The 72,089-nt window shown below is 47.6% G+C and overlaps 1 protein-coding gene across 4 annotated transcripts; it reads right to left on the bottom strand.

The window, feature by feature from the left end:
- Positions 1 to 13,636: 13,636 nt before the first annotated feature.
- On the bottom strand, positions 13,637 to 50,540 carry LOC121578733 (fumarate hydratase, mitochondrial). 4 transcript variants are annotated; one of them, XR_006002827.2, is made up of 11 exons: positions 50,385 to 50,539; positions 41,597 to 41,725; positions 39,587 to 39,697; positions 30,167 to 30,343; positions 29,690 to 29,872; positions 27,256 to 27,421; positions 20,698 to 20,901; positions 19,413 to 19,540; positions 15,576 to 15,729; positions 14,143 to 14,573; positions 13,637 to 14,013 (listed from the first exon to the last, which is right to left on the bottom strand). XR_006002827.2 is itself a non-coding variant. In XM_041893143.2 (11 exons), exons 1-11 carry the CDS (start codon positions 50,502 to 50,504, stop codon positions 14,431 to 14,433), a joined length of 1,515 nt encoding a protein of 504 aa, XP_041749077.2. In that variant the 5' UTR covers positions 50,505 to 50,540; the 3' UTR covers positions 13,637 to 14,430. The 4 variants fall into 4 exon arrangements, 3 of the variants coding, with proteins under 3 accessions (XP_041749077.2, XP_041749070.2, XP_041749063.2); XM_041893143.2 differs by adding an exon at positions 28,682 to 28,708 and having other exon boundaries at positions 13,637 to 14,573; positions 29,717 to 29,872; positions 50,385 to 50,540; XM_041893136.2 differs by having other exon boundaries at positions 13,637 to 14,297; positions 14,404 to 14,573.
- Positions 50,541 to 72,089: the final 21,549 nt, after the last annotated feature.

The raw sequence follows: 72,089 nt of genomic DNA, 5'->3' as shown, positions 1-72,089 counted from the left end.
ACGGAAATGGCGCCACACCAAACTGGAAGTCTTCCGACTAGCTTGGAAAGACAGTACCGTGCAGTACCGAAGAGCCCTCACTGCTGCTCGATCATCCTACTTTTCCAAATTAATCGAGGAAAATAAGAACAATCCAAAATTTCTTTTTGATACTGTTGCAAAGCTAACTAAAAAGCAGCATTCCCCAAGAGAGGATGGTTTTCACTTCAGCAGTGATAAACTCATGAACTTCTTTGAGGAAAAGATCATGACCATTAGAAAGCAAATTACGGACTCCTCTTTGAATCTGCGTATTCCTCCAGGGCTTAGCTGTCCTGGATCTGCACAGCTCTGCGAGGGCCTGGGATCGGGAGAGACACTTAAGTGTTTTAGTACTATATCTCTTGACACAATGATGAAAATAATCATGGCCTCTAAACCTTCAAGCTGCATACTGGATCCTATTCCTACTAAACTGCTGAAGGAGCTGCTTCCTGTGCTTGGCCCTCCTATGTTGAACATAATAAACAGCTCTCTATCCACCGGATGTGTACCAAACTCACTAAAAGTGGCAGTGATAAAGCCTCTCTTGAAAAGCCAAACCTTGACCCGGAAAATATAAAAAACTATCGGCCTATATCGAATCTTCCATTCCTCTCAAAAATTTTAGAAAAAGCTGTTGCGCAGCAACTCACTGCCTTTCTGAAGATAAACAATGTATACGAAATGCTTCAGTCTGGTTTTAGACCCCATCATAGCACTGAGACTGCACTTGTGAAGGTGGTAAATGACCTTTTAATGGCGTCAGACCGAGGCTCTGCATCTGTCCTTGTGCTACTAGACCTTAGTGCTGCCTTTGACACCATCGATCACCACATTCTTTTGGAGAGACTGGAAACCCAAATTGGTCTACACGGACAAGTTCTGGCCTGGTTTAGATCCTACCTGTCGGAAAGATATCAGTTTGTCTCTGTGAATGGTCTGTCCTCCGACAAATCAACTGTACATTTCGGTGTTCCTCAAGGTTCCGTTTTAGGACCACTATTGTTTTCACTATATATTTTACCTCTTGGGGATGTTATTCGAAAACATAATGTTAACTTTCACTGCTATGCGGATGACACACAGCTGTACATTTCAATGAAGCATGGTGAAGCCCCAAAATTGCCCTCGCTAGAAGCCTGTGTTTCAGACATAAGGAAGTGGATGGCTGAAAACTTTTTTACTTTTAAACTCGGACAAAACAGAGATGCTTGTACTAGGTCCCAAGAAACAAAGAGATCTTCTGTTAAATCTGACAATTCATCTTGATGGTTGTAAAGTCGTCTCAAATAAAACTGTGAAGGACCTAGGCGTTACTCTTGACCCTGATCTCTCTTTTGACGAACATATCAAGACTGTTTCAAGGACAGCTTTTTTCCATCTACGTAACATTGCAAAAATCAGAAATTTTCTGTCCAAAAATGATGCAGAAAAATTAATCCATGCATTTGTTACTTCTAGATTAGACTACTGCAATGCTCTATTTTCCGGCTACCGGATAAAGCACTAAATAAACTTCAGTTAGTGCTAAATACGGCTGCTAGAATCCTGACTAGAACCAAGAAATTTGATCATATTACTCCAGTGCTAGCTTCCCTACACTGGCTTCCTGTTAAGGCAAGGGCTGATTTCAAGGTTTTACTGTTAACCTATAAAGCGTTACATGGGCTTGCTCCTACCTATCTTTCCGAGTTGGTCCTGCCGTACATACCAATACGTACGCTACGGTCACAAGACGCAGGCCTCCTAATTGTCCCTAGAATTTCTAAGCAAACAGCGGGAGGCAGGGCTTTCTCCTATAGATCTCCATTTTTATGGAACAGTCTGCCTACCCATGTGAGAGACGCAGACTCGGTCTCAACCTTTAAGTCTTTACTGAAGACTTATCTCTTCAGTAGGTCATATGATTGAGTGTAGTCTGGCCCAGGAGTGTGAAGGTGAACGGAAAGGCTGGAGCAACGAACAGCCCTTGCTGTCTCTGCCGGGCCGGTTCCCCTCTCCACTGGGGTTCTCTGCCTCTAACCCTGTTGCAGGGGCTGAGTCACTGGCTTGCTGGTGCTCTTTCATGCCGTCCCTGGGAGGGGTGCGTCACTTGAGTGGGTTGAGTTACTGACGTGATCTTCCTGTCTGGGTTGGCGCCCCCCCTTGGTTTGTGCTGTGGTGGAGACCTCTGTGGGCTATACTCGGCCTTGTCTCAGGATTGTAAGTTGGTGGTTGGGGATATCCCTCTAGTGGGCGGGCTTCTTCGGAGTGGGTGGGGTTATATCCTTCCTGTTTGGCCCTGTCCGGGGGTTTCTTCGGATGGGGCCACAGTGTCTCCGGACCGCTCCTGTCTCAGCCTCCAGTATTTATGCTGCAGTAGTTTATGTCGCGGGGGCTGGGGTTAGTTGGTTATACCTGGAGTACTTCTCCTGTCTTATCCAGTGTCCTGTGTGAATTTAAGTATGCTCTCTCTAATTCTCTCGTTCTCTCTTTCTCTCTGAGAACCTGAGCCCTAGGACCATACGTCAGGACTACCGGGCATGATGACACCTTGCTGTCCCCAGTCCGCCTGGCCTTGCTGCTATTCCAGTTTCAACTGTTCTGCCTGCGGCTACGAAACCCCTACCTGTCCCAGACCTGCTGTTTTCAACTCTAAATGATCGGCTATGAAAAGCCAACTGAGAGACCTGAGCCCTAGGACCATACGTCGGGACTACCGGCCGTGGTGACTCCTTGCTGTCCCCAGTCCGCCTGGCCTTGCTGCTATTCCAGTTTAAACTGTTCTGCCTGCGGTTATGGAACCCCTACCTGTCCCAGACCTGCTGTTTTAAACTCTAATGATCGGCTATGAAAAGCCAACTGAGATTTATTCCTGATTATTATTTGACCATGCTTGTCACTTATGAACATTTTTGAACATCTTGGCATGGTTCTGTTATAATCTCCACCCGGCACAGCCAGAAGAGGACTGGCCACCCCTCATAGCCTGGTTCCTCTCTAGGTTTCTTCCTAGGTTTTGCCTTTCTAGGGAGTTTTTCCTAGCCACCGTGCTTCTACACCTGCATTACTAGCTGTTTGGGGTTTTAGGCTGGGTTTCTGTACAGCACTTCGAGATATTAGCTGATGTAAGAAGGGCTATATAAAATAAAATTGATTGATTGATTGATTGAATGGTGCTGGACTGGACTGACTGCTAGATGTGTTGAATGGTGCTGGACTGACTGCTAGATGTGTTGAATGGTGCTGGACTGACTGCTAGATGTGTTGAATGGTGCGGGACTGACTGCTAGATGTGTTGAATGGTGCTGGACTGACTGCTAGATGTGTTGAATGGTGCTGGACTGACTGCTAGATGTGTTGAATGGTGCTGGACTGACTGCTAGATGTGTTGAATGGTGCTGGACTGGACTGACTGCTAGATGTGTTGAATGGTGCTGGACTGACTGCTACATGTGTTGAATGGTGCTGGACTGACTGCTAGATGTGTTGAATGGTGCTGGACTGACTGCTAGATGTGTTGAATGGTGCTGGACTGACTGCTAGATGTGTTGAATGGTGCTGGACTGGACTGACTGCTAGATGTGTTGAATGGTGCTGGACTGACTGCTAGATGTGTTGAATGGTGCTGGACTGACTGCTAGATGTGTTGAATGGTGCTGGACTGACTGCTAGATGTGTTGAATGGTGCTGGACTGACTGCTAGATGTGTTGAATGGTGCTGGACTGACTGCTAGATGTGTTGAATGGTGCTGGACTGACTGCTAGATGTGTTGAATGGTGCTGGACTGACTGCTAGATGTGTTGAATGGTGCTGGACTGACTGCTAGATGTGTTGAATGGTGCTGGACTGACTGCTAGATGTGTTGAATGGTGCTGGACTGACTGCTAGATGTGTTGAATGGTGCTGGACTGACTGCTAGATGTGTTAAATGGTGCTGGACTGACTGCTAGATGTGTTGAATTGTGCTGGACTGACTGCTAGATGTGTTGAATGGTGCTGGACTGACTGCTAGATGTGTTGAATGGTGCTGGACTGACTGCTAGATGTGTTGAATGGTGCTGGACTGACTGCTAGATGTGTTGAATGGTGCTGGACTGACTGCTAGATGTGTTGAATGGTGCTGGACTGGACTGACTGCTAGATGTGTTGAATGGTGCTGGACTGGACTGACTGCTAGATGTGTTGAATGGTGCTGGACTGACTGCTAGATGTGTTGAATGGTGCTGGACTGACTGCTAGATGTGTTGAATGGTGCTGGACTGGACTGCTAGATGTGTTGAATGGTGTTGGACTGGACTGACTGCTAGATGTGTTGAATGGTGTTGGACTGACTGCTAGATGTGTTGAATGGTGCTGGACTGACTGCTAGATGTGTTGAATGGTGCTGGATTGACTGCTAGATGTGTTGAATGGTGCTGGACTGACTGCTAGATGTGTTGAATGGTGCTGGACTGACTGCTAGATGTGTTGAATGGTGCTGGACTGACTGCTAGATGTGTTGAATGGTGCTGGACTGGACTGACTGCTAGATGTGTTGAATGGTGCTGGACTGGACTGACTGCTAGATGTGTTGAATGGTGCTGGACTGACTGCTAGATGTGTTGAATGGTGCTGGACTGACTGCTAGATGTGTTGAATGGTGCTGGACTGGACTGACTGCTAGATGTGTTGAATGGTGCTGGACTGACTGCTAGATGTGTTGAATGGTGCTGGACTGACTGCTAGATGTGTTGAATGGTGCTGGACTGACTGCTAGATGTGTTGAATGGTGCTGGACTGACTGCTAGATGTGTTGAATGGTGCTGGACTGACTGCTAGATGTGTTGAATGGTGCTGGACTGACTGCTAGATGTGTTGAATGGTGCTGGACTGACTGCTAGATGTGTTGAATGGTGCTGGACTGACTGCTAGATGTGTTGAATGGTGCTGGACTGACTGCTAGATGTGTTGAATGGTGCTGGACTGACTGCTAGATGTGTTGAATGGTGCTGGACTGACTGCTAGATGTGTTGAATGGTGCTGGACTGACTGCTAGATGTGTTGAATGGTGCTGGACTGACTGCTAGATGTGTTGAATGGTGCTGGACTGACTGCTAGATGTGTTGAATGGTGCTGGACTGACTGCTAGATGTGTTGAATGGTGCTGGACTGACTGCTAGATGTGTTGAATGGTGCTGGACTGACTGCTAGATGTGTTGAATGGTGCTGGACTGACTGCTACATGTGTTGAATGGTGCTGGACTGACTGCTACATGTGTTGAATGGTGCTGGACTGACTGCTAGATGTGTTGAATGGTGCTGGACTGACTGCTAGATGTGTTGAATGGTGCTGGACTGACTGCTAGATGTGTTGAATGGTGCTGGACTGACTGCTAGATGTGTTGAATGGTGCTGGACTGACTGCTAGATGTGTTGAATGGTGCTGGACTGACTGCTAGATGTGTTGAATGGTGCTGGACTGACTGCTAGATGTGTTGAATGGTGCTGGACTGACTGCTAGATGTGTTGAATGGTGCTGGACTGACTGCTAGATGTGTTGAATGGTGCTGGACTGACTGCTAGATGTGTTGAATGGTGCTGGACTGACTGCTAGATGTGTTGAATGGTGCTGGACTGACTGCTAGATGTGTTGAATGGTGCTGGACTGACTGCTAGATGTGTTGAATGGTGCTGGACTGACTGCTAGATGTGTTGAATGGTGCTGGACTGACTGCTAGATGTGTTGAATGGTGCTGGACTGACTGCTAGATGTGTTGAATGGTGCTGGACTGACTGCTAGATGTGTTGAATGGTGCTGGACTGACTGCTAGATGTGTTGAATGGTGCTGGACTGGACTGCTAGATGTGTTGAATGGTGCTGGACTGACTGCTAGATGTGTTGAATGGTGCTGGACTGACTGCTAGATGTGTTGAATGGTGCTGGACTGACTGCTAGATGTGTTGAATGGTGCTGGACTGACTGCTAGATGTGTTGAATGGTGCTGGACTGGACTGACTGCTAGATGTGTTGAATGGTGCTGGACTGACTGCTAGATGTGTTGAATGGTGCTGGACTGACTGACTGCTAGATGTGTTGAATGGTGCTGGACTGACTGCTAGATGTGTTGAATGGTGCTGGACTGGACTGACTGCTAGATGTGTTGAATGGTGCTGGACTGACTGACTGCTAGATGTGTTGAATGGTGCTGGACTGACTGCTAGATGTGTTGAATGGTGCTGGACTGACTGCTAGATGTGTTGAATGGTGCTGGACTGACTGCTAGATGTGTTGAATGGTGCTGGACTGACTGCTAGATGTGTTGAATGGTGCTGGACTGACTGCTAGATGTGTTGAATGGTGCTGGACTGACTGCTAGATGTGTTGAATGGTGCTGGACTGGACTGACTGCTAGATGTGTTGAATGGTGCTGGACCGACTGCTACATGTGTTGAATGGTGCTGGACTGACTGCTAGATGTGTTGAATGGTGCTGGACTGACTGCTAGATGTGTTGAATGGTGCTGGACTGACTGCTAGATGTGTTGAATGGTGCTGGACTGACTGCTAGATGTGTTGAATGGTGCTGGACTGACTGCTAGATGTGTTGAATGGTGCTGGACTGGACTGACTGCTAGATGTGTTGAATGGTGCTGGACTGACTGCTAGATGTGTTGAATGGTGCTGGACTGACTGCTAGATGTGTTGAATGGTGCTGGACTGACTGCTAGATGTGTTGAATGAGAATGCGTTGAGGTTTAGGACCCACACCGTGTTTATTCTACTACCTCCTGTAGCTCAGTTGGTAGAGTAGGGGATTTGCAACGCCAGGGTTGTGGGTTCGATTCCCATGGGGGGCCAGTATGAAAAATGTATGCACTCACTAACTGTAAGTCGCTCTGGATAAGAGCGTCTGCTAAATGACTAAAATGTAAAAAATGTAAATCAAGGAAATCTTTGACATCTCCCCAAAAGCTAAAATATTTCAAATGGGGAAAAACATCAGATTGTGTATAACCTGAACACGGCAATTTGCATAGCTTTGTGTCAATGAATAAAGCATCAATATTGAAATATGCCTGTGGTTGTGGCTAAGGGCAGGCAATGAGAATTGAACAGGTATTCTACTGTATATTCCATACTAATGAACAAGCTTCTGCCAGAAAGGGCATGACTTGCTAATGCCTCCTCTCCTAATCAGCTAGTCCACAGTCAATAGAGCTCACCTGGGGTCCAGCTAACAGAGCCAGGGGGTGCATCCAAAATCGCACCCTAACAGAGCCAGGGGTGCATCCAAAATCACACCCTATCAGAGCCAGGGGGTGCATCCAAAATCACACCCTATCAGAGCCAGGGGGTGCATCCAAACACACCCTATTCCCTATATAGTGGAATACTTTCGCCCAGAGCCCTACGGATCGCGGTCAAAATAAGTGTACTATATAGGGAATAGGGTGCCATTTGGGTTGCATGCTAAGCTCTGGAGGTCTGAGCTAAGTCCTTCCCCAAGGTCTGAGCTAAGTCCTTCCCCAGGGGAGATACCAGCAGCTCTCCTGCCACAGCTCTGGAGGTCTAAGCTAAGTCCTTCCCCAGGGGGAGATACCAGCAGCTCTCCTGCCACAGCTCTGGAGGTCTAAGCTAAGTCCTTCCCCAGGGGAGATACCTGCAGCTCTGGAGGTCTAAGCTAAGTCCTTCCCCAGTGGAGATACCAGCAGCTCTCCTGCCACAGCTCTGGAGGTCTAAGCTAAGTCCTTCCCCAGGGGAGATACCAGCAGCTCTCCTGCCACAGCTCTGGAGGTCTGAGCTAAGTCCTTCCCCAGGGGAGATACCTGCAGCTCTGGAGGTCTAAGCTAAGTCCTTCCCCAGTGGAGATACCAGCAGCTCTCCTGCCACAGCTCTGGAGGTCTAAGCTAAGTCCTTCCCCAGGGGAGATACCTGCAGCTCTGGAGGTCTAAGCTAAGTCCTTCCCCAGGGGAGATACCAGCAGCTCTCCTGCCACAGCTCTGGAGGTCTAAGCTAAGTCCTTCCCCAGGGGAGATACCAGCAGCTCTCCTGCCACAGCTCTGGAGGTCTAAGCTAAGTCCTTCCCCAGGGGAGATACCAGCAGCTCTCCTGCCACAGCTCTGGAGGTCTGAGCTAAGTCCTTCCCCAGGGGAGATACCAGCAGCTCTCCTGCCACAGCTCTGGAGGTCTAAGCTAAGTCCTTCCCCAGGGGAGATACCAGCAGCTCTCCTGCCACAGCTCTGGAGGTCTGAGCTAAGTCCTTCCCCAGGGGAGATACCAGCAGCTCTCCTGCCACAGCTCTGGAGGTCTAAGCTAAGTCCTTCCCCAGGGGAGATACCAGCAGCTCTCCTGCCACAGCTCTGGAGGTCTGAGCTAAGTCCTTCCCCAGGGGAGATACCAGCAGCTCTCCTGCCACAGCTCTGGAGGTCTAAGCTAAGTCCTTCCCCAGGGGAGATACCTGCAGCTCTCCTACATGTCACTCTTCCTCTCCTCATCTCTCCTAGACTAACTGTGTCCCAAATGGCACCCTATTCCATATATAGTGTACTACTTTCGACCAGAACCCTGTGGGCCGTGAATAGGGTACCATTTGGGACAGAGCCCTCTCTGTCTCCATGTGCTGACAGACAGGTCTATCCCCATTAGTTATGGTGCTGACAGACAGGTCTATCCCCATTAGTTATGGTGCTGACAGACAGGTCTATCCCCATTAGTTATGGTGCTGACAGACAGGTCTATCCCCATTAGTTATGGTGCTGACAGACAGGTCTATCCCCATTAGTTATGGTGCTGACAGACAGGTCTATCCCCATTAGTTATGGTGCTGACAGACAGGTCTATCCCCATAAGTTATGGTGCTGACAGACAGGTCTATCCCCATAAGTTAGTCCAGAGAGGTAGTAGGATTATGGTGCTGACAGACAGGTCTATCCCCATTAGTTAATCCAGAGAGGTAGTAGGATTATGGTGCTGACAGACAGGTATATCCCCATTAGTTATGGTGCTGACAGACAGGTCTATCCCCATTAGTTATGGTGCTGACAGACAGGTCTATCCCCATTAGTTATGGTGCTGACAGACAGGTCTATCCCCATTAGTTAGTCCAGAGAGGTAGTAGGATTATGGTGCTGACAGACAGGTACAGTGCATTTGGAAAGTATTCAGACTTTTTCCAGATTTTGTTACGTTACAGCCTTATTCTAAAAATGATGAAATTGTTTTTTTCCCTCATCAATCTACATACAATACCCCATAATGACAAAGCAAAAACAGGTTTAGACATTTTTACATAAATATTCAGACCCTTTACTCAGTACTTTGCTGAAGCAGCTTTGGTAGCGATTACAGCCTTGAGTTTTCTTGGGTATGACGCTACAAGCCTGGCTCACCTGTATTTGGGGAGTTTCTCCCATTCTTCTCTGCAGACCCTCTCAAGCTCTGTCAGTTTGGATGGGGAGCGTTGCTGCACAGCTATTTTCAGGTCTCTCCAGAGATGTTAGATCGGGTTCAAGTCCGGGCTCTGGCTGGGCCACTCAAGGACATTCAGAAACTTGTCCCGAAGCCACTCCTGCGTTGTCTTGGTTAGGGTCGTTGTCCTGTTGGAAGGTGAACCTTCGGCCCAGTCTGAGCTCTGGAGCAGGTTTTCATCAAGGATCTCTCTATACTTTGCTCCGTTCATCTTTCCTTCGATCCTGACTAGTCTCCCAGTCCCTACCTCAGAAAAACATCCCCACAGCATGATGCTGCCACCACCATGCTTCACCTTAGGGATGGTGCCAGGTTTCCTCCAGACGTGACGCTTGGCATTCAGGCCAAAGAGTTCAATCTTGGTTTTATCAGACCAGAGAATCTTGTTTCTCATGGTCTGAGAGTCTTTAGGTGCCTTTTGGCAAACTCCAAGCGGGCTGTCATGTGCCTTTTACTGAGGAGTGGCTTCCGTCTGGCTACTCTACCATAAAGGCCTGTTTGTTGGAGTGCTGCAGAGATGGTTGTCCTTCTGGAAGGTTCCCCCATCTCTACAGAGGAAGTCTTGAGCTCTGTCAGAGTGACCATCGGGTTCTTGGTCACCTCCCTGACCAAGGCCCTTCTCCCCCGATTGCTCAGTTTGGCCGGGCGGCCAGCTCTAGGAAGAGTCTTGGTGGTTCCAAACTTCTTCCATTTAAGAATGATGGAGGCCACTGTGTTCTTGGGGACCTTCAATGCTGCGGAAATGTTTTGGTACCCTTCCCCAGATCTGTGCCTCGACACAATCCTGTCTCGGAGGTCTACCCACAATTCCTTTGACCTCATGTCTTGGTTTTTGCTCTGACATGCACAGTCAACTGTGGGACCTTATATAGACGGTTATGTGCCTTTCCAAATCATGTCCAATCAATTGAATTGACCACAGGTGGACTCCAATCAAGTTGTAGAAACATCTTAAGGATGATGAATGGAAACAGGATGCACCGGAGCTCAATTTCGAGTCTCATAGCAAAGGGTCTGAATACTTATGTAAATAAGATTTTACATTTTTTTTTATTTGTTAACAATTCTGTTTGTCCAGATTGACATAGTCTATTTATTGTGGTGTTGAAACACACAAACCATGATATTGAAGTGCCCGAAGTCGGTATGCTTTGTTTATTGGTTGTGTGGTGCATTGGCACAGAAACCTGTTGGTGGAAAATATGGCATCAAAATGTTGAAAATGTGATTTCCCCCTAGCTGAATCATCGTCTGCAGCCGGCTGATTAAAGTGTAATGAAACAGGCAGGGAGTGAGCTCGTCTGTCGTGGTCGGCGAACCCTCAACCTTCTGGCCTGTACCCTGCGTGGCATCGACTCTGCCACAGAAGCATGCTGAAGTGGCAAAGTTGATATCCACGTTTAGAAAACACAGGGTGGCTGTTATTTGTGGTTACACATTTTCGTTATAGCCGTTGACAAACACACCTGATTCAACTCATTGAGGGCTTGTTGATTAGTTGACAAGTTGCATCAGCTGGGCTTGTCCAGGGTTACAATAAAACGGTGTACTGTTGGGGGTACTGGAGGACCAGGGAAACCAGGGAAACACAGGGGGACCAGGGAAACACAGGAGGACCAGGGAAACACAGGAGGACCAGGGAAACACAGGGGGACCAGGGAAACACAGGAGGACCAGGGAAACACAGGAGGACCAGGGAAACACAGGAGGACCAGGGAAACACTGGGAAACACAGGGGGACCAGGGAAACACTGGGGAACCAGGGAAACACAGGAGGACCAGGGAAACACAGGGGGACCAGGGAAACACAGGGGGACCAGGGAAACACAGGAGGACCAGGGAAACACTGGGAAACACAGGGGGACCAGGGAAACACAGGAGGACCAGGGAAACACAGGGGGACCAGGGAAACACAGGGGAACCAGGGAAACACAGGAGGACCAGGGAAACACTGGGAAACACAGGGGGACCAGGGAAACACTGGGGGACCAGGGAAACACAGGAGGACCAGGGAAACACAGGGGGACCAGGGAAACACAGGAGGACCAGGGAAACACAGGGGGACCAGGGAAACACAGGGGAACCAGGGAAACACAGGGGGACCAGGGAAACACAGGGGGACCAGGGAAACACTGGGGGACCAGGGAAACACTGGGGGACCAGGGAAACACAGGAGGACCAGGGAAACACAGGGGGACCAGGGAAACACAGGAGGACCAGGGAAACACAGGGGGACCAGGGAAACACAGGAGGACCAGGGAAACACAGGGGGACCAGGGAAACACAGGGGGACCAGGGAAACACAGGAGGACCAGGGAAACACAGGAGGGCCAGGGAAACACAGGGGGGCCAGGGAAACACAGGGGGACCAGGGAAACAGGGGGACCAGGGAAACACAGGGAAACACAGGGGGACCAGGGAAACACAGGGAAACACTGGAGGACCAGGGAAACACTGGGGGACCAGGGAAACACTGGGGGACCAGGGAAACACAGGAGGACCAGGGAAACACAGGGGGACCAGGGAAACACAGGAGGACCAGGGAAACACAGGGAAACACAGGGGGACCAGGGAAACACAGGGGGACCAGGGAAACACAGGAGGACCAGGGAAACACAGGAGGGCCAGGGAAACACAGGGGGGCCAGGGAAACACAGGGGGACCAGGGAAACAGGGGGACCAGGGAAACACAGGGAAACACAGGGGGACCAGGGAAACACAGGGGGACCAGGGAAACACAGGAGGACCAGGGAAACACAGGAGGGCCAGGGAAACACAGGGGGGCCAGGGAAACACAGGGGGACCAGGGAAACAGGGGGACCAGGGAAACACAGGGAAACACAGGGGGACCAGGGAAACACAGGGAAACACTGGAGGACCAGGGAAACACTGGGGGACCAGGGAAACACTGGGGGACCAGGGAAACACTGGGGGACCAGGGAAACACAGGAGGACCAGGGAAACACAGGGGGACCAGGGAAACACAGGGGGACCAGGGAAACACAGGAGGACCAGGGAAACAGGGGGACCAGGGAAACAAAGGAGGACCAGGGAAACACAGGAGGACCAGGGAAACACAGGAGGACCAGGGAAACACAGGAGGACCAGGGAAACACAGGAGGACCAGGGAAACACAGGAGGACCAGGGAAACAGGGGACCAGGGAAACACAGGGGGACCAGGGAAACACTGGAGGACCAGGGAAACACAGGAGGACCAGGGAAACACAGGAGGACCAGGGAAACGCAGGAGGACCAGGGAAACACAGGGGACCAGGGAAACACAGGGGGACCAGGGAAACGCAGGGGGACCAGGGAAACACAGGGGGACCAGGGAAACACAGGAGGACCAGGGAAACACAGGAGGACCAGGGAAACACAGGGGGACCAGGGAAACACAGGGGGACCAGGGAAACACAGGAGGACCAGGGAAACACAGGGGGACCAGGGAAACACAGGGGGACCAGGGAAACACTGGCCTACAGCAACCAGGGCAGGGGATTCAGGACAGGCAGAGCTGTGACTGAGACCAGAGCAGCGCAGGGAGGATTGGGCTGGAAATGGCAACGCTTCATGTCATAGATGTTGACTGTGAAGCCTCTTCTAAAGGTTGGGCTGGAAATGGCAACGCTTCATGTCATAGAGGTTGACTGTGAAGCCTCTTCTAAAGGTTGGGCTGGAAATGGCAACGCTTCATGTCATAGCTGTTGACTGTGAAGCCTCTTCTAAAGGTTGGGCTGGAAATGGCAACGCTTCATGTCATAGCTGTTGACTGTGAAGCCTCTTCTAAAGGTTGGGCTGGAAATGGCAACGCTTCATGTCATAGATGTTGACTGTGAAGCCTCTTCTAAAGGTTGGGCTGGAAATGGCAACGCTTCATGTCATAGATGTTGACTGTGAAGCCTCTTCTAAAGGTTGGGCTGGAAATGGCAACGCTTCATGTCATAGATGTTGACTGTGAAGCCTCTTCTAAAGGTTGGGCTGGAAATGGCAACGCTTCATGTCAGATGTTGACTGTGAAGCCTCTTCTAAAGGTTGGGCTGGAAATGGCAACGCTTCATGTCATAGAGGTTGACTGTGAAGCCTCTTCTAAAGGTTTAGGATATGACGGTTGATGATTGAGTAGACGGCTTATTTTAAATCAGTTTGGATGAATACAAACTCAGAAAGCAGGGTTTGAGGCAACATGATGAATTATTGTATTTTTTTATTTTTCTTTACATGGCAAAAAGGGAACAGTACATCAAGGCATAGCTCTGTAAGAGCCTTCAATTGTAGCGTCCTTCGGCAAAACAAAACACCTTCAGGCAACATGCAACTGTCCCTTGGCTCTCTGGTAGAGCTGGTGTTGCCCAACTGTCCTGTCCCCAGAACAATCACTTTCATCGGGAGGCAAGGTGACTTGGCCTGGGGTGTGCGTGGGTTGGCGTCCCAAACTAGCGGTAGGTCAATTATTACAGGTGGACAAAATGTGATACTGAAGATTTCACAAAAACGATTTAAAATATACTCTTCCTTGATCTAATGGCACATCATCTTTCTCAGAATCGTGAATGTCATATTCCTGGAAATGCAAGGGAAGTCATTAAATGACCAAGATAATAGCTGAACATCTTTCTGAAGGATACCATGTATCCTTGGTGACAGTCTCAAAATAGTTATTATAGTTAGATGAGAAAGAAACCATTTTTACCATTTCATCCACTGGCCTTCACTGAAAATAGTTAACTGAATACGAATTGTGTGTCCCCGATCAGCAGTCATCTGTCCATAGATCAGGCCTGTGGAACAGCTTCCAATTGGCTCATCCATCCCCTCCTCTCCCCTGGAACTCTTCCCAGGTCGTTGCTGTAAATGAGGACGTGTTCTCAGCAACTTAAACTGGTCAAATAAAGTACAGCAATGTGTTTCAACCAAAAAAAAAAGATTTTATTTGTACAAAGACATTTCTAACCATAGACATTCTGCAGCGTGTTGTGTTCTACTTGGGTCCCAGCATCTCATGTGGCTTGACCCACGCGTCAAACTCTTCTGCTGTCAGGTATCCTAGCTTGATAGCAGTTTCCTTGAGGTTTCCTCCCTCTTTGTGGGCTGTCTTGGCAATCTTAGCAGCTTTGTCGTAACCTATTGAGAAGATAGAGAGAAGGGATTCAATTCAGACCGATGACAAACCACCACCTTCTACTTCCTCAACTACAGTGAGGGGAAAAAAGTATTTGATCCCCTGCTGATTTTGTACGTTTGCCCACTGACAAAGACATGATCAGTCTATAATTTTAATGGTAGGTTTATTTGAACAGTGAGAGACAGAATAACAACAAAAAAATCCAGAAAAACGCATGTCAAAAATGTTAATGCCAACTCCTGTTAACCACTGTGACTGACGGGGGGGGAGGAGGTCAAAAGTAGAGCACTACATAGGGAATAGGGTGACATTTCAGACACACCTTGGCCCTCCTTACCAAAGGCACTGAGCTGGAACTATGATGAATTAAGGTGAATGCACCAAAGTCGCTCTGGATAAGAGCGTCTGCTAAATGACGTCCACAACACCATTTATCACAACACTGAACACTGACATTTATTTAGTGTTCTCTAAAAGCACTGACTGGCTGCTGCCATCAGTGTTTTAATGCCCAAGTCACTGTTCGTTGATGGATTGTGTAGAAGCAGTGAAGGGTTTAAACAGACTCACTGTGCTGTAGAGCAAAACATCTCCTTTCCAATACTCACATTACAGTCTGGTGAATGTCAGCACTGCTGAACTTGGGACTGTAAGTTACTGCCCTCTAGTGGTTAGATGTGGTTACAAGCGAAAGACAGATAGATAACCTGTTGATTTCTCCTGCAGTTGTATTCTGCACAAAAACACTGCTGGAGCAAATCAACAGTGTGCAGGTATCTAGATCTCTTTCATGACTTGACTTCTTGTACCCTGCACTTGCAGGTCCCTGTATGTCCATACGGGGGGCGGCGCACAATTGGCCCAGCGTCGTCCGGGTTTGGCCGGTGTAGGCCGTCATTGTAAATAAGAATTTGTTCTTAACGGACTTGCCCAGTTAAATAAAGGTTAAATAAAAAAAATAAAAAAAACCTTTGAAGCAGATTCAGTGCTACAACACATACCTATGTGTGGGTTGAGGGCGGTGACCAGCATCAAGGACTCGTTCATGAGTTTGTTGATCCTGTCGATGTTAGCTTCAATGCCCACCACACAGTTATCAGTGAAGGAGACGGAGGCGTCCCCGAGCAGCCTGGCTGAGTTCAACACGTTCTTTATCTGGGAGGAGGAGAGAGGACGAGTTAAAGTATGACTGAGGCGTCCCCCAGCAGCCTGGCTGAGTTCAACACGTTCTTTATCTGGGAGGAGGAGAGAGGACGAGTTAAAGTATGACTGAGGCGTCCCCCAGCAGCCTGGCTGAGTTCAACACGTTCTTTATCTGGGAGGAGGAGAGAGGACGAGTTAAAGTATGACTGAGGCGTCCCCCAGCAGCCTGGCTCAGTTCAACACGTTCTTTATCTGGGAGGAGGAGAGAGGACGAGTTAAAGTATGACTGAGGCGTCCCCCAGCAGCCTGGCTGAGTTCAACACGTTCTTTATCTGGGAGGAGGAGAGAGGACGAGTTAAAGTATGACTGAGGCGTCCCCCAGCAGCCTGGCTGAGTTCAACACGTTCTTTATCTGGGAGGAGGAGAGAGGACGAGTTAAAGTATGACTGAGGCGTCCCCCAGCAGCCTGGCTGAGTTCAACACGTTCTTTATCTGGGAGGAGGAGAGAGGACGAGTTAAAGTATGACTGAGGGGTCCCCCCAGCAGCCTGGCTGAGTTCAACACGTTCTTTATCTGGGAGGAGGAGAGAGGACGAGTTAAAGTATGACTGAGGCGTCCCCCAGCAGCCTGGCTGAGTTCAACACGTTCTTTATCTGGGAGGAGGAGAGAGGGACGAGTTAAAGTATGACTGAGGCGTCCCCCAGCAGCCTGGCTGAGTTCAACACGTTCTTTATCTGGGAGGAGGAGAGAGGGACGAGTTAAAGTATGACTGAGGCGTCCCCCAGCAGCCTGGCTGAGTTCAACACGTTCTTTATCTGGGAGGAGGAGAGAGGACGAGTTAAAGTATGACTGAGGCGTCCCCCAGCAGCCTGGCTCAGTTCAACACGTTCTTTATCTGGGAGGAGGAGAGAGGACGAGTTAAAAGTATGACTGAGGCGTCCCCCAGCAGCCTGGCTGAGTTCAACACGTTCTTTATCTGGGAGGAGGAGAGAGGGACGAGTTAAAGTATGACTGAGGCGTCCCCCAGCAGCCTGGCTCAGTTCAACACGTTCTTTATCTGGGAGGAGGAGAGAGGACGAGTTAAAGTATGACTGAGGCGTCCCCCAGCAGCCTGGCTGAGTTCAACACGTTCTTTATCTGGGAGGAGGAGAGAGGACGAGTTAAAAGTATGACTGAGGCGTCCCCCAGCAGCCTGGCTGAGTTCAACACGTTCTTTATCTGGGAGGAGGAGAGAGGACGAAGTTAAAGTATGACTGAGGCGTCCCCCAGCAGCCTGGCTGAGTTCAACACGTTCTTTATCTGGGAGGAGGAGAGAGGACGAGTTAAAGTATGACTGAGGCGTCCCCCAGCAGCCTGGCTGAGTTCAACACGTTCTTTATCTGGGAGGAGGAGAGAGGACGAGTTAAAGTATGACTGAGGCGTCCCCCAGCAGCCTGGCTGAGTTCAACACGTTCTTTATCTGGGAGGAGGAGAGAGGACGAGTTAAAGTATGACTGAGGCGTCCCCCAGCAGCCTGGCTGAGTTCAACACGTTCTTTATCTGGGAGGAGGAGAGAGGACGAGTTAAAGTATGACTGAGGCGTCCCCCAGCAGCCTGGCTGAGTTCAACACGTTCTTTATCTGGGAGGAGGAGAGAGGACGAGTTAAAGTATGACTGAGGCGTCCCCCAGCAGCCTGGCTGAGTTCAACACGTTCTTTATCTGGGAGGAGGAGAGAGGACGAGTTAAAGTATGACTGAGGGGTCCCCCAGCAGCCTGGCTGAGTTCAACACGTTCTTTATCTGGGAGGAGGAGAGAGGACGAGTTAAAGTATGACTGAGGCGTCCCCCAGCAGCCTGGCTGAGTTCAACACGTTCTTTATCTGGGAGGAGGAGAGAGGACGAGTTAAAGTATGACTGAGGCGTCCCCAGCAGCCTGGCTGAGTTCAACACGTTCTTTATCTGGGAGGAGGAGAGAGGACGAGTTAAAGTATGACTGAGGCGTCCCCCAGCAGCCTGGCTGAGTTCAACACGTTCTTTATCTGGGAGGAGGAGAGAGGACGAGTTAAAGTATGACTGAGGCGTCCCCCAGCAGCCTGGCTGAGTTCAACACGTTCTTTATCTGGGAGGAGGAGAGAGGGACGAGTTAAAGTATGACTGAGGCGTCCCCCAGCAGCCTGGCTGAGTTCAACACGTTCTTTATCTGGGAGGAGGAGAGAGGACGAGTTAAAGGTATGACTGAGGCGTCCCCCAGCAGCCTGGCTCAGTTCAACACGTTCTTTATCTGGGAGGAGGAGAGAGGACGAAGTTAAAGTATGACTGAGGCGTCCCCCAGCAGCCTGGCTGGAGTTCAACACGTTCTTTATCTGGGAGGAGGAGAGAGGGACGAGTTAAAGTATGACTGAGGCGTCCCCCAGCAGCCTGGCTGAGTTCAACACGTTCTTTATCTGGGAGGAGGAGAGAGGACGAGTTAAAGTATGACTGAGGCGTCCCCCAGCAGCCTGGCTGAGTTCAACACCATGTTAATCTGTGAGGACGGGAGAGGGGAGGAGTTACGATTATGACCCAGCTACCTGCCAACTAGCCTGGTCCCAGATCTGTTTGTGCGGTCTTGGGAACAGATCTGGGACCAGGCTTCCCGACAACCACCTACTTGCTGACCAAACAGGATGTGTTGCAAAATACATTTACTCACTGATTCAATCTCATTTCATCCAAACTGCCTGCAGGTGTCTGCGGAGCCCGACGCTAAAATTGTTATATTTTATACGCTTGATGCGCTGCAAGTCTCCTGTTAACCACTGACAGGGGGGGGGGAAGCATCTCAGTCAAGTCCCGCCTCTCCCATCTAATCATTGTTTTATACCAGTGCTGGGAAAAGTACCCAATTGTCATACTTGAGTAAAAGTATAAATCAAATGTAAATGTGTCACATGCGCTGAATACAGCAGGTGTAGGTATACCTTAGAGAAATGCTGACTGACAAGCCACATTTAAAAAAAATTACAAATCACAAAAAAAATACAAAATAAAATACGAAATAAAAGTAACAAGTAATTAAAGAGCAGCAGTAAAAATAACAGTAGGGAGGCTATATACAGGGGGTACCGGGACAGAGTCAATGTGCTGGGGCACTGGTTAGTCAAGGTAATTGAGGTAATATGTACATGTAGGTAGAGTTAAAGTGACTATGCATAGATAATTAACAGAGTAGCAGCAGCGTAAAAGAGGGGGTGGGGTGGGGGGGGGGCAAATGCAAATAGTCCGGGTAGCCATGATTAGCTGTTCAGGAGTCTTATGGCTTGGGGGTAGAAGCTGTTAAGAAGCCTTTTGGACCTAGACTTGGCACTCCGGTACCGCTTGCCGTGCGGTAGCAGAGAGAACAGTCTATGACTAGGGTGGCTGGAGTCTTTGACAATTTTCTGGGCCATCTTCTGACACCGCCTGGTATAGAGGTCCTGGATGGCAGGAAGCTTGGCCCCAGTGATGTACTGGGCCGTACACACTACCCTCTGTAGTGCCTTGCGATATATATACGAATAGAGTTGTGTGGGCGAGCGATTTGCTGATGTCAACATTGTGAACAGAGTGCCCCATGGTGGCGGTGGGGTTATGGTATAGGCAGGCATAAGCTACGGACAACGAACACAATTGCATTTTATCGATGGCAAAACTGGCCTATTAGTATTGTCTTAGTTGATGGTAATATCAGTTCTTACCATCATTGGCTTGAAGACGTTAAGCTCAAAGTGTCCATTACTGCCTCCGATGGTCACAGCCACGTTGTTTCCCATAACCTGGGCTGCTACCATGGTCATGGCCTCGCACTGGGTGGGGTTAACTTTCCCTGGAAGATATACGTTCAAATACATCTTAGTTAAACCCCCATGGTTAAAATACATCTTAGTTAAAACCCCATGGTTAAAATACATCTTAGTTAAAACCCCATGGTTAAAATACATCTTAGTTAAAACCCCATGGTTAAAACACATCTTAGTTAAAACCCCATGGTTAAAACACACACACACATAAGTCAACATTCCAAGGTAGGACATTACACACTAGCTCAAATCACAACCGGTTTGAAATCCCACAACAATAGAGCTGTGCAGAGGTCAACAACACTCCTTCTGATGGGAGGGTAAACACTGGACAGCACAGCACAGCTTTCAAGGCTCTCAAGAATGTCAGGTCTGTCTTCAGTAGAAACGTGTGTAATAATTCCATGAGCACGATCACTTCCTGTCATGAGCATAGGTTCCTTACCCTTTCAAAACAGCCAGAAGTACGTCAACATGTTATTGTTGCAGGTCCCTGAATAAAGGCAGGTTGTGGGTAGCTAGATAGTCTCTATACCATGTCTTGCTGAAGTAGAGGTCAAGGAGCAGGAAGAAGAAAAGGCCTGGACAGAAATAAGCCCTGAAACCTGACCCGGCCTAGATGGACGATTCAGAACAGCTGGGAGACACGTGGGATCATGCAGCTCTGTTCCACTTAGCGAATGCAAAACCACTGGGACACATACAGTGGGGAGAACAAGTATTTGATACACTGCCGATTTAAACAAATAAATAATAATAATTAATTACTTAAAAATCATACAATGTGATTTTCTGGATTTTTGTTTTAGATTCCGTCTCTCACAGTTGAAGAGTACCTATGATAAAAAATTACAGACCTCTACATGCTTTGTAAGTAGGAAAACCTGCAAAATCGGCAGTGTATCAAATACTTGTTCTCCCCACTGTATATAGAAGAGCACAATAACTTGGGTACTATGCCTTCTACGGCATGTCCAAATACTGTTCACTCTTTCAGAGATCTCCTTCACTCCTTTCCTACTGACAGTGAACTATATTGTGTTATGCTTGACAACTATGGTGAAAACCAGACTATGGAAACTCACCAGGCATGATGCTGCTACCAGGCTCGTTCTCAGACAGACAGAGTTCTCCCAGGCCAGAGTCGGGCCCAAACCCTAACCCCTAACCCTAACCTACTTACCAGGCATGATGCTGCTACCTGGCTCGTTCTCAGGCAGACAGAGTTCTCCCAGGCCAGAGCGGGGCCCGGACCCCAGGAAGCGGATATCATTGGCGATCTTCATCATACTGACGGCCACCGTGTTCAACGCTCCGCTCAGCTCCACCAGAGCATCGTGGGCCGCCAGAGCCTCAAACTTGTTGGGAGCCGTCACGAAAGGCAGACCTGGAGACAGGTTATGACATCATGTAGACAGGTCTTGATAACAATAGAACATTAAAGGCTGACAGTGTATGTAATGTATGACTTATGATAACAGCTGGGAGGGAGAACTGTAGCCACAACAACACAATTCGAACCCTCTGACACAACCAAGTGACTTGGTGTACAGAGAAAACAGGAGAGGACCTAGAACAGAGCCCTGGAGGACACCAGTAGTGAGACATTAAAGAGGACCTAGTACAGAGCCCTGGGGGACACCAGTAGTGAGACATTAAAGAGGACCTAGTACAGAGCCCTGGAGGACACCAGTAGTGAGACATTAAAGAGGACCTAGTACAGAGCCCTGGGGGACACCAGTAGTGAGACATTAAAGAGGACCTAGTACTGAGCCCTGGGGGACACCAGTAGTGAGACATTAAAGAGGACCTAGTACAGAGCCCTGGGGGACACCAGTAGTGAGACATTAAAGAGGACCTAGTACAGAGCCCTGGGGGACACCAGTAGTGAGACATTAAAGAGGACCTAGTACTGAGCCCTGGGGGACACCAGTAGAGATACATTAATGAGGACCTAGTACAGAGTCCTGGGGGACACCAGTAGTGAGACATTAATGAGGACCTAGTACAGAGTCCTGGGGGACACCAGTAGTGAGACATTAAACAGTACAGAGCCCTGGGGGACACCAGTAGTGAGACATTAAAGAGGACCTAGTACAGAGTCCTGGGGGACACCAGTAGTGAGACATTAAAGAGGACAGAGTACAGAGCCCTGGGGGAAACCAGTAGTGAGACATTAAAGAGGACCTAGTACAGAGCCCTGGAGGACACCAGTAGTGAGACATTAAAGAGGACCTAGTACAGAGCCCTGGGGGACACTAGTAGTGAGACATTAAAGAGGACAGAGTACAGAGTCCTGGAGGACACCAGTAGTGAGACATTAAAGAGGACCTAGTACTGAGCCCTGGGGGACACCAGTAGTGAGACATTAAAGAGGACCTAGTACAGAGCCCTGGAGGACACCAGTAGTGAGACATTAAAGAGGACCTAGTACAGAGCCCTGGGGGACACTAGTAGTGAGACATTAAAGAGGTCAGAGTACAGAGTCCTGGAGGACACCAGTAGTGAGACATTAAAGAGGACCTAGTACTGAGCCCTGGAGGACACCAGTAGTGAGACATTAAAGAGGACCTAGTACAGAGTCCTGGGGGACACCAGTAGTGAGACATTAAAGAGGACAGAGTACAGAGCCCTGGGGGAAACCAGTAGTGAGACATTAAAGAGGACCTAGTACAGAGCCCTGGAGGACACCAGTAGTGAGACATTAAAGAGGACCTAGTACAGAGCCCTGGGGGACACTAGTAGTGAGACATTAAAGAGGACAGAGTACAGAGTCCTGGAGGACACCAGTAGTGAGACATTAAAGAGGACCTAGTACTGAGCCCTGGGGGACACCAGTAGTGAGACATTAAAGAGGACCTAGTACAGAGCCCTGGAGGACACCAGTAGTGAGACATTAAAGAGGACCTAGTACAGAGCCCTGGGGGACACTAGTAGTGAGACATTAAAGAGGACAGAGTACAGAGTCCTGGAGGACACCAGTAGTGAGACATTAAAGAGGACCTAGTACTGAGCCCTGGAGGACACCAGTAGTGAGACATTAAAGAGGACCTAGTACAGAGCCCTGGGGGACACTAGTAGTGAGACATTAAAGAGGACAGAGTACAGAGTCCTGGAGGACACCAGTAGTGAGACATTAAAGAGGACCTAGTACTGAGCCCTGGGGGACACCAGTAGTGAGACATTAATGAGGACCTAGTACAGAGTCCTGGGGGACACCAGTAGTGAGACATTAATGAGGACCTAGTACAGAGTCCTGGGGGACACCAGTAGTGAGACATTAATGAGGACCTAGTACAGAGTCCTGGGGGACACCAGTAGTGAGACATTAAAGAGGACAGAGTACAGAGCCCTGGGGGACACCAGTAGTGAGACATTAAAGACGACCTAGTACAGAGCCCTGGAGGACACCAGTAGTGAGAAATTAAAGAGGACAGAGTACAGAGTCCTGGAGGACACCAGTAGTGAGACATTAAAGAGGACCTAGTACTGAGCCCTGGGGGACACCAGTAGTGAGACATTAATGAGGACCTAGTACAGAGTCCTGGGGGACACCAGTAGTGAGACATTAAAGAGGACCTAGTACAGAGCCCTGGAGGACACCAGTAGTGAGACATTAAAGAGGACCTAGTACAGAGCCCTGGGGGACACCAATAGTGAGACATTAAAGAGGACCTAGTACAGAGTCCCTGGGGACACCAGTAGTGAGACATTAAAGAGGACCTAGTACTGAGCCCTGGGGGACACCAGTAGAGATACATTAATGAGGACCTAGTACAGAGTCCTGGGGGACACCAGTAGTGAGACATTAATGAGGACCTAGTACTGAGCCCTGGGGGACACCAGTAGTGAGACATTAAAGAGGACAGAGTACAGAGCCCTGGGGGACACCAGTAGTGAGACATTAATGAGGACCTAGTACAGAGTCCTGGGGGACACCAGTAGTGAGACATTAAAGAGGACAGAGTACAGAGCCCTGGGGACACCAGTAGTGAGACATTAAAGAGGACCTAGTACAGAGCCCTGGAGGACACCAGTAGTGAGACATTAAAGAGGACCTAGTACAGAGCCCTGGAGGACACCAGTAGTGAGACATTAAAGAGGACAGAGTACAGAGCCCTGGGGGACACCAGTAGTGAGACATTAAAGAGGACCTAGTACAGAGTCCTGGGGGACACCAGTAGTGAGACATTAATGAGGACCTAGTACAGAGCCCTGGAGGACACCAGTAGTGAGACATTAAAGAGGACCTAGTACAGAGTCCTGGGGGACACCAGTAGTGAGACATTAAAGAGGACCTAGTACAGAGCCCTGGAGGACACCAGTAGTGAGACATTAAAGAGGACCTAGTACTGAGCCCTGGGGGACACCAGTAGTGAGACATTAAAGAGGACCTAGTACAGAGCCCTGGGGGACACCAATAGTGAGACATTAAAGAGGACAGAGTACAGAGTCCTGGAGGACAGCAGTAGTGAGACATTAAAGAGGACAGAGTACAGAGCCCTAGGGACACCAGTAGTGAGACATTAAAGAGGACCTAGTACAGAGTCCTGGGGGACACCAGTAGTGAGACATTAAAGAGGACAGAGTACAGAGCCCTGGGGACACCAGTAGTGAGACATTAAAGAGGACCTAGTACAGAGCCCTGGGGGACACCAGTAGTGAGCCATTAAAGAGGACCTAGTGCAGAGCCCTGGGGGACACCAGTAGTGAGACATTAAAGAGGACCTAGTACAGAGCCCTGGGGGACACCAGTAGTGAGACATTAAAGAGGACCTAGTACTGAGCCCTGGGGGACACCAGTAGTGAGACATTAAAGAGGACCTAGTACTGAGCCCTGGGGGACACCAGTAGTGAGACATTAAAGAGGACCTATTACAGAGCCCTGGGGGACACCAGTAGTGAGACATTAAAGAGGACCTAGTGCAGAGCCCTGTGGGGACACCAATAGTGAGACATAATGGAGGACAGGGTACAGAGCCCTGGGGGACACCAGTAGTGAGCCATTAAAGAGGACCTAGTACAGAGTCCTGGGGGACACCAGTAGTGAGACATGATGGAGGACAGAGTACAGAGCCCTGGAGGACACCAGTAGTGAGACATAATGGAGGACAGAGTACAGAGCCCTGGGGGACACCAGTAGTGAGCCATTAAAGAGGACCTAGTACAGAGTCCTGGGGGACACCAGTAGTGAGACATAATGGAGGACAGAGTACAGAGCCCTGGAGGACACCAGTAGTGAGACATTAAAGAGGACCTAGTACAGAGCCCTGGGGGACACCAGTAGTGAGACATAATGGAGGACAGAGTACAGAGCCCTGGGGGACAGCAGTAATGAGACATTAAAGAGGACCTAGTACAGAGTCCTGGGGGACACCAGTAGTGAGACATTAAAGAGGACAGAGTACAGAGCCCTGGAGGACACCAGTAGTGAGACATTAAAGAGGACCTAGTACAGAGCCCTGGGGGACACCAGTAGTGAGACATTAAAGAGGACCTAGTACAGAGCCCTGGAGGACACCAGTAGTGAGACATTAATGAGGACCTAGTACAGAGTCCTGGAGGACACCAGTAATGAGACATTAAAGAGGACAGAGTACAGAGCCCTGGGGGACACCAGTAGTGAGACATTAAAGAGGACCTAGTACAGAGCCCTGGAGGACACCAGTAGTGAGACATTAAAGAGGACAGAGTACAGAGCCCTGGGGGACACCAGTAGTGAGACATTAAAGAGGACCTAGTACAGAGCCCTGGAGGACACCAGTAGTGAGACATTAAAGAGGACCTAGTACAGAGCCCTGGAGGACACCAGTAGTGAGACATTAAAGAGGACCTAGTACAGAGCCCTGGGGGACACCAGTAGTGAGACATTAATGAGGACCTAGTACAGAGTCCTGGAGGACAGCAGTAGTGAGACATTAAAGAGGACCTAGTACAGAGCCCTGGGGGACACCAGTAGTGAGACATTAAAGAGGACCTAGTATAGAGCCCTGGGGGACAGCAGTAGTGAGACATTAAAGAGGACAGAGTACAGAGCCCTGGGGGACACCAGTAGTGAGACATTAAAGAGGACCTAGTACAGAGCCCTGGGGGACAGCAGTAGTGAGACATTAAAGAGGACAGAGTACAGAGCCCTGGGGGACACCAGTAGTGAGACATTAAAGAGGACCTAGTACAGAGCCCTGGAGGACACCAGTAGTGAGACATTAAAGAGGACAGAGTACAGAGCCCTGGGGGACACCAGTAGTGAGACATTAAAGAGGACCTAGTACAGAGCCCTGGAGGACACCAGTAGTGAGACATTAAAGAGGACCTAGTACAGAGTCCTGGAGGACACCAGTAGTGAGACATTAAAGAGGACCTAGTACAGAGCCCTGGAGGACACCAGTAGTGAGACATTAAAGAGGACCTAGTACAGAGCCCTGGGGGACAGCAGTAGTGAGACATTAAAGAGGACCTAGTACAGAGCCCTGGGGGACACCAGTAGTGAGACATTAAAGAGGACCTAGTACAGAGCCCTGGGGGACAGCAGTAGTGAGACATTAAAGAGGACAGAGTACAGAGCCCTGGGGGACACCAGTAGTGAGACATTAAAGAGGACCTAGTACAGAGCCCTGGGGGACAGCAGTAGTGAGACATTAAAGAGGACCTAGTACAGAGCCCTGGGGGACAGCAGTAGTGAGACATTAAAGAGGACCTAGAGCAGAGCCCTGGGGGACACCAGTAGTGAGACATTAAAGAGGACCTAGTACCGAGCCCTGGAGGACACCAGTAGTGAGACATTAAAGAGGACCTAGTACAGAGTCCTGGGGGACACCAGTAGTGAGACATAATGGAGGACAGAGTACAGAGCCCTGGGGGACACCAGTAGTGAGACATAAAGGAGGACAGAGTACAGAGTCCTGGGGGACACCAGTAGTGAGACATTAAAGAGGACCTAGTACAGAGCTCTGGGGGACACCAGTAGTGAGCCATTAAAGAGGACCTAGTACAGAGTCCTGGGGGACACCAGTAGTGAGACATTAAAGAGGACCTAGTGCAGAGCCCTGGGGGACACCAATAGTGAGACATAATGGAGGACCTAGTACAGAGCCCTGGGGGACACCAGTAGTGAGACATTAAAGAGGACCTAGTGCAGAGCCCTGGGGGACACCAGTAGTGAGACATTAAAGAGGACAGAGTACAGAGCCCTGGGGGACACCAGTAGTGAGACATTAAAGAGGACCTAGTACAGAGCCCTGGGGGACACCAGTAGTGAGACATAATGGAGGACCTAGTACAGAGCCCTGGGGGACACCAGTAGTGAGATATAATGGAGGACAGAGTACAGAGCCCTGGGGGACACCAGTAGTGAGATATAATGGAGGACCTAGTACAGAGCCCTGGGGGACACCAGTAGTGAGATATAATGGAGGACCTAGTACAGAGCCCTGGGGGACACCAGTAGTGAGATATAATGGAGGACCTAGTACAGAGCCCTGGGGGACACCAGTAGTGAGACATTAAAGAGGACCTAGTACAGAGCCCTGGGGGACACCAGTAGTGAGACATTAAAGAGGACCTAGTACAGAGCCCTGGGGGACACCAGTAGTGAGACATTAAAGAGGACCTAGTACAGAGCCCTGGGGGACACAACATGGACCAGACATGACTATCATACCCATTATGAAACAGGGGGTGGGGGGGGTAGCCTCCTGTACCTGTGAGAGAGGGGGGGTGGGGGGTGTGTAGCCTCCTGTACCTGTGAGAGAAGTGACAGTAGCTGCTACTTTCTCAGCGAAGCCGATGCGTGTGTTGAGGCCTGTTCCCACTGCAGTGCCCCCTGCTGCCAGCTCATATATTCTGGGCATGGCTGCCTTCACTCGCTCCATACTGTACTTTACCTGCTGCACGTACCCACTGAACTCCTGCAAAACGCAGAGAGACAGGGCAGTTAGTGGACTGGTAGGAATACATTTCAAATAGCTCATATGGCAGTTAGTGGACTGGTAGGAACACATTTCAAATAGCTCATATAGGGCAGTTAGTGGACTGGTTTTCAATATCTTCAGTTGTTAGGAATACATTTCAAATAGCTCATGGACAGGTGGACTGGTGAATACTTTCAAATTTTGATAGTTTCAAATAGCTCTTGGTTTGCTGTTCTGCTCATATAGGACAGTTAGTGGACTGGTAGGAATACATTTCAAATAGCTCATATAGGGCAGTTAGTGGACTGGTAGGAATACATTTCAAATAGCTCATATAGGACAGTTTGACATCTAGCAGACTAATATGTTATCACACTAGTGTTGCACCGAAACAGCGCTACTTTTTCAATACAACATGAAAAAAACGGTTCAGTACAAGAATTTTGTACTTTCGTTTCTTCTATCAAATGTGTCTCACGTTTGGAAATCAACTAAATGCATTGAAATGTATTAATTTGTCCAAGTTTCTCATAAGCCATAAACAGTTATTCGTATTCCCTGCAGCTTTCTCAAGAGGCAACGACAAGGGACACCCCTCTGTGTCTGTGTGTACGGTTCGCGTATGTCTCCTTCTACCCCCCCCTCCCCCACCCCCCCATAAAATAAAATAAAAAGGTGGTTGTCCCACTGGCTATCCTAAGGTGAATGCACCAATGTGTAAGTCGCTCTGGATAAGAGCGTCTGCTAAATGACTTAAATGTAAATGTGTAGCCGTTAGCATGCTAATGATAACAGTCTGCTGGAGATGGAAAGGCTTTCCCAAAAAACCTTCTCCATTAAAAGCGAACTACTAAGCAGCCTGTGCCGACCTGGCAGAGTCAGGATTATTTGCATCAATCCAGTGGACATTTATTTTACAAAACTTAATAAAGTGCGATTTTGACAGCGAAAAGCTTCTTTCTTTGCCATGCTATCATTTTGGTATCGAGTATCATGATACTGAACCTGGTATCGGAGTCAAAATTCTGGTATCGTGACAACACCATATCACAGAGAGAGGCACAGAGGTTATAGCATGACATAACATGACACTGGCCACAGCTAAATGAATCAATCAGCAACATCATGATCATCAGAGACATAGTGTCTTCAGTTAGAGAGCGTTAAACTGCGTCCTACAACATAAAGACATTATGAGATGTGTGTGACCTGTCCCAGGGACAACGGCACATCATCCTGTGTGTCTATGTACTGTACCTGTCCTAGAGACAACGGCACAGCATCCTGTGTGTCTATGTATTGTACCTGTCCTAGAGACAACGGCACAGCATCCTGTGTGTCTATGTACTGTACCTGTCCTAGAGACAACGGCACAGCATCCTGTGTGTCTATGTACTGTACCTGTCCTAGAGACAACGGCACAGCATCCTGTGTGTCTATGTATTGTACCTGTCCTAGAGACAACGGCACAGCATCCTGTGTGTCTATGTATTGTACCTGTCCCAGAGACAACGGCACAGCATCCTGTGTGTCTATGTATTGTACCTGTCCTAGAGACAACGGCACAGCATCCTGTGTGTCTATGTATTGTACCTGTCCTAGAGACAACGGCACAGCATCCTGTGTGTCTATGTATTGTACCTGTCCCAGAGACAACGGCACAGCATCCTGTGTGTCTATGTATTGTACCTGTCCTAGAGACAACGGCACAGCATCCTGTGTGTCTATGTATTGTACCTGTCCTAGAGACAACGGCACAGCATCCTGTGTGTCTATGTATTGTACCTGTCCTAGAGACAACGGCACAGCATCCTGTGTGTCTATGTATTGTACCTGTCCTAGAGACAACGGCACAGCATCCTGTGTGTCTATGTATTGTACCTGTCCTAGAGACAACGGCACAGCATCCTGTGTGTCTATGTATTGTACCTGTCCTAGAGACAACGGCACAGCATCCTGTGTGTCTATGTATTGTACCTGTCCTAGAGACAACGGCACAGCATCCTGTGTGTCTATGTATTGTACCTGTCCTAGAGACAACGGCACAGCATCCTGTGTGTCTATGTATTGTACCTGTCCTAGAGACAACGGCACAGCATCCTGTGTGTCTATGTACTGTACCTGTCCTAGAGACAACGGCACAGCATCCTGTGTGTCTATGTACTGTACCTGTCCCAGAGACAACGGCACAGCATCCTGTGTGTCTATGTACTGTACCTGTCCTAGAGACAACGGCACAGCATCCTGTGTGTCTATGTACTGTACCTGTCCCAGAGACAACGGCACAGCATCCTGTGTGTGTGTGCGTCCGATCTTGATGATGTCTTTGAACTCCACAGCCTTGGCGTGCAGGGCATCGTGGAGGTGTTGTAGGCCGGGGAGCAGAACCTCGTGGACCTCTTTGGCTGCTGCGATGTGCATGGCTGTGGGGAACGTATCGTTGGAGCTCTGCAAGAGTAGAGGACAGGTCCATTCAAATACTCTGCAAGACCCAACAATTTACATTAAATACAGACTGATTGATATTTAAACTCTTTGCCTGAGCTTTTCAGATATCATGAATAAACCTTTCAAACGAATTGCTGCAAACACTGCAATCTGTTACCCTTCTGAAGGTCCAAATAAAACATGGTCACTAGCTACTTCTTATCTTGTCAATCACAGTAGTGGTGGAAAAACAGTTTATTTCCTTCTTCAACATTTTGAATGAAATGAAAGAGCGTTTCTGAACGGTTAGCCTACCTGGCTTTTGTTGACGTGGTCGTTGGGGTGCACCGGGTCCTTGCTCCCCAGCTTCCCTCCCAGGATCTCGATGGCCCTGTTGCTGATCACCTCGTTGACGTTCATGTTGGACTGAGTTCCTGACCCGGTCTGCCACACAACCAGAGGGAAGTGGTCATCCAGCTTACCAGCTGCCACCTGGTAAAGGGACATGGACTTCAGTACAGGGGAGGCCTGCATGCCTTAGCCTGGTAAAGGGACATGGACATCAGTACAGGGAGGCCTGCTGCCTTAGCCTGGTAAAGGGACATGGACATCAGTACAGGGAGGCCTGCATGCCTTAGCCTGGTAAAGGAACATGGCCATCAGTACAGGGAGGCCTGCATGCCTTAGCCTGGTAAAGGGACATGGACATCAGTACAGGGAGGCCTGCATGCCTTAGCCTGGTAAAGGGACATGGACATCAGTACAGGGAGGCCTGCATGCCTTAGCCTGGTAAAGGGACATGGACATCAGTACAGGGAGGCCTGCATGCCTTAGCCTGGTAAAGGGACATGGACATCAGTACAGGGAGGCCTGCATGCCTTAGCCTGGTAAAGGGACATGGACATCAGTACAGGGAGGCCTGCATGCCTTAGCCTGGTAAAGGAACATGGACTTCAGTACAGGGAGGCCTGCATGCCTTAGCCTGGTAAAGGGACATGGACATCAGTACAGGGAGGCCTGCATGCCTTAGCCTGGTAAAGGGACATGGACATCAGTACAGGGAGGCCTGCGTGCCTTAGCCTGGTAAAGGGACATGGACATCAGTACAGGGAGGCCTGCATGCCTTAGCCTGGTAAAGGGACATGGACATCAGTACAGGAGGCCTGCATGCCTTAGCCTGGTAAAGGGACATGGACATCAGTACAGGGAGGCCTGCATGCCTTAGCCTGGTAAAGGGACATGGACATCAGTACAGGGAGGCCTGCATGCCTTAGCCTGGTAAAGGGACATGGACATCAGTACAGGGAGGCCTGCATGCCTTAGCCTGGTCAAGGGACATGGACATCAGTACAGGGCCTGCATGCCTTAGCCTGGTAAAGGAACATGGACTTCAGTACAGGGAGGCCTGCATGCCTTAGCCTGGTAAAGGGACATGGACATCAGTACAGGGAGGCCTGCATGCCTTAGCCTGATCAGGACATGGACATCGGTACAGGGAGGCCTGCATGCCTTAGCCTGGTAAAGGGACATGGACATCAGTACAGGGAGGCCTGCATGCCTTAGCCTGGTCCAAGGGACATGGACATCAGTACAGGGAGGCCTGCATGCCTTAGCCTGGTCCAAGGGACATGGACATCAGTACAGGGAGGCCTGCATGCCTTAGCCTGGTAAAGGAACATGGACATCAGTACAGGGAGGCCTGCATGCCTTAGCCTGGTAAAGGGACATGGACATCAGTACAGGGAGGCCTGCATGCCTTAGCCTGGTAAAGGGACATGGACATCAGTACAGGGAGGCCTGCATGCCTTAGCCTGGTAAAGGAACATGGACATCAGTACAGGGAGGCCTGCATGCCTTAGCCTGGTAAAGGGACATGGACATCAGTACAGGGAGGCCTGCATGCCTTAGCCTGGTAAAGGGACATGGACATCAGTACAGGAAGGCCTGCATGCCTTAGCCTGGTAAAGGAACATGGACATCAGTACAGGGAGGCCTGCATGCCTTAGCCTGGTAAAGGGACATGGACATCAGTACAGGGGAGGCCTGCATGCCTTAGCCTGGTAAAGGGACATGGACATCAGTACAGGGAGGCCTGCATGCCTTAGCCTGTAAAGGACATGGACATCAGTACAGGGAGGCCTGCATGCCTTAGCCTGGTAAAGGGACATGGACATCAGTACAGGAGGCCTGCATGCCTTAGCCTGGTAAAGGGACATGGACATCAGTACAGGGAGGCCTGCATGCCTTAGCCTGGTAAAGGGAACATGGACATCAGTACAGGGAGGCCTGCATGCCTTAGCCTGGTAAAGGGACATGGACATCAGTACAGGGAGGCCTGCATGCCTTAGCCTGGTAAAGGGACATGGACATCAGTACAGGGAGGCCTGCATGCCTTAGCCTGGTAAAGGGACATGGACATCAGTACAGGGAGGCCTGCATGCCTTAGCCTGGTAAAGGGACATGGACATCCGTTAGTACAGGGAGGCCTGCATGCCTTAGCCTGGTAAAGGGACATGGACATCAGTACAGGGAGGTCTGCATGCCTTAGCCTGGTCCAAGGGACATGGACATCAGTACAGGGAGGCCTGCATGCCTTAGCCTGGTAAAGGAACATGGACATCAGTACAGGGAGGCCTGCATGCCTTAGCCTGGTAAAGGGACATGGACATCAGTACAGGGAGGCCTGCATGCCTTAGCCTGGTAAAGGGACATGGACATCAGTACAGGGAGGCCTGCATGCCTTAGCCTGGTAAAGGGACATGGACATCAGTACAGGGAGGCCTGCATGCCTTAGCCTGGTAAAGGGACATGGACATCAGTACAGGGAGGCCTGCATGCCTTAGCCTGGTAAAGGGACATGGACATCAGTACAGGGAGGCCCGCATGCCTTAGCCTGGTAAAGGGACATGGACTTCAGTACAGGGAGGCCTGCATGCCTTAGCCTGGTAAAGGAACATGGACATCAGTACAGGGAGGCCTGCATGCCTTAGCCTGGTAAAGGGACATGGACATCAGTACAGGAGGCCCGCATGCCTTAGCCTGGTAAAGGACATGGACATCAGTACAGGGAGGCCTGCATGCCTTAGCCTGGTAAAGGAACATGGACATCAGTACAGGGAGGCCTGCATGCCTTAGCCTGGTAAAGGGACATGGACATCAGTACAGGGAGGCCTGCATGCCTTAGCCTGGTCCAAGGGACATGGACATCAGTACAGGGAGGCCTGCATGCCTTAGCCTGGTAAAGGGACATGGACATCAGTACAGGGAGGCCTGCATGCCTTAGCCTGGTAAAGGGACATGGACATCAGTACAGGGAGGCCTGCATGCCTTAGCCTGGTAAAGGGACATGGACATCAGTACAGGGAGGCCCACATGCCTTAGCCTGGTAAAGGGACATGGACATCAGTACAGGGAGGCCCGCATGCCTTAGCCTGGTAAAAGGGACATGGACATCAGTACAGGGAGGCCCTGCATGCCTTAGCCTGGTAAAGGGACATGGACATCAGTACAGGGAGGCCCACATGCCTTAGCCTGGTAAAGGAACATGGACATCAGTACAGGGAGGCCTGCATGCCTTAGCCTGGTAAAGGGACATGGACATCAGTACAGGGAGGCCTGCATGCCTTAGCCTGGTAAAGGGACATGGACATCAGTACAGGGAGGCCTGCATGCCTTAGCCTGGTAAAGGGACATGGACATCAGTACAGGGAGGCCTGCATGCCTTAGCCTGGTAAAGGGACATGGACATCAGTACAGGGAGGCCTGCATGCCTTAGCCTGGTAAAGGGACATGGACATCAGTACAGGGAGGCCTGCATGCCTTAGCCTGGTAAAGGGACATGGACATCAGTACAGGAGGCCTGCATGCCTTAGCCTGGTAAAGGGACATGGACATCAGTACAGGGAGGCCTGCATGCCTTAGCCTGGTAAAGGGACATGGACATCAGTACAGGGAGGCCTGCATGCCTTAGCCTGGTAAAGGGACATGGACATCAGTACAGGGGAGGCCTGCATGCCTTAGCCTGGTCCAAGGGACATGGACATCAGTACAGGGAGGCCTGCACTGCCTTAGCCTGGTAAAGGGACATGGACATCAGTACAGGAGGCCTGCATGCCTTAGCCTGGTAAAGGGACATGGACATCAGTACAGGGAGGCCTGCATGCCTTAGCCTGGTAAAGGGACATGGACATCAGTACAGGGAGGCCTGCATGCCTTAGCCTGAGTAAAGGACATGGACATCAGTACAGGGAGAGGCCTGCATGCCTTAGCCTGGTCAAAGGGACATGGACATCAGTACAGGGAGGCCTGCATGCCTTAGCCTGGTAAGGACATGGACATCCGTTAGTACATTGAGGCCCACATGCCTTAGCCTGGTCCAAGGGACATGGACATCAGTACAGGGAGGCCTGCATGCCTTAGCCTGGTAAAGGGACATGGACATCAGTACAGGGAGGCCCACATGCCTTAGCCTGGTAAAGGAACATGGACATCAGTACAGGGAGGCCTGCATGCCTTAGCCTGGTAAAGGGACATGGACATCAGTACAGGGAGGCCTGCATGCCTTAGCCTGGTAAAGGGACATGGACATCAGTACAGGGAGGCCTGCATGCCTTAGCCTGGTAAAGGGACATGGACATCAGTACAGGGAGGCCTGCATGCCTTAGCCTGGTAAAGGGACATGGACATCAGTACAGGGAGGCCTGCATGCCTTAGCCTGGTAAAGGGACATGGACATCAGCACAGGGAGGCCTGCATGCCTTAGCCTGGTAAAGGGACATGGACATCAGTACAGGGAGGCCTGCATGCCTTAGCCTGGTAAAGGGACATGGACATCAGTACAGGGAGGCCTGCATGCCTTAGCCTGGTAAAGGGACATGGACATCAGTACAGGGAGGCCTGCATGCCTTAGCCTGGTAAAGGGACATGGCCATCAGTACAGGGAGGCCTGCATGCCTTAGCCTGGTAAAGGGACATGGACATCAGTACAGGGAGGCCTGCATGCCTTAGCCTGGTAAAGGGACATGGACATCAGTACAGGGAGGCCTGCATGCCTTAGCCTGGTAAAGGGACATGGACATCCGTTAGTACATTGAGGCCCACATGCCTTAGCCTGGTAAAGGGACATGGACATCAGTACAGGGAGGCCTGCATGCCTTAGCCTGGTAAAGGGACATGGACATCCGTTAGTACATTGAGGCCCACATGCCTTAGCCTGGTAAAGGGACATGGACATCAGTACAGGGAGGCCTGCATGCCTTAGCCTGGTAAAGGGACATGGACATCAGTACAGGGAGGCCTGCATGCCTTAGCCTGGTAAAGGAACATGGACATCAGTACAGGGAGGCCTGCATGCCTTAGCCTGGTCCAAGGGACATGGACATCAGTACAGGGAGGCCTGCATGCCTTAGCCTGGTAAAGGGACATGGACATCAGTACAGGGAGGCCTGCATGCCTTAGCCTGGTAAAGGGACATGGACATCAGTACAGGGAGGCCCGCATGCCTTAGCCTGGTAAAGGGACATGGCCATCAGTACAGGGAGGCCCGCATGCCTTAGCCTGGTAAAGGGACATGGACATCAGTACAGGGAGGCCTGCATGCCTTAGCCTGGTAAAGGGACATGGACATCAGTACAGGGAGGCCTGCATGCCTTAGCCTGGTAAAGGAACATGGACATCAGTACAGGGAGGCCCGCATGCCTTAGCCTGGTAAAGGGACATGGACATCAGTACAGGGAGGCCCGCATGCCTTAGCCTGGTAAGGGACATGGACATCAGTACAGGGAGGCCTGCATGCCTTAGCCTGGTAAAGGGACATGGACATCAGTACAGGGAGGCCTGCATGCCTTAGCCTGGTAAAGGGACATGGACATCAGTACAGGGAGGCCTGCATGCCTTAGCCTGGTAAAGGGACATGGACATCAGTACAGGGAGGCCTGCATGCCTTAGCCTGGTAAAGGGACATGGACATCAGTACAGGGAGGCCTGCATGCCTTAGCCTGGTAAAGGGACATGGACATCAGTACAGGGAGGCCTGCATGCCTTAGCCTGGTAAAGGGACATGGACATCAGTACAGGGAGGCCTGCATGCCTTAGCCTGGTAAAGGGACATGGACTTCAGTACAGGGAGGCCTGCATGCCTTAGCCTGGTAAAGGGACATGGACATCAGTACAGGGAGGCCTGCATGCCTTAGCCTGGTAAAGGGACATGGACATCAGTACAGGGAGGCCTGCATGCCTTAGCCTGGTAAAGGGACATGGACATCAGTACAGGGAGGCCTGCATGCCTTAGCCTGGTAAAGGGACATGGACATCAGTACAGGGAGGCCTGCATGCCTTAGCCTGGTAAAGGGACATGGACATCAGTACAGGGAGGCCTGCATGCCTTAGCCTGGTAAAGGGACATGGACATCAGTACAGGGGAGGCCTGCATGCCTTAGCCTGGTAAAGGGACATGGACATCAGTACAGGGAGGCCTGCATGCCTTAGCCCGGTAAAGGGACATGGACATCAGTACAGGGAGGCCTGCATGCCTTAGCCTGGTAAAGGGACATGGACATCAGTACAGGGAGCCTGCATGCCTTAGCCTGGTAAAAGGGACATGGACATCAGTACAGGGAGGCCTGCATGCCTTAGCCTGGTAAAGGGACATGGACATCAGTACAGGAGAGGCCTGCATGCCTTAGCCTGGTAAAGGGACATGGACATCAGTACAGGGAGGCCTGCATGCCTTAGCCTGGTAAAGGGACATGGACATCAGTACAGGGAGGCCCGCATGCCTTAGCCTGGTAAAGGGACATGGACATCAGTACAGGGAGGCCCGCATGCCTTAGCCTGGTAAAGGGACATGGACATCAGTACAGGGAGGCCCGCATGCCTTAGCCTGGTAAAGGGACATGGACATCAGTACAGGGAGGCCTGCATGCCTTAGCCTGGTAAAGGGACATGGACATCAGTACAGGGAGGCCTGCATGCCTTAGCCTGGTAAAGGGACATGGACATCAGTACAGGGAGGCCTGCATGCCTTAGCCTGGTAAAGGGACATGGACATCAGTACAGGGAGGCCTGCATGCCTTAGCCTGGTAAAGGGACATGGACATCAGTACAGGGAGGCCTGCATGCCTTAGCCTGGTAAAGGGACATGGACATCAGTACAGGGGAGGCCTGCATGCCTTAGCCTGGTAAAGGGACATGGACATCAGTACAGGGAGGCCTGCATGCCTTAGCCTGGTAAAGGGACATGGACATCAGTACAGGGAGGCCTGCATGCCTTGAGCCTGGAAAGGGACATGGACATCAGTACAGGGAGGCCTGCATGCCTTAGCCTGGTCCAAGGGACATGGACATCAGTACAGGGAGGCCTGCATGCCTTAGCCTGGTAAAGGAACATGGACATCAGTACAGGGAGGCCTGCATGCCTTAGCCTGGTAAAGGGACATGGACATCAGTACAGGGAGGCCTGCATGCCTTAGCCTGGTAAAGGGACATGGACATCAGTACAGGGAGGGCCTGCATGCCTTAGCCTGGTAAAGGAACATGGACATCAGTACAGGGGAGGCCTGCATGCCTTAGCCTGGTAAAGGGACATGGACATCAGTACAGGGAGGCCTGCATGCCTTAGCCTGGTAAAGGAACATGGACATCAGTACAGGAGGCCTGCATGCCTTAGCCTGGTAAAGGGACATGGACATCAGTACAGGGAGGCCTGCATGCCTTAGCCTGGTCAAAGGGACATGGACATCAGTACAGGGAGGCCTGCATGCCTTAGCCTGGTAAAGGAACATGGACATCAGTACAGGGAGGCCTGCATGCCTTAGCCTGGTAAAGGGACATGGACATCAGTACAGGGAGGCCTGCATGCCTTAGCCTGGTAAAGGGACATGGACATCAGTACAGGGAGGCCTGCATGCCTTAGCCTGGTAAAGGGACATGGACATCAGTACAGGGAGGCCTGCATGCCTTAGCCTGGTAAAGGGACATGGACATCAGTACAGGGAGGCCTGCATGCCTTAGCCTGGTAAAGGGACATGGACATCAGTACAGGGAGGCCTGCATGCCTTAGCCTGGTAAATGGACATGGACATCAGTACAGGGAGGCCTGCATGCCTTAGCCTGGTAAAGGGACATGGACATCAGTACAGGGAGGTCTGCATGCCTTAGCCTGGTAAAGGGACATGGACATCAGTACAGGGAGGCCTGCATGCCTTAGCCTGGTAAAGGGACATGGACATCAGTACAGGGAGGCCTGCATGCCTTAGCCTGGTAAAGGAACATGGACATCAGTACAGGGAGGCCTGCATGCCCTAGCCTGAAAGGGACATGGACATCAGTACAGGGAGGCCTGCATGCCTTAGCCTGGTCCAAGGGACATGGACATCAGTACAGGGAGGCCTGCATGCCTTAGCCTGGTCCAAGGGACATGGACATCAGTACAGGGAGGCCTGCATGCCTTAGCCTGGTCCAAGGGACATGGACATCAGTACAGGGAGGCCTGCATGCCTTAGCCTGGTAAAGGAACATGGACATCAGTACAGGGAGGCCTGCATGCCTTAGCCTGGTAAAGGGACATGGACATCAGTACAGGGAGGCCTGCATGCCTTAGCCTGGTAAAGAGACATGGACATCAGTACAGGGAGGCCTGCATGCCTTAGCCTGGTAAAGGGACATGGACATCAGTACAGGGAGGCCTGCATGCCTTAGCCTGGTAAAGGGACATGGACATCAGTACAGGGAGGCCTGCATGCCTTAGCCTGGTAAAGGGACATGGACATCAGTACAGGGAGGCCTGCATGCCTTAGCCTGGTAAAGGGACATGGACATCAGTACAGGGAGGCCTGCATGCCTTAGCCTGGTAAAGGGACATGGACATCAGTACAGGGAGGTCTGCATGCCTTAGCCTGGTAAAGGGACATGGACATCAGTACAGGGAGGCCTGCATGCCTTAGCCTGGTAAAGGGACATGGACATCAGTACAGGGAGGCATGCATGCCTTAGCCTGGTCCAAGGGACATGGACATCAGTACAGGGAGGCCTGCATGCCTTAGCCTGGTAAAGGGACATGGACATCCGTTAGTACATTGAGGCCCACATGCCTTAGCCTGGTCCAAGGGACATGGACATCCGTTAGTACATTGAGGCCCACATGCCTTAGCCTGGTCCAAGGAACATGGACATCCGTTAGTACATTGAGGCCCACATGCCTTAGCCTGGTCCAGCATCTGTCTGTGCCGTCTTGCCAACTCCTATTGTCATTGCTGCACCATGTTTAGGACCTTCTGGGACGAGGCGAACACTGGCTATAACGTTACATTTAGGTCATTCAATTGTTCAGTATTGTATCAAAAGCATTATCAAGACCAGTACCAAGTACCACCTGAGCATTAAATCAATACCAAGGCATTCATTAGTACAAGGAGGGCACCATGGATAAATGTAACTAGTAGGTCTAATGTAGCCAGCGAATAGCTTGATCCCAGATCTGTTTGTGCCGTCTTGCCAACAGCACAAACAGGTCTGGGACCAGGCTAGGTAGCAAGGTCTAGTGCTCTGCTTGTGTTCAGTACTGTATCAAAAGCTATTCTCTACAGCAGTCTAGCCTAATGTTAGCAGAAACAGACAGGCACCCGGGGCTAGGCTGATGTCTAATCTGGGAACTCACAAAGTTGAGAGAGTCATGCAACCCCCTGCTCTCTCCTGTGGTGTTTTTGTTAGTTTCCCTGTTCACCCTGCTTTAGGCACCTCATCAGCAGCCTGCACGATGGCCTCAGCCAGCTTCGGGTCCAGTCCATAGTCCTTGTTCACCTCCGCAGCAGCCCTCTTCAGAATACCAAACGCTTTGATCACCTGGATCTGGTGAATACGAAGGAAAGCAGCTGTGAGGACATGTGTAGCTACAAAGATTGGACTCTACACAAGGATACACATGATACAGTGGCTTGCGAAAGTATTCACCCCCCTTGGCATTTTTCCTATTTTGTTGCCTTACAACCTGGAATCAAAATTGATTTTTAGGGGGGTTTGTATAATCTGATTTACACAACATGCCTACCACTTTGAAGATGCAAAATATTTTTTCTTGTGAAACAAACAAGAAATAAACAAAAAACTTGAGCGTCATAACTATTCACCCCCCCCAAAGTCAATACTTTGTAGAGCTCACCTTTGCAGCAATTACAGCTGCAAGTCTCTTGGGGTATGTCTCTATAAGCTTGGCACATGTAGCCACTGGGATTTTTGCCCATTCTTCAAGGCAAAACTGCTCCAGCTCCTTCAAGTTGGATGGGTTCCGCTGGTGTACAGCAATCTTTAAGTCATACCACAGATTCTCAATTGGATTGAGGTCTGGGCTTTGACTAGGCCATTCCAAGACATTTAAATGTTTCCCCTTAAACCACTCGAGTGTTGCTTTAGCAGTATGCTTAGGGTTATTGTCCTGCTGGAAGGTGAACCTCCGTCCCAGTCTCAAATCTCTGGAAGACTGAAACAGGTTTCCCTCAAGAACTTCCCTGTATTTAGCGGCATCGATCATTCCTTCAATTATGACCAGTTTCCCAGTCCCTGCCATTCCCACAGCATGACGCTGCCACCACCATGCTTCACTTTGGGGATGGTGTTCTCGTGGTGATGAGAGGTGTTGGGTTTGTGCCAGACATAGCGTTTTCCTTGATGGCCAAAAAGCTCAATTTTAGACTCATCTGACCAGAGTACCTTCTTCCATATGTTTGGGGAGTCTCCCACATGCCTTTTGGTGAACACCAAACGTGTTTGCTTATTTTTTTCTGGCCACTCTTCCGTAAAGCCCAGCTCTGTGGAGTGTACATCTTAAAGTGGTCCTATGGACAGATACTCCAATCTCCTCTGTGGAGCTTTGCAGCTCCTTCAGGGTTATCTTTGGTCTCTTTGTTGCCTCTCTGATTAATGCCCTCCTTGCCTGGTCCGTGAGTTTTGGTGGGCGGCCTTCTCTTGGCAGGTTTGTTGTGGTGCCATATTCTTTCCATTTTTTTATATTGGATTTAAATGGTGCTCTGTGGGATGTTAAATGTTTCCGATATTTTTTTTTTTTATAACCCAACCCTGATCTGTACTTCTCCACAACTTTGTCCCTGACCTGTTTGGAGAGCTCATTGATCTTCATGGTGCCGCTTGCTTGGTGGTGCCCCTTGCTTAGTGGTGTTGCAGACTCTGGGGCCTTTCAGAACAGGTGTATATATATTAAATAAAGTCCACCTGTGTGCAATCTAACTAATTATGTGACTTCTGAAGGTAATTGGTTGCACCAGATCTTATTTAGGGGCTTCATAACAAAGGGGGTGAGTACATATGAACGCACCACTTTCATTTTATTTGAAACAAGTGATTATTTTCATTTCACTTCACCAATTTGGACTATTTTGTGTATGTCCATTACATGAAATCAGAATAAAATCCATTTAAATTACAGGTTGTAATGCAACAAAATAGGAAACACGCCAAGGGGGATGAATACTTTTGCAAGGCACTGTACTTGAAGTAACCTTTAGTCTGATCTGAATCTAGGAAAATAGGACAGGAAATGTTAAAAGGATGTGTGTCCAATTTGTAGCGAGAGCTAGCTACAATGATTCCCTAAGACATGGCGGGACTGGTGACTACAGCCACAGGAATCTACAGCCATGTCTCAGGGCAAGCTACAATGATTATACAACAACAACAACAACAACAATAGGCCTACAACTTGAAATGATGAAGTAATATTTTGTCTGAACTTACTGGCATTCTCTCCGACGGTCCGCCGATCTTGAAGTTCATCGTGGACCTGACAGTCTGAGCCCCATAGTACTTGTCAACTGGCACCTTCAGCTCTCCAAAGGTGTCTGCCTCAATTCTGTACTCCGAAGACTTAACAACAACATTGAGACAGATAGTAAAGATGAAAAGTTAGTCTGGGTTACTTGACGGCTAGCTACATGGTTATTTGGTTAGAGTTGCGTAATCTCAAAAAGGAGTAGCTAGCTATACAGTCGTGGTCAAAAGTTTTGGTCTTCACAAAGTTCGCTGCTTCAGTGTTATGAGATATTTTTGTCAGATGTTACTATGGTATACTGAAGTATAATTACAAGCATTCCATAAGTGTCAAAGGCTTTTATTGACAATTACATTAAGTTTATGCAGAGAGTCAATATTTGCAGTGTTGACCCTTCTTTTTCAAGACCTCTGTAATCCGCCCTGGCATGCTGTCAATTAACATCTGGGCCTCATCCTGACTGATGGCAGCCCATTCTTGTATAATCAATGCTTGGAGTTTGTCAGAATTTGTGGGTTTTTGTTTGTCCACCCGCCTCTTGAGGATCGACCACAAGTTCTCAATGGGATTAAGGTCCGGGGAGTTTCCTGGCCATTGACCCAAAATTTAAATGTTTTGTTCCCTGAGCCACTTAGTTATCACTTTTGCCTTATTGCATCATGCTGGAAAAGGCATTGGTCGTCACCAAACTGTTCTTGGATGGTTGGGAGAAATTGCTCTCGGAGGATGTGTTGGTACCATTCTTTATTCATGGCTGTGTTCTTAGGCAAAATTGTGAGTGAGCCCACTCCCTTGGCTGAGAAGCAACCCAACACATGAATGGTCTCAGGATGCTTTACTGTTGGCATGACACAGGACTGATGGTAGCGCTCACCTTGTCTTCTCCGGACAAGCTTTTTTTGGGATGCCCCAAACAATCGGAAAGGGGATTCATCAGAGAAAACGACTTTACCCCAGTCCTCAGCAGTCCAATCCCTGTACCTTTTGCAGAATATCAGTCTGTCCCTGATGTTTTTCCTGGAGAGAAGTGGCTTCTTTGTTGCCCTTCTTGACACCAGGCCATCCTCCAAAAGTATTTGCCTCACTGTGCGTGCAGATGCACTCACACCTGCCTGCTGCCATTCCTGAGCGAGCTCTGCAGTGGTGGTGCCCCGATCCCGCAGCTGAATCAACTTTAGGAGACGGTCCTGGCGCTTGCTGGACTTTCTTGGGCGCCCTGACGCCTTCTTCACAACAATTGAACCTCTCTCCTTGAAGTTCTTGATGATCGGTTAAATGGTTGATTTAGGTGCAATCTTACTAGCAGCAATATCCTTGCCTGTGAAGCCCTTTTTGTGCAAAGCAATGATGACGGCACGTGTTTCCTTGCAGGTAACCATGGTTAACAGAGGAAGAACAATGATTTCAAGCACCACCCTCCTTTTAAAGCTTCCAGTCTGTTATTCTAACTCAATCAGCATGACAGAGTGATCTCCAGCCTTGTCCTCGTCAACACTCTCACCTGTGTTAATGAGAGAATCACTGACATGATTCTCTCATAGGGCGGCAGGTAGCTTAGTGGGTAAGAGCGTTGTGCCAGTAACCGAAAGGTCGCTGGTTCTAATCCCCGAGCCGACTAGGTGAAAAATCTGTCGATGTGCCCTTGAGCAAGGCACTTAACCCTAATTGCTCCTGGAAGTCGCTCTGGATAAGAGAGTCTGCTAAATGACTTAAAAAAAAAAAAAAAGATGGCAGCTGGTCCTTTTGTGGCAGGGCTGAAATAAAGTGGAAATGTTTTTGGGGGATTAAGTTCATTTTCATGGCAAAGAGGGACTTTGCAATTAATCTGATCACTCTTCATGACATTCTGGAGTATATGCAAATTGCCATCATCAAAACTGAGGCAGCAGACTTCGTGAAATTAGTATTTGTATCACTCTCAAAACATTTGACCACGACTGTACAGTATTTCAATTAAATGTTTCAAGGACAAAATTACATGTATTTAAGTACTTTGTTGTCGTGGGGACAGCAACATTAGTACAATAAAAGACGAAGATATACATCTCAGCAAAAAAAGAAACGTCCCTTTTTCAGGACCGTCTTTCAAAGATAATGAGTAAAAATCCAAATAACTTCACAGATCTTCTTTGTAAAGGGTTTAAACACTGTTTCCCATGATTGTTCAATGAACCATAAACAATTAATTAACATGCACCTGTGGAACGGTCGTTAAGACACTAACAGCTTACAGACGGTAGGCAATTAAGGTCACAGTTATGAAAACTTAGGACACTAAAGAGGCCTTTCTACTGACTCTGAAAAACACCAATAGAAAGATGCCCAGGGTCCCTGCTCATCTGCGTGAACGTGCCTTGGCCTGCTGCAAAAAGGCATGAGGACTGCAGATGTGGCCAGGGCAATAAATTGCAATGTCCGTACTGTGAGACGCCTAAGACAGCGCTACAGGGAGACAGAACGGACAGCTGATCGTCCTCGCAGTGGCAGACCACGTGTAACAACACCTGCACAGGATCAGTACATCCGAACATCACACCTGCGGGACAGGTACAGGATGGCAACAACAACTGCCCGATGTTACACCAGGAACGCACAATCCCTCCATCAGTGCTCAGACTGTCCGCAATAGGCTGAGAGAGGGCTTGTAGGCCTGTTGTAAAGGCAGGTCCTCACCAGACATCACCGGCAACAACGTCGCCTATGGGCACAAACCCACCATCGCTGGACCGGACTGGCAAAAAGTGCTCTTCACTGACGAGTCGCGGTTTTGTATCACCAGGGGTGATGGTCGGATTCGCGTTTATCGTCGAAGGAATGACCGTTACACCGAGGCCTGTACTCTGGAGCGGAATCGATTTGGAGGTGGAGGGTCCTTCATGGTCTGGGGCGGTGTGTCACAGCATCATCGGACTGAGCTTGTTGTCAATGCGGGCAATATCAACGCTGTGCGTTACAGGGAAGACATCCTCCTCCCTCATGTGGTTTGCTTCCTGCAGGCTCATCCTTACATGACCCTCCAGCATGACAATGCCACCAGCCATACTGCTCGTTCTGTGCGTGATTTCCTGCAAGACAGGAATGTCAGTGTTCTGCCATGGCCAGCAAAGAGCCCGGAACCTGTTGGATCGGAGGTTGTGGGCTAGGGCCATTCCCCCCAGAAACGTCTGGGAACTTGCAGGTGCCTTGGTGGAAGAGTGGGGTAACATCTCACAGCAAGAACTGGCAAATCTGGTGCAGTCCATGAGGAGGAGATGCACTGCAGTTCTTAATGCAGCTGGTGGCCACACCAGATACTGACTGTTACTTTTGATTTTGACCCCCCCTTTGTTCAGGGACACATTATTCCCTTTCTGTTAGTCACATGTCTGTGGAACTTGTTCAGTTTTATGTCTCAGTTGTTGAATCTTATGTTTATACAAACATTTACACATGTAAAGTTTGTGGAAAATAAACGCAGTTGACAGTGAGAGGACGTTTCTTTTTTTGCTGAGTTATATATACAGTTAAAGTCGGAAGTTTACAGTGGGGAAAAAAAGTATTTAGTCAGCCACCAATTGTGCAAGTTCTCCCACTTAAAAAGATGAGAGAGGCCTGTAATTTTCATCATAGGTACACGTCAACTATGACAGACAAAATGAGAAAAATAAATCCAGAAAATCACATTGTAGGATTTTTAATGAATTTATTTGCAAATTATGGTGGAAAATAAGTATTTGGTCAATAACAAAGTTTCTCAATACTTTGTTATATACCCTTTGTTGGCAATGACACAGGTCAAACGCTTTTTCTGTAAGTCTTCACAAGGTTTTCACACACTGTTGCTGGTATTTTGGCCCATTCCTCCATGCAGATCTCCTCTAGAGCAGTGATGTTTTGGGGCTGTCGCTGAGCAACACGGACTTTCAACTCCCTCCAAAGATTTTCTATGGGGTTGAGATCTGAGACTTCAAGGTCCTGGAGTGGCCTAGCCAATGCTTCTTACGAAGCCACTCCTTCGTTGCCCGGCGGTGTGTTTGGGATCATTGTCATGCTGAAAGACTCAGCCACGTTTCATCTTCAATGCCCTTGCTGATGGAAGGAGGTTTTCACTCAAAATCTCACGATACATGGCCCCATTCATTCTTTCCTTTACACGGATCAGTCGTCCTGGTCCCTTTGCAGAAAAACAGCCCCAAAGCATGATGTTTCCACCCCCATGCTTCACAGTAGGTATGGTGTTCTTTGGATGCAACTCAGCATTCTTTGTCCTCCAAACACGACGAGTTGAGTTTTTACCAAAAAAGTTCTATTTTGGTTTCATCTGACCATATGACATTCTCCCAATCCTCTTCTGGATCATCCAAATGCACTCTAGCAAACTTCAGACGGGCCTGGACATGTACTGGCTTAAGCAGGGGGACACGTCTGGCACTGCAGGATTTGAGTCCCTGGCGGCGTAGTGTGTTACTGATGGTAGGCTTTGTTACTTTGGTCCCAGCTCTCTGCAGGTCATTCACTAGGGTCCCCCCGTGTGGTTCTGGGATTTTTGCTCACCGTTCTTGTGATCATTTTGACCCCACGGGGTGAGATCTTGCGTGGAGCCCCAGATCGAGGGGAGATTATCAGTGGTCTTGTATGTCTTCCATTTCCTAATAATTGCTCCCACAGTTGATTTTTTCAAACCAAGCTGCTTACCTATTGCAGATTCAGTCTTCCCAGCCTGGTGCAGGTCTACAATCTTGTTTCTGGTGTCCTTTGACAGCTCTTTGGTCTTGGCCATAGTGGAGTTTGGTGTGTGACTGTTTGAGGTTGTGGACAGGTGTCTTTTATACTGATAACAAGTTCAAACAGGTGCCATTAATACAGGTAACGAGTGGAGGACAGAGGAGCCTCTTAAAGAAGAAGTTACAGGTCTGTGAGAGCCAGAAATCTTGCTTGTTTGTAGGTGACCAAATACTTATTTTCCACCATAATTTGCAAATAAATTCATTAAAAATCCTACAATGTGATTTTCTGGATTTTTTTCTCTCAATTTGTCTGTCATAGTTGACGTGTACATATGATGAAAATGACAGGCCTCTCATCTTTTTAAGTGGGAGAACTTGCACAATTGGTGGCTGACTAAATACTTTTTTCCCCCACTGTACATACACATAAAACTCATTTTTCAACCACTCCACAAATTCCTTGTTAACAAACTATAGTTTTGGCAAGTCGGTTAGGACATCTACTTTGTGCATGACACAAGTCATTTTTCCAACAATTGTTTACAGACAGATTATTTCACTTATAATTCACTGTATCACAATTCCAGTGGGTCAGAACTTTACATACACTAAGTTGACTGTGCCTTTAAACAGCTTGGAAAATTCCAGAAAATTATGCCATACAATAAGTTTTGTAGTGATTCCTATGTTGTTGATGTAAAGAATACTTGTTGGTCTGTGATGTGTAATGAGGAGCAACCAGACGCTGCACTTGACATATTTATGAAATTGCTTATTCCAGTTACTAATAAGCATGCACCCTTAAGAAAATGACTGTAAAAACAGTTAAATCCCTGTGGATTGATGAGGAATTGAAAACTTGTATGGTTGAGAGTATTGAGGCAAATAAGTCTGGCTGCACAAACGATTGGCAAACGTATTGCAAATTGAGAAATAATGTGACTAAACTGAATAAAAAGAAGAAACTATACTATGAAACAAAGATAAATGACAAAGAATGATAGTAAAAAGCTTTGGAGCACCTTCAATGAAATTGTGGGAAAAAAGGCAAACTCCGCTCCGTCAGTCATTGAATCAGATGGCTCATTCATCACAAAACGAACTGATATTGCCAACTACTTTAATGATTTTTTCATTGGCAAGATTAGCAAACTTAGGCATGACATGCCAGCAACAATTGCTGACACTACACATCCAAGTATATCTGACCAAATTATGAAAGTGTGGAAGAGGTGAAAAAATGGTTGTCTATCAACAATGACAAGCCACCGGGGTCTGACAACTTGGATGGAAAATTACTGAGGATAATAGTGGACGATATTGCCACTCCTATTTGCCAGATCTTCAATTTAAGCCTACTAGAAAGTGTGTTCCCCCAGGCCTGGAGGGAAGCTAAAGTCATTCCGTTACCTAAGAATAGTAAAGCCCCCTTTACTGGCTCAAATAGCCGACCAATCAGCCTGTTACCAGCCAATAGTAAACTTTTGGGAAAAATGGCGTTTGACCAGATACAATGCTATTTTACAGTAAACAAATTGACCACAGACTTTTAGCACGCTTATAGGGAAGGACATTAAACAAGCACAGCACTTACACAAATTACTGATGATTGGCTGAGAGAAATTGATGATGATAAAAAGATTGCGGGGGCTGATTTGTTAGACTTCAGTGCGGCATTTGACATTATTGATCATAGTCTGCTGCTGGAAAAACGTATGTGTTATGTAGGGGTGTAACGATTCGTTTTAACAACGATTCGATTTGTATCACGATTCGTGGTTGTCGATACGATTCAAGGACGATATTGGTTCATTTAGAACGATACGATCCGAAACGATTCAGTGACTTGAAATCGATTCAGTAACCTTTTTAGCCAAAAATTCAACCAGTGTGACTGAAATAAATACCTGGTAACCAGTTGCATTTTAATGGCTGGCAATAGTCTTGATATTTTTAACAGTGTTTCATGCCTCCATGCAGACCATCTGGTATTATGAAACTTACCCAGTTCCACAAAGGAGATCCCATTTTCTTCACATAGCTTTATTCAGTGCAGCAGTTTTTTTGCTCCACCTTTTTGTAAATAAAACTGCAGCAGCTTGACCACTAGAGCGATGAAATGTCTCACAGTAAGGAACGTTGCGATCAGCTGATTTCGCGCAATTCTCCAGTGTGTGTGCGGTGCACAGAATGTGCACAAGGGAGTCTCCAACCGCAGCATGTTGCCGGAGTATGGAAAGAGAAAAATATTAAACAGAGCTTGCCGCTGTTCTTCATTCAGCTTGTCTCGCCATCTGGCAAGTGGGCGACTGGACATTTATTCTCGGCTAGCTTTTAGCAATGGCTTGCGCCACATTCGTGTGCTCCTTGCTCTTTTCATGTTTGTCAAATAAAGGATGGTTGAAATTCTTTGAGCCTTTATAAAATGCACCTGTTTTGTCTGCTAGATGTGGATTTGAGCGGCAAATCTTGCACCACATTTCAGTGCGCTCATCGTTAGCTTCAAGCCACTGCACATCTTGGAGCCACTTTTCCGAAAAAAGTATTTTCTTCGGCTCTGGCTCCAGTTGGCGTTTCTTTGTAGGTGGTGAAACGCCAAAGAAGCTGCTTAATGTCTGTTGCTTTTTGGACATCCCTGACAGTAGTTGACAAGCAACATGTCATGTGTAAGGTTAGATGAGAAGATCGGTCAAATCGCAAAGGCGCGTAGTAACACAAGTGGCATTACGCATTCCTGATTTTTGTCGCGCTTGCGTATCTGCGTACCAGTTATGTGCACCCCTGCATATAAAGTCTGACGTGCTTAAATCCAATGGGTTATTTCCTAGTATCGATACAATCGATTTATTACATTTTAAAACGATGTTAGATCGATATATGTTGTCCAAAAGGCCAACTCGCCGAGCACAGATCGATGTAGTTGGATCATATGAATATAAATCGATACATCGATGTAGTAGATGGATCGTTACACCCCTAGTGTTATGGCTTTACATCCCCTGCTATATTGTGGATAAAGAGTTACCTGTCTAACAGAACACAGAGGGTGTTCTGTAATGGAAGCCTCTGCAACATAATCCAGGTAGAATCAGGAATTCCCCAGGGCAGCTGTCTAGGCCCCTTACTTTTTTCAATCTTTACTAATGTCATGCCACTGGCTTTGAGTAAAGCCAGAGTGTCTGTATGCGGATGACTCAACACTATACATGTCAGCTACTACAGCGACTGAAATGACTGCAACACTTAAAGAGCTGCAGTTAGTTTCTGAGTGGGTGGCAAGGAATAAGTTAGTCCTAAATATTTCTAAAACTAAAACCACTATTTGGGACAAATCATTCACTAAACCCGAAACCTCAACTAAATCCTGTAATAAATAATGTTGAAATTGAGCAAGTTGAGGTGACTATTTAAAATTGTATAAACTTACTTAATTTTGGACCTCAGGAAGAGTAGCTGCTGCCTTGGCAGCAGCTAATGGGGATCCATAATAAAGCCAAATAGACTCGTTATTGCCATTTTATTGTGTTACTATTTCCTATTTAGCACATTTTACTTTTTCAGTCTGTATTGTTGGGAAAGGGCTTGTCAGTAAGCATTTCACGGTAAAGTCTACACCTGTTGTATTCGGCGCATGTGACAAATATAATTTGATTTGAACTCCGTGTGAACTTGGCAAGTATGCAGTGAAAGTTGGCCAGTTAGCACGCTAGCTAGCTAGCTAGCTAGCTAGCAGATAATTGTAAACTGACTTTGACCTTCTACTTGCTTGACAAGATAACATTAGCCAACTTACAAGCTAGCTTGCTTGCTTGCTACCAGAATATTGCTGTGAATACTTGTGTTTCTCGTTTGAAAAACTATCTGCGGTTGTCCTAAAAGCACCATTACTGCATTCGTGTAAAGCTAGCAAGGTGGCTAACTACTAATTCATTTTAGCTAGTACTACTAATGGGCTAGCTAGCCAGTTAGCTTGGCTAACTAATAAGGTCATTTACGGGCCTGCGATGGGTTAACAACTGACTCCGATCTCCGAAAAGACAAAACGTACCATTCTGGAGGATGTGAAGATGACTCCTGCAGCAGGATTGTGCTTTGTGTTGGCTAGGTTCCTCTGCAACGCCTGGAGTTTGCAGTTAAATCGCTGGACGTTTCTCAAATAGCGATACATTGCGCTAGCTCAGCTGTCACTATATACCAGGGAGAAGGGCGGAACTAAAATGAGCCAACCACAAATCTGTGTTAAGGGGGCGGAAACATATATTTGCAACGTTTCTTGTGCACGGGGGGAGATCATTTAAAGCAGCACACCGAATCAAAAGCAGTACAAAACGTTATACTACATTTGTCTGTCTTCATGCCGTTGAAGCAAGTGACGTTGTTTGATATTACAGGATTTTTCATTAGATTTGAGGCCTTTTGGGTTTTCAGAACCAGTGTTGGGTATTTGAAAATGTGTCGGCAATCATGTAACCTGGACAGCCGCTAGTGGGCGGTATTTACATGTCTTTTTACGGATCTCCACGTCAAAAGACCGGTAAATAGCGGACACTAGCGGCTTTCCAGGCTAGAAATCATGCAATGTTGAGTCCTAAAATGTTATCTCGAATAACTGATAGGCACAGAGGGATAGGTGAGCACTGCAGCTACCAATTTAATTGTCTAAACCTGAATTTATCCTATGCGGATTTTTAGACTAAGTTGTTTTAAGCCTTTGTGTGTTATTTTTCAAATCAAATCACATTTTATTTGCCACATGCGCCGAATACAACAGGTGTAGACATTACAGTGAAATGCTTACTGACAAGCCCTTAACCTACAATTGCAGTTAAGAAAATAAAGTTAAGTAAAAAATAGATAAGTAAAAAATAAAATAAATAAAATAAAATAAAAAGATTAAAGAGCAGCAGTAAAATAAAATAACAGTAGGGAGGCTGTATGTAGGGCAGGGTTCTTCAATTCCGGTCCTGGAGGGCCGAAACACCTCTGTTTTTCATCCTCTCCTTCTAATCAGGGGCTAATTCAGACCTGCAAATAGTCCGGGTAGCCATTTGATTAGCTGTTCAGGAGTCTTATGGCTTGGGGATAGAAGCTGTTAAGAAGCCTTTTGGACCTAGACTTGGCGCTCCGGTACCACTTGCCGTGCGGTAGCCTTCCTCTGACACTGCCTGGTATAGAGGTCCTGGATGGCCCCAGAGATGTACTGGGCCATACGCACTACCCTCTGTAGTGCCTTGCGTTCGGAGGCCGAGCAGTTGCCATACCAGGTGGTGATGCAACCAGTCAGGATGCTCTTGATGGTGCAGCTGATCTAAGGACCTTTTTTTCCTGTAGTCCACAATCATCTCCTTTGTCTTCATAACGTTGAGGGAGAGGTTGTTATCCTGGCACCACAGGTCCAGGTCTCTGACCTCCTCCCTATAGGCTGTCTCATTGTTGTCGGTGATCACTGTTGTGTCGTCGACAAACTTAATGATGGTGTTGGAGTCACATTTACATTACATTTTAGTCATTTAGCAGACGCTCTTATCCAGAGCGACTTACAGGAGCAATTAGGGTTAAGTGCCTTGCTCAAGGGCACATTTACGTCATTTAGCAGACGCTCTAGTCCAGAGCGACTCACAAATTGATGCATTCACCCTATAGCCAGTGGGATAACCACTTTACAATTTTTTTTTGGGGGGTAGAAGGATTACTTTATCCTATCCCAGGTATTCCTTAAAGAGGTGGGGTTTCAAATGTCTCCGGAAGGTGGTGAGTGACTCCGCTGTGGGGTGGGGTGGGGGGGGTAGAAGGATTACTTTATCCTATCCCAGGTATTCCTTAAAGAGGTGGGGTTTCAAATGTCTCCGGAAGGTCGTGCCTGGCCATGCAGTCATGGGTGAACAGGGAGTGCAGGAGGGGACTGAGCACACACCCCGTGTTGAGGATCAGCGTGGCAGATGTGTTGTTACCTACCCTTACCACCTGGGGGGCGGCCCGTCAGGAAGTCCAGGATCCAGTTGCAGAGGGAGGTGTTTAGTCCCAGGGTCCTTAGCTTTGTGATGAGCTTTGAGGGCACTATGGTGTTGAACGCTGAGCTGTAGTCAATGAATAGGATTCTCACGTAGGTGTTCCTCTTGTCCAGGTGGGAAAGGGCAGTGTGGAGTGCAATAGAGATTGCATTATCTGTGGACCTGTTCGGGCGGTATGCAAATTGGAGTGGGTCTAGGGTTTCTGGGATAATGGTGTTGATGTGAGCCATGACCAGCCTTTCAAAGCACTTCATGGCTACAGACATGAGTGCTACGGGTCGGTAGTCATTTAGGCAGGTTTTCTTAGTGTTCTTGGGCACAGGGACTATGGTGGTCTGCTTGAAACATGTTAGTATTACAGACTCAGTCAGGGACATGTTGAAAATGTCTGTGAAGACACTTGCCAGTTGGTCAGTGCATGCTCGGAGTACATGTCCTGGTAATCCGTCTGGCCCTGCAGCCTTGTGAATGTTGAAATGCTTAAAAGTCTTACTCACATCGGCTACGGAGAGCGTGATCACATAGTCATCCGGAACAGCTGATGCTCTCATGCATGCTTCAGTGTTACTTGCCTCGAAGCGAGCATAGAAGTGGTTTAGCTCGTCTGGTAGGCTTGTGTCACTGGGCAGCTCGCTGATGTGCTTCCCTTTGTAGTCTGTAATAGTTTTCAAGCCCTGCCACATCCGACGAGCGTCGGAGCCGGTGTAGTACGATTAAATCTTAGTCCTGTATTGACTCTTTGCCTGTTTGATGGTTCGTCGGAAGGCATAGCGGGAGTTCTTATAAGTGTCTGGGTTAGAGTCCCGCTCCTTGAAAGCGGAAGCTCTACCCTTTAGCTCAGTGCGGATGTTACCTGTAATCCATGGCTTCTGGTTGGGGTATGTACGTACGGTCACTGTGGCCACGACGTCATCGATGCACTTATTGATGAAGCCAGTGACTGATGTGGTGTACTCCTCAATGCTATCGGAAGAATCCCAGAACATATTCCAGTCTTTGCTAGTAAAACAGTCCTGTAGCTTAGCATCTGCGTCATCTGACCACTTCCTTATTAACCGAGTCACTGGTGCTTCCTGCTTTAGTTTTTGCTTATAAGCAGGAATCAGGAGGATAGAGTTATGGTCAGATTTGCCAAATGGAGGGTGAGGGAGAGCTTTGTATGCGTCTCTGTGTGTGGAGTAAAGGTGGTCTAGAGTTGTTTTTCCTCTGGATGCACATTTAACATGCTGGTAGAAATTAGGTAGAACAGATTTAAGTTTCCTTGCATTAAAGTCCCCGGCCACTAGGAGCGCTGCCTCTGGATGAGCGTTTTCCTGTTTACTTATGGCCTTATACAGCTCATTCAGTGCGGTCTTAGTGCCAGCATCGGTTTGTGGTGGTAAATAGACAGCTACGAAAAATATAGATGAAAACTCTCTTGGTAAATAGTGTGGTCTACAGCTTATCATGAGATACTCTACCTCAGGCGAGCAAAACCTCAAGACTTCCTTTGTATTAGATTTTATGCACCAGCTGTTGTTTACAAATATACACATACCGCCACCCCTTGTCTTACCGGAGTCAGCCGTTCTATCCTGCCGATGTAGTGTATATCCCGCCAGCTGTATGTTATCCATGTCGTCGTTCAGCCACGACTCGGTGAAACATAAGATATTACAGTTTTTAATGTCCCGTTGGTAGGATAACCTTAATCTTAGGTCGTCCAATTTATTCTCAAATGATTGAACATTGGCTAATAGGATTGATAGAAGAGGCAGTTTACTCGCTCGCCGTCGGATCCTTACAAGGCACCCCGACCTACGTCCATGATATCTCTGTCTCTTCCTCATGCGAATGACAGGGATTTGGGCCTTGGCGGGTGTCTGTAGGATATCCTTTGCGTCCGACTCGTTGAAGAAAAAATCTTCGTCCAATACGAGGTGAGTAATCGCTGTCCTGATATCCAGAAGCTCTTTTTGGTTATAAGAGACGGGGGCAGAAACATTATGTACAGAATAAATTACAAATAACGCGAAAAACACACATAATAGTACAATTGGTTAGAGGGCTGTAAAACGGCAGCCATCTTCTCCGGCAGCCATCTTGTCCCCACATCAGTTTTTCAGGGTTGTCACTGCTTTTACTTATGCAGGAAAATAAAAGTAAGGCATTTGATCTATCAGATATTGAGCAATGGAATTATAGACAACCTAAAATATTGTCAGTAAAGGTAGCACTCACTTCTGTCATCATGAAGTGCTTTGAGAGGCTAGTTTAAGGATCATATCACCTCTACCTTACCTGTCACCCTAGACCCACTTCAATTTGCTTACCGCCCCAATAGATCCACAGACGATGCAATCACCATCGCATTGCACACTGCCCTATCCCATCTGGACAAGAGGAATACCTATGTAAGAATGCTGTTCATTGACTACAGCTCAGCCTTCAACACCATAGTACCCTCCAAGCTCATCATTAAGCTCGAGGCCCTGGGTCTGAACCCCACCCTGTGCAACTGGGTCCTGGACTTCCTGACGGGCCGCCCCCAGGTGGTGAAGGTAGGAAACAACACCTCCACTACGCTGATCCTCAACACAGTGGCCTCACAAGAGTGTGTGCTCAGCCCCCTCCTGTACTCACTGTTCACCCATGACTGCGTGGCCACGCACGCCTCCAACTCAATTATCAACTTTACAGACGACACAACAGTAGAGGAGTTGAGGGCCCTGGCGGAGTGGTGTCAGGAATATAACCTCTCCCTCAACTTCAACAAAACAGCAGAGGGAGCACGCCCCTATCCACATCGACGGGACCGCAGTGGAGAAGGTGGAAAGCTTCAAGTTCCTCTGCGTACACATCACTGACAATCTGAAATGGTCCACCCACACAGATAGTGTGGTGAAGAAAGCGCAACAGCGCCTCTTCAACCTCAGGAGGCTGAAGAAATTCGGCTTGGCCCCTAAGACCCTCACAAACTTCTACAGATGCACAATTGAGAGCATCCTGTCGGGCTGTATCACCGCCTGGTACGGTACCTGCACCGCCCGCAACCGCAGGGCTCTCCAGAGGGTGGTGCGGTCTGCCCAACGCATCACCGGGGGCACACTGCCCGTACTCCAGGACACCTACAGCACCCGGTGTCACAGGAAGGCCAAAAAGATAATCAAGGACATCAACCACCGAGCCACGGCCTGTTCACCCCGTTATCATCCAGAAGACGAGGTCAGTACAGGTGCATCAAAGCTGGGACAGAGAGACTGAAAAACTGCTTCTATCCCAAGGCCATCAGACTTTTAAATAGCCATCACTAGCCGGCTACCACCCAGTTACTCAACCCTGCACCTTAGAGGCTGCTGCCCTATGTACAGCGCATTCGGAAAGTATTCAGACCCCTTCCCTTTTTCCACATATTGTTACATTACAGCCTTATTCTAAAATTGATTAAATAAAAATAAATCCTCATCAATCTCACACAATACCCCATAATGACAAAGCGAAAACAGGTTTTTTGAAATGTTTGCAAATGTATTTAATAATAATAAACAGAAATACCTTTACATAAGTATTCAGACCCTTTGCTATGATACTCGAAATTGAGCTCAGGTGCATCCTGTTTCCATTTATCATCCTTGAGATGTTTATACAACTTGATTGGAGTACACCTGTGGTAAATTAAATTGATTGGACATGATTTGAAAAGGCACACACCTGTCTATATAAGGTCCCACAGTTGACAGTGCATGTCAGAGCAAAAACCAAGTAATGAGGTCAAAGGAATTGTCCATAGAGCTCAGAGACAGGATTGTGTTGAGGCACAGATCTGGAGCCTTAAAGGTCCCCAAAATTCTGCAGCATTGAAGGTCCCCAAGAACACAGTGGCCTCCATCATTCTTAAATGGAAGAAGTTTGGAACCAACAATACTCTTCCTAGAGCTGGCCGCCCGACCAAACTGAGCAATCGAGGGAAAAGGGCCTTGGCCTCAGACTGGGGCGAAGGTTCACCTTCCAACAGGACAACGACCCTAAGCACACAGCCAAGACAACGTCGGAGGGGCTTCGGGACAAGTCTCTGAATGTCCTTGAGTGGCCCAGCTAGAGCCCGGACTTGAGCCCGATCTAACATCTCTGGAGAGATCTGAAAATAGCTGTGCAGCGACGCTCCCCATCCAACCTGACAGAGCTTGAGAGGACGCTACAAGCTTGGCACACCTGTATTTGGGGAGTTTCTCCCATTCTTCTCTGCAGATCCTTTCAAGCTCTGTCAGGTTGGATGAGGAGCGTAAATGAGGCTGAATGAACTGTTTCGCTGCCAGACAAGGCTCCACTGATCGCCAGGTGTAGCGGTGGTAAGGATTCACTCTATTGTGCTGAAAAGAAAGCTCTGCTGTTGGGATAGCTTTATGTAGACCCTAACAGTTTGTGGGCACCGTTTGTCACCATTTTAGTGCAATTATTGTATTGTTTAGTATTGTGTAGTGGCTTTGCTGGCATGCATTTTTTTTAAATGTTGAGTTTGCCCTACCAAGATTTACACGCTAAAATCGCCACTGATTCTAGTATTCTAATTCCTAATTCTATCCAAAATACTGTATCCTGAAAACCGGAAAACTTCCTCTTTCAGCCGCCCCCCTGGAGAGATTTTGGTTGGTTAAGCCATATTAGAAAAGGAGGAGAGAAGAATCCCAGCTGGAAATGAATAGAAAAACGTATAACGCTCCGCCCAGCAGACTGTCAACCAATCACGTTCCCGTTGTCATGGTGCGCCACGCAATGCAATCCCTTCTAAAAATCTTAGTTTGACTCCAGAAACCTTTTTTTTTTTTTGCCTCGAGAAACCTCCCTATTTTCCTCGAAAGTACATACTTTAAAAGAGTTGGGTCTCCTGGGAAAGGTGTCAATTTACCAGGTGGTCAAGAAGTGACCCATGGGGCGGCGCACAATTGGCCCAGTGTCGTCCAGGGTAGGGGAGGGAATGGCCGGCAGGGATGTAGCTCAGTTGGTAAAGCATGGCATTTGCAACGACAGGGTTGTGGGTTCGATTCCAGTATGAATAAAAAAATATATATATGTATGCACGCACTAACTGTAAGTCGCTCTGGATAAGAGCGTCTGCTAAAATGACTAAAATGTAAATGTAAGTGGGACAACTTAAAAAGGTCTATCTTTATGCAGTGTTGTGGTGTCTCTCTTGTCGTGATGTGTGTTTTGTTTATATATATATATATATATATATATATATATATATATATAATATTTTCTATCCCAGCCCCAGTACCCGCAGGAGGCCTTTAGCCTTAACTGACTTGCTTAGTTAAATAAAGGTTAAATAAAATATATAAAATAATGTCACGATTCCAATGCTATACGATATCGCAGAGAACAAGTTAAGTTTAAGATAACAGTAATATAAATCGCTATACAAACTAAATGCAATTCTTCCTAAAATGGGCGTGGCTTCACATCGTTTGCAGATTTGAAGAAAATGGCGGTAAATATGTAGCCAAAGTCCAGCGGACTTTGATTCATTGCTTTAACTAATTATGACAAATGTTAAGAAAATGTGGAGCAATGTAATGTCAAAGTTGCGTCAATTCAAATCTGGCATTAGGAACAAAAGAGGTCAACACGACTTCTAAGATATACTAGTTATTTTAATTAATGCAAAAACCTTCAATGGTAAATATGATGTTTCGTATATACGGGCTCTTTGAAATACCTCGCAGGGCACTTCAGAGAACTAAATCCATTGTTTCAGATTGTTGCTCAAATACTCTGACAGAGAGAATTTCCCACCTCTCTTCTGACCAATTAGAGCAAAGACTTGAGCGTGGTTTAGACTTACTCAGTCAATCCGTTGATGCACCCCTGTTGCCAGCAAGTCCATATCATAACAACCTGTCATAGTGAGAAGAGCCAGCTCCCTTAGACACCATTCCTACGTCCAAGGAAGGTTCACAGATCACAAAGAACCAGTATATTCCAGCATCTGGAGACACAAATCCCTATCTCCCTTTATCCCCTAAAACAGCTCTTCACATCAACCACAGCTTGCCAGCTGTCACAGCCTACATTAGCCCAGTCAATAATGCATTCTTTCTAAGTTAGTCATCCCATCAATTATAAAAATAATACATCTCTCACAATCCCTCTTTTCACACCCCCTAGGGTGTGATTCAAAAAATAAGAAAACACAGGGTGCCATTCATTATAATACAATACAAACAAAAATAATCACACTTTTATTAATAGGCCATAATGATACAAAAAAATTAAAACCCTCAGTCCATTTACACCCAACTTGCAAATTGTTACCAGTCATCAAAGAACATCAAACCATAAAACACAGGATTAATAGAACACAAAACATAAGACTATTAAAACATAAACCACAAACAGAGAAGTACATTTTGACTCCCTTTTGACACCCTCTAGGGTGTGATTCCAAAAATGTGAAAGGGAAAATTTAAGATTCCCTTTGTTGACACCATTTATGGTGTCACTCCAAATAACAGTTTGAACAGAATATAAACAACCCTGAGTATAACAGGATATGGAAATTAAATCACATCAAAAAATGTTAATAAACGAAAAATAACAATTTTAACCCTCTATTTCTCCCCTACACCTAACATGTACTGAGTTGGCTACCAGCCACCCAGGAATCCTTTACCTTCACCTCAGGAGGAATAAACAATCACAGTGGTTAGTAAAAACATAAGGTAATAAATGAGCAAAAACTGAAAATAAATGCGTGTATATATTTTACTAGGCAAACCATGGATCATCCAACTTGGTCTCAGAGTCAGTGGCAGAGTCACCCGCAACATCCTGGGCCGGCAACAACGGCATCACTCCTGACACCCGCACCACTCCTACCACTGACTTCCTGAGACAGGGAATGATACAAGCAGCACAACACATCAACAATAAAAACACAATTACTAGGGTCAGAAATCCAGTAACCACCATAGAAGAATACTTACCGAACCAGTCACTTAACCAGGAGAACAGCCCACCACTCCCCACTCCAACCATGCTCTTCATTTCTGCTGACAATTTATCCAGGCCAACTAGGGCCTTTGTGATGCTCCCGTCCGGGCTAGTATTGTTAGGAATAAACGTACAGCATTGTTCCCCAAACATCTTACACACACCCCCTTGGTTAGCAAGCAACATGTCAAGTGCTAGTCTATTTTGCCTAGCCACCCTAGAGGTGGCCTCTAGTTGTTCCGACATTCCAGTCAGGGCAGTGCGTGTATAGTTAACAAATCGCTGTTGGTTATAATAGATGTAATTTATCCAAGATCGCTGTTTAGCAGCATCTATGGCAGGTCCTATGATTGGCAACAAATGCCACAACCCATCATTCCTGTTGAGTGCCTGGAACTGTAATGGTACTCCCACAGGCACCCCCAACAGGTTAGAGTGGATCTCCTCTCCTGCTGACCATGGGGCACTACGTTTCCCCCGCCTCATTCTCTCTCTGTCTGGGGCTAGCTGGGCGATGCCCAAAAGTTGGTCTGAGGAAACATCAATAATGGTCAGAGGTACAATCAAACTGGCTAATGCACACGTGCCCTGCCAGTCCCCCTTTAGAATCGGGGTTAGTTTTCTATTTGGTCCACAGATCCACCTCACATCAGCCACCCCTTTTGTCTGGGTTTTACCCTCTACTGGCCAAGTGCTGTTCATGGTTACATTCACAGCACAGTCCCCTGGTGGTACCTACCTGCGTAGCCTACCACTACGTTAACACATCATTTAAAAGCTGTCCCCGAATCTGCCCTTAGAGACCACCACCCTTACCCTGTTCCAGTAATGCAACTGTAATTACCTCCATAAGCCTGAACTCCTTCAGGTGCCTTTTTGTGGGGGAACCTCAGGGAAAATCAAACTTAGGGGCTTTGCACAGGGTGGTGTTTGGCAGTGAATGGTAGAACTCTTCCAATATGCACTGCCATCCTTCCCCTTCTCCTAAAGCGAATGGGTGGGTTGCCAACCCAGGTCTTGCATGCCCACAGATAACACAATTCTGCCTGACCAGTGTCCTAGCCGTATACCTCATGTATGCCAACCACATATTTTCTTTCCCTTCATAACCAGTTTCTGTCCCCAATTGGTCGCTGTCCGTTATATCCCTAACATTAATCACCCGAACGGGGTTTGGTACCTTAGTGGATTGAAGCTGAGCTGGTCCTGGAGTGGTGATGTGGTTCAACTGGGTCTGTCTCTCCCCAGCTGCAGGTTTGGGTGTGACCGCGATGGTGAACATACCCATGGTGTCTGGTCCGGATCGTACTGCTGCTAAGGTGTACACACCTGCATCTGTAAGTTTAATGTCTTGGATGGTTAGTAGGATTTCATCGCCTTTACATGCACCCCCCTTTTGACCCCTGCACACCCCCTTATCATTGAAAACCTAGCTGCTTTAGAAGCATCTCCTAATACATATGGATAGCCTCTACGCCATTCCCAGAAGGTGCCAACATTTGTAATCATAAAATCCCAATATGGACACCACTTTCCCTCACACAGATAAGTACCTCTCTTTAACACATGGGGATACATTTTGTTACAGTTTTCCTTCTGGTTCCAATTGCAACCAGTGTCCCCAATTCCACTAGCCCTATTCCTCCATGACCAGATCTTACATGGTTCTAGGGACATCACTTGAGATTCCCCTTCCTGTAAGGTAATGACTATTTTATGATACTGACTGGATGTCACTGTTCCCCATAGGGCCAGCCCCGCTAGTAACCATAACATCCTCCCCGTCTGCAGCCAAGTCCTGTTGTACTTGATCTAGAGTTCTTCCTGGAACTATATCTTTGGCACAATGTGTTCTGTGGTACCACACGTCCTTCTTACTCGTGTTTACCCTCAGCGAGTGACTTGATACCTCTTTCACCTGAAAAGGCCCTTCCCACCTTGGCTCCGTCCACTTCCTGGAATGCACCTTCACTCTCACCCAATCTCCCACCAGGATGTCTCTGTTCTCGTCCGTGGTTTCAACAGCAGGAGTGCGCACTTCCACCACCTGTTTAGAAAATCTTTCAACAAGAGAAATTAGTGCCTGCATATAGTCTGTATATCTGATTTTTGCAATATCTAGCCTAGGCATACTAAGATTGTCTGCTGGTGGCCCTGGCATTCTGCGTCCTGTCATAAGCTCATGTGGAGTCAAGTGGGTATCAGACCCAGGTGAATTTCTCATTGACATTAGAGCAAGGGGTAGGGCATCTACCCATTTCAGTTTAGTTCCGGCCATGATTTTGGCCATTTTTCGTTTCAGCGATTGGTTAGCTCTTTCTACGAGTCCCTGCGATTGGGGGTGGTACACTGACCCAAACTTGTGGGTGATTCCTAGGGCCTGCTCTACCTCCCTTAGGTGTTTATTCTTGAAATGGGTACCGTTGTCAGAACGGACCATTCGCGGGACCCCGAACCTTGGAATGAGGTCTCGCCTCAGCCACTTAATCACGGCCTTTGCGTCTTCTCTTGCTGTGGGGATGGCTTCCACCCATCTGGTGAATCAGTCCACCATTACTAACAGGTACCTTTTTCCTTCCACTTTGTTGTCCTGTCCCATGTCCGTGAAATCTATGCAAATGTCTTGAAATGGTGCATCAGGTATTGGGAAGCTGCCTGTCACTGCTCCAAGTGACACTTTGTTGTTGTATTGTTTGCACACTTCACAGCTCTCTGATGTCTCTCTTGCCATGTCCAACATGTGTGGATGCCACCATGCTTTCTCAACTGATTTTGCGACACTTTTCCATCCTCCATGAGCCTTCTCATGCTCTTCCCTTAAGATTGATCTGAGGAGTTTTGCAGGTCCCACTGTTTTTCCTGTGTGAGATCTCCAAATCCCATGATGGTCTTGCCTTGCTCCCTGTCTGCTCCATACGTTCTGTTCGTAAGCGCCTGCTGCTTCTTGCAACTGTCTTACTGTGTCTGTCGTCAACTCCTCCTGTCCTTGAGTGGCTCGTTGCACCATCTGCTGGGCATTGTATCCTCCTGCATCTTTTGCTGCTTGATCAGCCCGATCATTTCCTTCACGTACTCTGGTGCTTTCTCTGCTGTGACCTTTGCACTTCATTATTGCCACTTGTTTGGGAAGCTGGATTGCATCAATTAACTTCTGTACTTCAATCTTGTGTTTGATGGGCTCATTTGAGCTGGTCACAAATCCTCTCCTCATCCACTGTGGTCCATCAATGTGTGCAATCCCATGTGCATAGGCAGAGTCTGTGTAGATGTCCATATTCTTTCCTTCACTTAGTTGTAGAGCTCTCCTCAACGCCCTAAATTCAGCTAGCTGTGCTGAAGCTTCATTGGGACCAAGTTTCTCTGCTTCCATTACTTCATGTCCTCCTTCTGTGTCTTGTTTCACCACTGCATAGGCAGCAGTGTTTCCTTCCTTTGGGTCCTTTGACCTGTAGCAGCATCCATCAGTGAACAGGGTGATTTTGTTCCCCTCCAAGGGTGAGTTTTGCAGGTCCATTCGGACTTTGATCTGTTTGGCTGCTCTATCCTCACAGACATGTGGTTCTCCAAGACCCATACCATCGGTCATATTGGTTGCTGTTGTCACATATGAAATGTGCTTTGCAGTGATGGCCTTTGTTATGCTGGATTTTCTTTTACTGGATAGTGTGAAAAGTTTGGAGCCTATAAAAGCGGTCACCCCATGATCTGTATTGATTTCAAGTGGATGTCTCATCACAATGTGGGCTGTTTTACCTATAGCTTTTGCAATGGCAGCCATGTGTCTGGCACAGTCAGTCTGTCCTGTTTCAATGTTGTCCAGTTTGGCGCTATAGTAGTGTAACACTCTTCTTTCCCCCTTTTGTTTCTGATACAGGATGGAATGTACATAACCATCCTGCTCAGAAACATCCAAACAGAATGGCGTGGTGTAATCGGGTAAGGACAGTGCTTCAGCCTGTGCCAGCGTCTGTTTGAGTTGGATTAAAGCTGCCTCTGCCTCCGGTGTCCACTTAAGGACTGCTGTGAGGTTTCTGTTTCCTGCTTCTCTCAAGATTGCCCGCAGTGGTTCCACTTTAAGGCAGTATTCTGGCACGTGCGTTCTGCTATATCCAGTAAGGCCAAGAAATGACAAAAGGTGTTGTACAGTAGTAGGTTTGGGATGTTCCAAGATGGAGGTCCTCTGAGCCACAGACACAGCTTGTCCCTTCCCTGACAGCACTCTTCCCAGGAACTGGACACTTCTCCGACAGCACTGCACTTTCTCTTTCTTTACCTTGTATCCCTTTTTGGCCACCAACAGGAGAAGGGACTTGGTGGCCTGCAAACAAGACTCAGCTGTGGGTGCTGCCAACAGAAGATCATCAACGAATTGGAGTAGTGTCACCTCCTCAGGTAATGTTAGTTCTTCCAAGTGGCTCTTCAGGATAGCGTTGAAGATTCCCGGGGAATCGCGGTAGCCTTGTGGAAGTCGGGAATACGTAAATTGCTGCCCTCTATAGGTAAATGCAAAAAGTGGCTGGGACTCTGGATGTAATGGGATGCAGAAAAATGCATTGGCGAGATCCACAACTGTAAACCAATCTTGGGTGGGTGAAATGTTCTGTAAGGCCAGATATGGGTCTGGTACAGGTCGAACATCTGGTACAGTTACTTCGTTGATTGGTCTGAAGTCCTGCACCATCCTCCATTTCCCAGTGTCACCTTTCTTTACTAGAAGAATGGGTGTATTCCACACAGAACATGTTGGATATATAACCTGTCCTTTTTGGAGTCCTGATATCGTAGGCTCAATTCCCCTCGTCTTCTCTTCACTGAGAGGGTATTGAGATTTGTGAACTGGGATAGTGAGTTCACTTTCTTCTCGAATGGAGACAACCACTGGTTCTACATCAACCAGCCCCACATCTTCAGCACTTGTTGTCCACAGTTCCTCTGGTAGTTGATTGAAAATGTTATGAGTATCCGGATGATCAGTCATCTCCCCTGCCATGGTAACGTGACCTCCTCACAACCTCTGGTTTTGACACATCATCCACATTGAGTTTAATTCTCCATACTTGATTTCCCTCAAGGAATCGCTTTCCACGTTGTAACAAGAGGTTTTGTTCCACCGTAGGCAACTTGCTGCCTTTACCGCTGGTCCCAGAGATCTTGCCTCATATCCAAATCCCACGAGAAGGGTAACATGCGGCACAGAATCACTAGGAAGAGCAAACCATTTGTCTGTGAGTACCACGTCTCCATCCATGACCATGCAGCTGGTAGCCACTCCTTCTTTGAGTATGTACATATAATTGCTGGTCACAATCGGGCGCCTATCGTCCATTTCCTCCTCCCAGGCTTCATCATATGCTTCATCCAAGTCCCTGGTATAGTTCATTGTCATGTGCGGAGGGTCCTCAGGTGGATAGTATGCATTTAAGGTCTGTATCCAGGCCTTCCATAGTTGGAACTCTCTGCATACTCGGGGAGCATCAGGGTCAGTATCCATGAGCTTCAGCCAGTAAACATATGCTTCCTCCTCATCTTCCTCGTTTAGGTGTGTTCCCACATATAGCATGTGAGGGGGTCGGATAGTTTTTTCATGATTACTGGCATGAGATCATCTATGGGCGTGATGGATGCATGTAGACCCTCCTGGTTACAATAGATACTACATCCCAGTTTGGAAAGCAGGTCCCTCCCCCATGAGCCCCATTGAGCATTCCGGGTTGTATAGAAACTGATGGGTAACCTGTTGGTCATCCCATACAACCTCCAATGGAACTGTGTATGGCTTTCTCATAATAGCCCCAGAAAGCTTGTGTTTTGGTAGTGAGTTGATATGTTGCTTGTACAGAAGACCATGTACATCCTGTATCAATCAGCATATTATGTTGTCTTCCTCCAATCAAACATGTCACTACCGGCTCTGAACCTGGTGGGAAAGTGTAAATGTTGGTGGTGGGATCCTTATGGGTTTCTGGGCAGCTTCATTGGTAATTGTGTTCGTCACCCAGCCATGACATGCTGGGCAGGAAGGCAGCGTTAGGCACTGCTGGGTCTTGTTTTCGGTTCTGCTGTTGTGGTGGTTGGTGCTGCTGGACTGGCATTCCTCCTCCTTGCCAGTTTCCCCATCCTTGCTGGTATCTCGGTGCTTGTCTTCTGGACTGTCCCATGTAACCCCTCCCTCTTTGTTGTCCCTGTCTTGGGAGCTGACAATATCTTGCCTGGTGGCCATGCATCCCACAGTTAAAACACCCTTGGTCAGCGTATCTAGGGGTGTATCCCTGTTGTCGTGGTGGTACATAGGGTTGCTGGTATGCGAGTGCACCATATCCAGGAGGACCAGAAGGTGCCATCATTCCCGTCATTGCCTGTATTACAGCAGTAACTGCAGCAGCAGTATCATTTCCTGGTGCAGGAGTGGTAGGATTAGATGTTGGGGTACTGGTTACCACCATTTGTTTTCCTGGCTTGTCCTCTGTCAGTTGCTTCTTCAGAACCTTTTTCTGAAGTTGTTTGAGTTCATCCTCTTCCTTTCGCTTACCCTCTCTCCATCGTTCCACATGGTGTTGTGCTATCTCGGTAAATTCCGGAATTGATTTTGCTGTGATTGCCACAACTTTTTCACATTCAGCTCGAGCCTGATCCGGGAGTCCCCCCAGGCAGTTTGTCAGGAAGAGGTGTTTCATGGTGTCTTTTCCTGGTTCTTCATTCCACGCTTGCCTCCAGAGGCACTTATCCCTCTTCATGTATGCTGGTATTGTTTCATCGTCATTCAATGTCAGAGTTCTCATCAATTCGGGTCTGGCCTGGGTAGGATACTTCCTCCTTATGACATCCCATACGTCACTGCGGTGGGGGTCAAATCTTGTAGCCGACCCCACTTGCCCTCTCAGTCCCCCAGAGGTCATTATCTCTCTGCATTCCTGGTCTCCCATACACCTGTTCATTACAGTAACCATATCACCTATGGTGAGTTCATCCGCTGCTGTGAGACTCTCAAAAGACTTCACCCATCTGTGTCCAGATTCTTCAGGTTGGGGGAGACTGTCCACCAGGGTCTGTATGTCTCTGTGGGACCATGGCTTGTAAACTGAGACCCCCCCTGGGGTCTCCCTAAATGGGTACTGCCCCCCTTTGTGTCCCTCTCTGGACTGGGCCCTGGCTCGGGTATGGTATGCGGGTCCATCATTGTTGTCCCATATGTCTCCATCAAAAGCTCCACATATGAGTTTTTGTTGTTTTCCTCTTTCCTTCTCACTCTCTTCCCCGTCTCTGAGGTCAATACAGTGTCCCCTTACTGGTAAGCGTTCACTTTCACTTCCGTTTTTGTTCGCTTTGAGCTCCATTTTTAACTTGTGCAATTGAGCTTCCTGGTGTCGTACTTCCTCTTTTATCATCTTCAACTCTTCCAGTCGTTCTTCATCTCTCTGTCTCTCAAGTCTCTCCCTCCTTTCCCCTTCTTCAGCATCCTTGTTTCGTTGCCACTCCCCCTGGGCTAGACCACCCCTTACGTTTCCTCCAGTTAGGCTCATTCTCTCTTCCTTCTCACTCTCACCGTCACCGTCAATACTCCCTCCTCCTTCTGTTCCGCATCTGTTCCCCGTCTCTCCCTCAATTCTACTCAGTTCAAACACTCATTTTTCTAGCGCTCTTGCTGCTTTTAAAAGTACGTCCACTTCTCCCCTTCTGTCAGTCATATCGCTCTTTCTTACCCACATTCCTTCTTCCCCCTCATCTGTCCTTTGTTGATAGTGGACTTTTCCCGCTATATCCAGAACCGGAGCCATTGTTTTTGGGTGGTCGTCATATGGTGGTGGCGCTGTTGGTAAGGGTGGGTATAAACGGGTCCTTTCCTTTTGTCCTTTTTTCTCCGCACACAGTTTCTTCAATTTTCCAAGCATTGCTAGGCCAATCCTCTCCTTTAGTTTTGCTTTCTCCATTGCGTCTTTAATTTTGCCACTGCGGGGCTCTCCTTCCTTTTTCCATTCGCCTTCTGCTTTCTGGGTTTTCCGTTTCAACGTCTCCAGCATTCTCCCTGGTTCGCCTTCTACAGGCACTCCATCGGGGGACAGTATACAACCATCGTCTATCCATTCCCTATAGAGTTTTTCTCCTCGCCTGCTCCATTCCTTTCCATCTTTTCCTCCGTTTGTTTCAAGTGTGGATTTTAGAGCCTTCAATATTCTTTCCGCTTCTTCGCTGGTAGTCATGTTTTTTTCGTTTTAATTTGTAATATTCGTCCGCTATTTAGTTATTTAAAGTACATCTATCTATTATTCCCACCTAATTAGTTAAACTCGGCGCCAGGTTATTTCAGTCTTAATTGTTTGAAAGCAGTATTCTTACAGTGCCACACATCAAATGGTAAATTGAACGAATAAACCCACGTGTTTCAATTATTTAACCAATGGTTGATACATCAAATCAAGCGCCACACCATATCACTTCAATTTACTTATCTAAAACCAGTATTATGCTATGTCAAACATCAAATGTTACAATTTAATTATATCAATTCAAACATTTCAGTTTAGTCATACTAGTTATTCATCATTTTACCTTCATATTCCCAATTGTTATTAACGGGTTATACGATTTAGGCAACCACAAACCCAACAGTTATTCACAAATTATACAGTTTGGACAGCCACAGACATCTTAATATACAGGTTCATTATTTTTAATAACCCCTATTCACTATTTTATTTCATCTGTGATCATTCGCGCACTCATGCATACAACAACACCCAGTGTCCCCCTGATTCTAGCTGTATCTAGCCCTCTGATACGTGTCAGTAGCGTAACACTATCTAAAATTTAAGTGCCCGTTATGATCCTAGCCGTATCTCAGTGGATATGTGCCACAACGTTACACTTTGTTCAATTAATCCCTGTATCTCACAGTTCCACCATTTGTGGTCCAGAGACTTCAGTATTTTCCTCAGAACCTAGCCATATCTCTCTGGATATGTGTCAAAGAAACAATACTCAACTAAAATTTTGGCGCTCCTCTGATCCTAGCCATATCTCGATGGATATGTGTCAGTAGCCAACGCCCTTAGCCAATAATTCCCTGTGTCTCCAGTTCTCACCCCTGGTGATCCTAGCCTGGGGACTTCAGTATTTTTCTCAGAACCTAGCCATATCTCTCTGGATATGTGTCAAATAAATAATACTCAATGGTACCAAGGTTTTAACATCACATTCACCACAGGTTTACATGTCACAATATTGTGCTTATCTACTCATAATAGTTTCATAATTTAGTTCACTTACATCAGACAGTTGTTTCACAAAATTAATTTGAATAAAGCCAATTTGCAGATCTTTAGTTATTTAACAATAGGTATCTGCTTACCTTCTTTAAGTTGTCCGGACTTTTTGTGAAACACAGTCCAATGAAAGAGATGACCAATGGGCCGGACAGTACCCAGCGAAGTCCCTTCTACCAGATCACGTCGGGGTCACCAATTGTCAAAGTTGCGTCAATTCAAATCTGGCATTAGGAACAAAAGAGGTCAACACGACTTCTAAGATATACTAGTTATTTTAATTAATGCAAAAACCTTCAATGGTAAATATGATGTTTCGTATATACGGGCTCTTTGAAATACCTCGCAGGGCACTTCAGAGAACTAAATCCATTGTTTCAGATTGTTGCTCAAATACTCTGACAGAGAGAATTTCCCACCTCTCTGCTGACCAATTAGAGCAAAGACTTGAGCGTGGTTTAGACTTACTCAGTCAATCCGTTGATGCACCCCTGTTGCCAGGCATAAGTCCATATCATAACAACCTGTCATAGTGAGAAGAGCCAGCTCCCTTAAGACACCATTCCTACGTCCAAGGAAGGTTCACAGATCACAAAGAACCAGTATATTCCAGCATCTGGAGACACAAATCCCTATCTCCCTTTACCCCCTAAAACAGCTCTTCACATCAATCACAGCTTGCCAGGGGTCACAGCCTACATTAGCCCAGTCAAGAATGCATTCTTTCTAAGTTAGTCATCCCATCAATTATAAAAAATAATAAATCTCTCACAGTAATGACTTTTCAAATAAGTTACCTTACACGTTATGTTGGCTGACAATTTGTTAGCTACGCTATCCTTACGAACCACATAGCATATCATTACAGCAGCAACGTTAGCCAGTTAGCTTGGGTGCCATTGTAAGGTTAGAACGCTCGAATCAACCCTACTCCCATATTATGGACATAACTCCTCGGCCAGATCGTCCAGTGTGCGCTCTGAACTTTACATTTTTAGTCATTTAGCAGACGCTCTTATCCAGAGCAATTAGGGTTAAGTGCCTTGCTCAAGGCATCAACAGATTTTTCACCTAGTCGGCTCGGGGATTAGAACCAGCGACCTTTCGGTTACTGGCACAACGCTCTTAACCACTAAGCTACCTGCCACCCAACTCCAAGAGCCAAACGCTCTGAATTTACAAAAGGACAATCTGACAACGCTCTGATTTTACGAACGTCCAGAGCGCACTCTGGCACTACGGATTGCATTTAAGAACACAACCGAAGTCGTAAAATGTCTAGCTAGTAATTTGTTATGCTAACAAGCTAGCAAGAGGTTGCATAGCAACAGCATCAACTTCCGGTAGACAGGCGACACGCTAGTACGATCAAATGAAAGGATACCGTTCGTTTACAGTATACTAAAATTAACTTATAGTGTGTAGTATATACTCATTAAGTATGTATTATACAGTATGTTAGTATGGGTATTCGAACACAGCTCTGGTTTTTGTTCGTCTTGGTCTTAGGCGGGGGGTTTTCGGCTGTTTGTGCACATTACATTTTTGTTGGGGCAAGTCGAAATTCGGTAGCCGAAGTCTACGCCCCTTCATCGGTGATTGGTCAACAGTACTACTCCTAGTAGGAGCGGGAACATGAAGTGTTTGTTGTCATTCAACAAGAGATGACTACTTTTCATGCACATGTAACAGTGTTGCTTCCGTCCCTCTCCTCGCCCCTACCTGGGCTTGAACCAGGGACCCTCTGCACACATCGACAACAGTCACCCTTGAAGCACCGTTACCCGTCGCTCCATAAAAGCCGCGGCCCTTGCAGAGCAAAGGGAAACAACTACTTCAAGGTCTCAGAGCGAGTGAAACGCTACTAACGCGCACCGCTAACTAGTTAGCCATTTCACACCGGTTACACACAGTTTTTCCACTTCAGAAATAACAACTAGTCTGCTCTATATCTATCCTCCTGTAGATGGCAGCAGTGTTGCTCCTTCTGTTTAGGTGGTCCATAATCACACAGGCAGCCAGCACGCAAAGGGGAACAGGGGAACCATGATAGGCTGCCCTGTGTGTGTGCAGACCGGGCAGCATAAAGCAGGTCGCAAACCATTAGCAGTTCATTTTTGTCCAAAATCTATGATGTTACTTGGTAATCTGGGGGCAGTTAAACTGTAATTACATGTAGGCAGCCTAATCATCATAATACGAGTCCTTAGTTTTAGCACCATGAACCTATCAGGTGATAACACCGCTGAAGACCCAGTTTGTATGATTTGTTGAAAACGAATATCCAATTGTGACACTACAAATTATAGGCCTAAAGCCTGTGGCTACACCATCTTTCTTTCTCTCACAATTGACTGGATAAAGTAGCCTAGACGGCATATGGATATTCATAGGATAGGCTATAATAATATACCACATATTTAAAATAGAGACAGTTGGGTGTTTGATGATAATTTATTTTATTAAAACATTTCTATTAATTTACTCCATTAACTTTAAAACGTCTCTAAAATCGGACCTGTGGCGCCAACAATGTCCCTGCCGCTCGATGATATTAGACAGCGATAACCACCCGCCCTGCTCTCTGTAATTATCAGCTGTTGTTGGACAGGAGTCCGACGCCAGTCCGATCAATTCACTGCAATGATTGTCAAAGTCCAAATATTAGCAATCTACTGATTTGACTTTCATGTGAGGCTATATGTCTCCGCTTCTCTCATATCAATGTTTATTCTTGGGGTCTCTTTATCTAAATTACAAAGTTAGAAAGTGTCCTTTATTGGAGTGACTCGCTTGAAGAAAATCGAATCAGCTATCAGTGGAACTATTGGCAATGGGGGGATGTCAGCGTTGCGGCAGCGCACAATTAGCATCAAGACCAAAATAACTGTTAAAGAGCTGAAATGAGCCGAGTTACAAAAGTGTAGCTTCAGTGAATAAAGAATACACCCAATAGCTGCGAAATATTGCACAAATGTTCAAAATATAGGCTAGGGCCTGCTCATAGTCATAGGCTCTGTTTTAAATTGGAGAGAGCGCAGATAACTTTTAGGGATTGTGCAGATCCGGCTGAAACATTAGAGAAGTTATAACGGAATTTATTCATTACTGTTTAACAGAGAAGAGGAAACGATGCGGGGATAATCAGGTAGGCCTACTCAGTGAGCTATTTAAAGCCACTAACATTCATAATAGGCCTACTCACACAACACTATTATACTGAAGGCCTATCGCTATTGTAGTGTATCTCTATGGGCCCACTGATATAGGAATCACTCTCAGGATCGTTTCAATCATCCAAATCATGAGTTAATCACCTGCCATAGATACAGTTGTATTTTACAATCTATTGTTGCGGTTTAAATCTGTAATAATAGTCTGTGATAATGTGCATGATGAGTCCAAATATCTTATCTGAATGAGTCAGGAAATTACTCCATTATAATCCATTATAATTAACTTTTTCCAGATTGGAGATTTTTTTTCAACGTTTTACGCACATTGAAAACC

Source organism: Coregonus clupeaformis, unplaced genomic scaffold, assembly GCF_020615455.1.
Source record: "Coregonus clupeaformis isolate EN_2021a unplaced genomic scaffold, ASM2061545v1 scaf0173, whole genome shotgun sequence".
Classification (NCBI taxonomy): Eukaryota; Metazoa; Chordata; class Actinopteri; order Salmoniformes; family Salmonidae; genus Coregonus; species Coregonus clupeaformis.
Note: the sequence above shows the minus strand (reverse complement) of the source record. Positions and strands in the feature narration are given on the sequence as shown.

Coding starts and splice junctions, on each gene's coding strand:
- LOC121578733 (XM_041893143.2), bottom strand. CDS start 50,504: ATGTATCGCTATTTGAGAAACGTCCAGCGATTTAACTGCAAACTCCAG. Junction 41,726..50,384: donor TCTTCACATCCTCCAGAATG/GTACGTTTTGTC, acceptor GTTGTTGTTAAG/TCTTCGGAGTACAGAATTGA. Junction 27,422..28,681: donor TGCCGTTGTCTCTAGGACAG/GTACAGTACATA, acceptor TGCGTTTTGCAG/GAGTTCAGTGGGTACGTGCA.